Below are 57,823 nucleotides of genomic sequence, written 5' to 3'. Positions count from 1 at the left end.
TGTTCATTACATTAAATCCAAATAAAAATCAATTTAAATGACAGGTTGTAATGCAACAAAATAGGAAAAACGCCAAGGGGGGTGAATACTTTTGCAACGCACGGCATCTACCTCCATTACCTCGTACCCCTGCACATTGACTCAGTACTGGTACACTGTGTATTTATTCATTGTGTTATTACTCTTTATATAATTTTCTCTACATTGTTGAGAAGGGTCTGTAAGTAAGCATTTCACTGTTAGTCTACACCTGTGGTTTACAAAGCATGTGACAAATAAAATTGGATATCACTGTAGAATCACACTGGTTTTATGTTTATTAGCACAAACCTAAAAATACGAGACACGTTCAATCCACTAGTTGAAGTGTATTTAGTGGTAACAGAGTAGGGTTACACTATCCCAGCCGTAACAGAGTTTGTGTAGTTATTATCAAGATACAATAGACTAGATCACTTAAGATCGGAATTCAAACTCAAATCACAGGAATGCTGCTAGATCAAAGATCATTTATCAAAACAAGTCATAATAACATTGCTTAATACAACTAGGGGGCTTTACTTTAAAACACTTTACAGGCCAGACTCTGTTCCATGTCAAGTTTAAGGGATGGTGTAAAGAAAATAGAAAACAGGTAATCATCAACATAGATGTGAAGAACAATCACTGCTAATTCCTTGGGGTTTCAGCCATACAACAGACGAGACAAACGGACATCTGTACTGTCCCAGCCAAGGCCCTGACCCAACTATTCCTCCCCCTCCAAAAAACCCTGGGTCGCATTCAGTGGGCACAAAAGCAGAACACTATGTTAAAACAAAAAAAAAGAAAATTAACTAAAACACGCTAAAAATGGCAACTCCTACTTTTCAAAATGTTTTTGGAGATTGTGCCAAATGAACGCTACCCTTCCATCCCCGAATATCAGACTTGTCGTCTCAGGTGGAAACTTGTTTCAAAACATTCGCAGCCATTTTTGTGCCTACTGAACGCTACCCTCCCATCCCACCAGACTGGGTCTCTTGCTCCGTCCTCTCACTCCTTCCTGCGTTTCTTGTCGTGGTCGTAGTCCTTGGAGCCTCTACTGGTGGAGGGTCTCTTGGAGCCCCCATGTTGCTTCGCCTCCTCCAAAAACTTGTCCAGACCGAACGGATCCTCCTCAAACTGGACAGGGCCGTCACGACGAGGACCGTGGTCCGTACCAGAGAACTCACGGTCCGGAACAAACCTGGAAGGGGAGGAGGAATCGGTTGCATTAGTGCTGGGGAAAAAATGTGCACCCGTCGAGAAGGATTCTAAGTTCCTTTAGTTCCCTACAACCCTGGGGTGTAGAGGGGAGGGGACAGAGGTGAGGGAAGTTAAATAATTTGGAAATAGAGTGTTCACTCAAAAACATTCTTCAAACATGGTTGGATGTTGAATTCTGGTAGGTACAGAGGAGACTTGGTATGACCCATATGAAGTGCAGTGCTGAGTAAATAAATGCATAAAACAATTCATCCTTTGAAGTGTTTTCCATTTAACTTTCAAGGTCTAATGTCTCCATATTTCAAACATAATAAGGGCAGGTTGAATTTACTACTGATAAACCCTATGGAACAGTCTATCAACCTATAGCTAGTATCACATTCCACCATCAGTCCCTGTTATCTGCAGTCCAGTAAAGAAACCAATCACATAAAGCAGCCAGTGAAACTAAGGTAGACTGTCTGAGGAGACGTTGTGGACATCAGGAGATGGATGCTGCAGATGACGTAGAGATATTCTGCTCTGGTATACACACTATACGGTCGACCCCTGGTAAGAGCTGCACACTCCACTTAGTGAAATATCACTATAGTACCTACAGACTGGAGCTTTCTGGCAGTGTTAATTTATCAGCAGTGGACTGTGTATCTCTCCCAGAGAGGAAACAGTAGACTGTGTATCTCTCCCAGAGAGGAAACAGTGCCGTACCGACCTACTGGTTGTGTGTACGTACCGACCTACTGGTTGTGTGTACGTACCGACCTACTGGTTGTGTGTACGTACCGACCTACTGGTTGTGTGTACGTACCGACCTACTGGTTGTGTGTACGTACTGACGTGTGACCTACTGGTTGTGTGTACGTACTGACCTACTGGTTGTGTGTACGTACTGACGTGTGACCTACTGGTTGTGTGTACGTACTGACCTACTGGTTGTGTGTACGTACTGACGTGCGACCTACTGGTTGTGTGTACGTACTGACCTACTGGTTGTGTGTACGTACTGACCTACTGGTTGTGTGTACGTACTGACCTACTGGTTGTGTGTACGTACTGACCTACTGGTTGTGTGTACGCACTGACGTGCGACCTACTGGTTGTGTGTACGTACTGACCTACTGGTTGTGTGTACGTACTGACCTACTGGTTGTGTGTACGTACTGACGTGTGACCTACTGGTTGTGTGTACGTACTGACCTACTGGTTGTGTGTACGTACTGACGTGTGACCTACTGGTTGTGTGTACGTACTGACCTACTGGTTGTGTGTACGTACTGACGTGCGACCTACTGGTTGTGTGTACGTACTGACCTACTGGTTGTGTGTACGTACTGACGTGCGACCTACTGGTTGTGTGTACGTACTGACCTACTGGTTGTGTGTACGTACTGACCTACTGGTTGTGTGTACGTACTGACCTACTGGTTGTGTGTACGCACTGACGTGCGACCTACTGGTTGTGTGTACGTACTGACGTGTGACCTACTGGTTGTGTGTACGTACTGACCTACTGGTTGTGTGTACGTACTGACCTACTGGTTGTGTGTACGTACCGACGTGTGACCTACTGGTTGTGTGTACGTACTGACCTACTGGTTGTGTGTACGTACTGACCTACTGGTTGTGTGTACGTACTGACGTGCGACCTACTGGTTGTGTGTACGTACTGACCTACTGGTTGTGTGTACGTACTGACCTACTGGTTGTGTGTACGTACTGACGTGCGACCTACTGGTTGTGTGTACGTACTGACCTACTGGTTGTGTGTACGTACTGACCTACTGGTTGTGTGTACGTACTGACCTACTGGTTGTGTGTACGTACTGACGTGTGACCTACTGGTTGTGTGTACGTACTGACCTACTGGTTGTGTGTACGTACTGACCTACTGGTTGTGTGTACGTACTGACGTGTGACCTACTGGTTGTGTGTACGTACTGACGTGTGACCTACTGGTTGTGTGTACGTACTGACGTGTGACCTACTGGTTGTGTGTACGTACTGACCTACTGGTTGTGTGTACGTACCGACATGTATGTGGAACTGATAGATGCACAAACACACTACATGTTCATGTTTTTAAATGGATGTAAATTGTATTTAGTCTGTAATGTCTTTTAGGTTATGGTGTTGGACTCCAGTAAGACTAGCTGTCACCACTGGTGTCGGCTAATGTGGATCCTAATAAAATCTAAATGTTAAACTTATCGTTCTATTTATCGTTACCGCATCAATTCAGGTAATTTACCGCGATACGGATTTTTGTCCATATCGCCCAGCTAGATGTCCCAGTCATTTCAAGACATGTCCTTGTACACATGTGTATATATATATATATATATATATATATATACACACATCTAACAGTATATCATAAATACAGAAGGGTAACATAACAGGTGGCTTTGCGTACTTGCTGCTCTGCATGAGTGTGTCCAGGTCGTCTCCATACATGTCCTTGTCAGAGCTCTTGGTGGGCCTGTAGATGTTCTGGGCCATGTCGCTGCCTCTCCTGAACGGCTGGTCGTACACGTTGTACATCTCATCCTCCCCACCGGCAAAACCACTGTCCATACCCTGGGGGGAGGGGGCAAAAAAAGTGTGTAAGATTTTGTGTGCAAAATGTTCAAATTAAATCAGCTTGAAGGGTTGTAAGGAAATAAAAACCAGTGAAAACAAGCCAACTTGTTTATGATAACATTCCAGTTCGGCTTGGATCCATATTTTATGTGGTTTAAATACTATCAGCTTTTATGATGATGATAAAGATCAACTGTTATTGGTGTGTATTTGGCACAGTTTAGGATTACACACTAACGCCAGACAGACTAAAATAATGAAAGAAAAACCTCTATGTAGCCTATAGATATAAATTGCACAAGAATTATACATGAATGAATTTGTTACAGTATTGTTTTGTCTTTATTCTACCCTCCTTCAGCCACACAATATTTCATGACCCTAACCCCACCCGCCTGTGGATATAACCGCGGGGACGGCAGGTTACGGGTCAACCCGCGCATCACTAGTGTGTGTGTGTGCGCTCCATCTCACCTTGCTCTGGTTAAACAGTCTCTGGTCGTACTGAGCCTCGCTGGAGGCTCTAGGGTTGGGCTGGCCCAGAGCGATGAGCTCACTGACATCTCTGTCCTGGTCTCTCTGCAGCTTCGACCTGACGATGGAAAAACACCAGACAGTTGAGGAAGAAGGAGAGACAACAGGAGACATTCATTTAGGAGTACTACAATGGAAGGTAGCCTGCGAGCTAAACCTAGTGCACCTAACCTCTGTAGCTTTGTGTAGAATTAGTTTCTGCTCCAAACCACACACACTATAGCACATTACGGTCGCATAACTTTATCATCCCAATCTCTACAAATCTGCAGATAATCACATCCAGCAGAAGCAATGGCAAGGTTAAGTAGTCTCTGTTGGTCTCTCTCCTCTCACTCCCTGCCTCGCTGTCTCCCTGCAGTCGTAGCAGACAGACAGACAAGGGGTCAGGGCTGGGTGCTGCTGTGGTAAGCTGCATTCATTCTACGTTTCTTACGCACCATGAATGATTCCACAGGGTGTGTGTGTAAAGTGAGTGGGTCGGGTGTGTATGAGTGTGTGACTGGAGTACTTGTGTATGTTTGTCTGTTGCGTTGTTAAAAATGATTGTACCTCTTATCAGGGGCAGCTCTGGAGATGTTCCTGTCGTGCTGTCTCTCTTTTCTCCTGTCATGACGGATCTCGTCACGCTCTCTGGCCTCACCGTCCTCTCCACCTGCCACAAGAGAGACGGAGGGAGGAGAGAGAAATACAGGGGAGGTATAGGAGAGGGAGTGATAGTAGTTGGAGGTATGAAAGGATAGAGATGGAGAAGAAACAGGGAATGAGAGATGGAGAAGAAACAGGGAATGAGAGAGTGGCACAGTGCAGGGGGAGAGAGGGAGAAGAAATAGGGAATGAGAGAGTGGCACAGTGCAGGGGGAGAGAGGGAGAAGAAACAGGGAATGAGAGAGTGGGACAGTGCAGGGGGAGAGAGGGAGAAGGAACAGGGAATGAGAGAGTGGGACAGTGCAGGGGGAGAGAGGGAGAAGGAACAGGGAATGAGAGAGTGGGACAGTGCAGGGGGAGAGAGGGAGAAGAAACAGGGAATGAGAGAGTGGGACAGTGCAGGGGGAGAGAGGGAGAAGGAACAGGGAATGAGAGAGTGGGACAGTGCAGGGGGAGAGAGGGAGAAGGAACAGGGAATGAGAGAGTGGGACAGTGCAGGGGGAGAGAGGGAGAAGGAACAGGGAATGAGAGAGTGGGACAGTGCAGGGGGAGAGAGGGAGAAGAAATAGGGAATGAGAGAGTGGCACAGTGCGGGACAGTGCAGGGGGAGAGAGGGAGAAGAAACAGGGAATGAGAGCGTGGGACAGTGCAGGGGGAGAGAGGGAGAAGGAACAGGGAATGAGAGAGTGGGACAGTGCAGGGGGAGAGATGGAGAAGAAACAGGGGATGAGAGAGTGGGACAGTGCAGGGGGAGAGATGGAGAAGAAACAGGGGATGAGAGAGTGGGACAGTGCAGGGGGAGAGAGGGAGAAGGAACAGGGAATGAGAGAGTGGGACAGTGCAGGGGGAGAGAGGGAGAAGAAACAGGGAATGAGAGAGTGGGACAGTGCAGGGGGAGAGAGGGAGAAGGAACAGGGAATGAGAGAGTGGGACAGTGCAGGGGGAGAGAGGGAGAAGGAACAGGGAATGAGAGAGTGGGACAGTGCAGGGGGAGAGAGGGAGAAGGAACAGGGAATGAGAGAGTGGGACAGTGCAGGGGGAGAGAGGGAGAAGAAACAGGGAATGAGAGAGTGGGACAGTGCAGGGGGAGAGATGGAGAAGGAACAGGGAATGATAGAGTGGGACAGTGCAGGGGGAGAGAGGGAGAAGAAACAGGGAATGAGAGCGTGGGACAGTGCAGGGGGAGAGAGGGAGAAGAAACAGGGAATGAGAGAGTGGGACAGTGCAGGGGGAGAGAGGGAGAAGAAACAGGGAATGAGAGAGTGGGACAGTGCAGGGGGAGAGAGGGAGAAGAAACAGGGAATGAGAGAGTGGGACAGTGCAGGGGGAGAGAGGGAGAAGAAACAGGGAATGAGAGAGTGGGACAGTGCAGGGGGAGAGAGGGAGAAGGAACAGGGAATGAGAGAGTGGGACAGTGCAGGGGGAGAGAGAGCAAAGGGGTTACCAGGAGGCTCACTCACAAACGACAGCTGAGTCTAGTCCTCCCTCTGCATGCACAGAGCTACTTGGACAAGACTCAGAATGTGTTTCGAAATGCTGCGTTTGGTTAAACACTGTCAGTATATTTCATTTCAAATGTACTTATTAGGGATTTGTGACCATGCACACAGCTTTGATACTGTGCAACTCTTTACATTGGCGGTCCTTGTACAGGAAAACATGAAATCATAAACAGATGATCTGATCCTAGATCTGTGGTTAGGGTAGAATTAAAGCAGGAAGAGGGTGGTGAACTGACCTTTGTCCCCTCCGTGACCTTTGATCCCTGCCCTGCGGTCTCGGGCCATCTGAGCCAGCTCTCTGAGCTTCTCCTCCTTCTTCTCCTTCTCTTTCTGGGCCATCTTCTTCTCCACCTGGGCTCTCATCTCCACAGCCTCTCTGGCCTAGACTCAACAAAAAAGAGAGAACACTGAATAGTATTTTCATGGCGACAGAATCACTCGGAAATCCATATCACACAGAACTGTAGTTGGCTTTGAAATGGACAAAAACCATTCGCCACCAAAACATTATTTCAGAGAGGCTCTGAGAAGTTGCTAAGGCACAGGACGAACACCGAGGCCCAAACCCACAGACTGTTTACCTTTCTGTCAGCAATGTAGAGCGCCTCGGCCAGTTTGGCAAAGTTCTCGTTGATGTGAACGGTCTGCAGTCCTCTACCGTCCGCAGCCAGACGCTTGTCCAGTGGGATGGTGTAACCCTAGGGAGACGAAACACAGAAAATGGGCTACTTCCAATGTCGTCGCTCTTGGCCTCAAACAAAGATAAATGTCTCATTGATTCACCAGTGCCTCCAGAGGGAGGAAGCAGAGTTAGAGTCAGTACCTTTGCATTCTTCCAGTTTGAAATACAGGGGGGAATCTTCCACTCCTGTTGCTCCTTGACAGTCATCTGAAAGGACAGAGAGAAAACACGTCACATCTATGTTCAACATTTACACAGCTAGAGGGAGAAGGTTCCAGATGAACCCATTTACACAGCTAGAGGGAGAAGGTTCCAGATGAACCCATTTACACAGCTAGAGGGAGAAGGTTCCAGATGAACCCATTTACACAGCTAGAGGGAGAAGGTTCCAGATGAACCCATTTACACAGCTAGAGGGGGAAGGTTCCAGATTAACCCATTTACACAGCTAGAGGGAGAAGGTTCCAGATGAACCCATTTACACAGCTAGAGGGAGAAGGTTCCAGATGAACCCATTTACACAGCGAGAGGGAGAAGGTTCCAGATGAACCCATTTACACAGCGAGAGGGAGAAGGTTCCAGATGAACCCATTTACACAGCGAGAGGGAGAAGGTTCCAGATGAACCCATTTACACAGCGAGAGGGAGAAGGTTCCAGATTAACCCATTTACACAGCTAGAGGGAGAAGGTTCCAGATTAACCCATTTACACAGCTAGAGGGAGAAGGTTCCAGATTAACCCATTTACACAGCTAGAGGGAGAAGGTTCCAGATTAACCCATTTACACAGCTAGAGGGAGAAGGTTCCAGATTGATGTATTCAATTGACCCGATGCTTTTAAAACAAAATTAAAGTGCTCAAAACAGAACTGTAGTAACTCTGCCTAAACCTTGAGATGCATGTACCTGTCTGAACCCCTATGGTCTGAACAAGGGATATGTCAATATTTAAATGGCCTTTTTTCTCTCATTCAATTTATTTATTTTCTTCATAAAATGATGTGAATTCACATTTCAGATATGGTCCGCCGTATAACCGCTAGGCGGTTACCCACTCAGTAACGATTCGGTTAATTCTGTCCACCACCCACTCATCAACGATGGTATTAACTGCTGTCCACCACCCACTCATCAACGATGGTATTAACTGATGTTTCAGGTTCTCTGTTGTACTGAGAACATGGAGAGGCACACATGGGACTTCACTCTCATCAATGTGATGGATCCTTGTAGCAATGTAGAACAGCGTGATCATAGACAATCTGTTATTAACGCCACATATGGTGTTTGAGAGTTAGCGCTTTGTACTTGCAGAGCAGTCATGGTTTTCCAACATGGCATCTTGTAGACTGGCTCTAGATATACCATTAGGGTATTGTAGCCTACATCCTCAACCACTGACAATGCCTGCATATCAACTGCAGTCATTTCTGTAATCAGCGCTGTGATTTTCTCACTCCGTCCCTCATCGCCCTGCTGCCAGCAACGGGTTGGGTTTCTGACTCCGTCCCTCACCGCCCTGCTGCCAGCAACGGGTTGGGTTTCTGACTCCGTCCCTCATCGCCCTGCTGCCAGCAACGGGTTGGGTCTCTGACTCCGTCCCTCATCGCCCTGCTGCCAGCAACGGGTTGGGTTTCTGACTCCGTCCCTCACCGCCCTGCTGCCAGCAACGGGTTGGGTTTCTGACTCCGTCCCTCACCGCCCTGCTGCCAGCAACGGGTTGGGTTTCTGACTCCGTCCCTCATCGCCCTGCTGCCAGCAACGGGTTGGGTTTCTGACTCCGTCCCTCACCGCCCTGCTGCCAGCAACGGGTTGGGTTTCTGACTCCGTCCCTCACCGCCCTGCTGCCAGCAACGGGTTGGGTCTCTGACTCCGTCCCTCATCGCCCTGCTGCCAGCAACGGGTTGGGTCTCTGACTCCGTCCCTCATCGCCCTGCTGCCAGCAACGGGTTGGGATTCTGACTCCGTCCCTCATCGCCCTGCTGCCAGCAACGGGTTGGGTTTCTGACTCCGTCCCTCATCGCCCTGCTGCCAGCAACGGGTTGGGTTTCTGACTCCGTCCCTCACCGCCCTGCTGCCAGTAACGGGTTGGGTTTCTGACTCCGTCCCTCACCGCCCTGCTGCCAGCAACGGGTTGGGTTTCTGACTCCGTCCCTCATCGCCCTGCTGCCAGCAACGGGTTGGGTTTCTGACTCCGTCCCTCATCGCCCTGCTGCCAGCAACGGGTTGGGTCTCTGACTCCGTCCCTCACCGCCCTGCTGCCAGTAACGGGCTGGGTCTCTGACTCCGTCCCTCACCGCCCTGCTGCCAGTAACGGGCTGGGTTTCTGACTCCGTCCCTCATCGCCCTGCTGCCAGTAACGGGTTGGGTTTCTGACTCCGTCCCTCACCGCCCTGCTGCCAGTAACGGGCTGGGTTTCTGACTCCGTCCCTCATCGCCCTGCTGCCAGTAACGGGTTGGGTTTCTGACTCCGTCCCTCACCACCCTGCTGCCAGTAACGGGCTGGGTTTCTGACTCCGTCCCTCACCACCCTGCTGCCAGCAACGGGTTGGGTCTCTCACTGCCTCCCTTTCAGCACCTGTACTGCCACTGTAGCTCAATTCCACTCCGCAAAGTTTGCATTTTATCACCTTCTCCAAGTATTGCCATACAGGTCTTCGCTTCTTTGTCTCACTATCTGCTATTTTTACAACTGTTAACGACGATGACGTGTGGAGCGCTTTAGAGCCGTATCGCCTACCTACAGTATTTTTGCGTTATGTATTTGTTACATTTAAATGTTGTGCCTTTATAATGACCAGGACCTGTTAGTGACAGTTTTGTGATACCTGCACTAGGATTTTAATCAAAATAAATAAAAGGTTTTCAGTTAGGGACTCTTTTCCGAAACGTTAACGATTCCAAATTCGTTCAAACGTCACACCCCTTGTCTGACCCCCAACATTACCTTTCTGCTGGGAGAGTGCATGACTGGTGCAGGAGGGGAGGGAGGACCACGAGGAATCTTCTTGTTGATCCTGAAACAAACAACAACCAAACATTTCATTTAACACAGTAAGGGGGTGGGCTTCAAGTCTGCACCAATTTTGTTTAAGGATGTGCACGACTCGAGTTACCCCAGCAAGATAATAAAACTGACAAGCATGTCAGTTAACGAGTTTAGCAAGCATTTAGTCAGTGACCATGATGAAAATGTACTTACTTGAAGCGTGGGGGCTCCATGGGGTCCTTCTGCATCTCCACCATACGAATGACCCTCTGTTTGGCCCCGGAGTTGAAGGCCACACCCTGCTGGGAAGGAGTGTACCTGGGGGAATAACACGCAAGGTATCAGCATCTACAGGCCCCTTTCAATAAACCACAAAAACACTTTGAATAAATGATAGGTTTCATGGAAGTACGCAATTGTTCAGACCACAATGATGATTTCTAAATTGCGTCTGAAAAACGTTGTATTATATTCTTCTGTAGGACAGAAATACATACACATTTTACATCATTGTATCATATACACTTAGTGGCCAGTTTATTAGGTACACCACCCCAATCACAAAAATGGTTAGCTCTACATCCATTATCTCAGAAACGGCCGGCATCCTGGGCTTTTCAAGCACGACAGTGTCCAGGGTTTACAGAGAACGGCGCAACAAACAAACAACATCCAGTCAACAGCAGTCCTGTGGCTCAAAAACAGCTTGTTGATGAGAGGTCGAAGGAGAATGGCCAGAATCATGCAAGCTAACAGCCTGCCCACAAACAGACAAACAACGACACGACACAATACAACAGTAGAGCGCAGAACGGCATTTCGGAAAGCACAACTCATCGGTCCTTGTAACAGATGGACTATTGCAGCAGACGCCCACACCGGGTTCCACTCCGATCAGTTAAAAACAAGAAGAAGCGGCTCCAGTGGGCACGTGATCACCAACACTGGACAACTGAGGAGTGGAAAAACATTGCCTGGTTCGACGAATCCCGTTCCTGTTGTGTCATGCTGATGGCAGTCAGGATTTGACATAAGCAGCATGAGTCCATGGCCCCATCCTGCCTGGTGTCAACGTTACATGCAGGTGTTTATTTTTTAAACTTTTATTTAACTAGGCAAGTCAGTTAAAAGAACAAAATCTTATTTTCAATGATGACCTAGGAACAGTGGGTTAAATACCTTGTTCAGGGGCAGAACGACAGATTTATACCTTGTCAGCTCGGGGATTCGATCGTGCAAACTTTCAGTTACTAGACCAGCGCTCTAACCACTTGGCTACCTGCCGCCCCATGGTGTGGTGGTGTAATAGTGTGGGGAATGTTTTCCTGGCACTCGTTAGGTCCCTTGATCCCAATAGAGCAACGTTTGAACTCCACTCCTTGTAGAATCCATTGCCTGGAGAAATCCGGTTGTTCTGGACGCAAAGAGGGGTCCGACCCAATACTAGATGGGCATACCTAATAAACTGGCCACTAATAGTATATCACAGAGAACAACCATACCTGATGTACTGTGCAGGGGCCTGTTTGTCTGCTGCCCTCACAGGCATGGCTGCAGCGATCTTCTGAGAGACCTGCTTCATCAGAGCATCGCGGGTCTTCTCCGTCAGCTCTTTGACAGCCTCCTCGTCAGGCTTCTGCAGCTCAGGAGCATCATCGTTCAGCACTTCCTTAGGAAGCAGGTCTGTGTACTTACTGAAGATCACCTGCACAGGGAGAACAGAGGAGACAGCTGAATATACAGAAACGGAACTCTACACTGGTTCTCTATGGGCTCGTTTATTCAAATGATGGCTCCTCGTTTTTTTATTTCACCAGGTAGGCCAGTTGAGAACAAGTTCTCATTTACAACTGCGACCTGGCCAAGATAAACCATAAAACAAACAAATTTTAACACATGATCTGGGCAAGAAACAGCTTTATTTACTTGGTAACTATAGGCTCACAACATAAATTGTGGACCTTACTTTATGTCGCAGACTCATCTGAGAATGTATTGTACGTCCAACTGCATTGTAGATCTAGCTAGACCAAGCAGACCAGCTGGATATTTAATAATATTCTTACTTTGTCCTTGCCCTGTCCCTGTCTGGCGATGGCATCGTATTTGATCTTGCCTTCAGCATCCACCTGAACGGCCAGGGCATTGGATGTCTTTTTCTTCCTGCCCATCTCCAGAGGGAACTGGGCCACGTGGATCTCAGGGAAGGCACCGCCATCTCCAAAGTCCTACAACACAAAACAAGGCAGAGAGTCAAACAAACTGAGACTAAGAAGCTATGTGGAGATGTACCTCCATCTCCAAAGTCCTACAACGCAGGGGAGCCAAACACAAACCAAGAAAAAGTCTCACATTACCTATTTTTTCTGGACAGAGTACTATCTAACATATCTAACACAGCACCAAAAATAGCATACTCATGTAAGGCTTTGACTGTCCCTTCCACTTTACATGGAGTCCCTTCTAAGACAACTCATAGCTAACACAGAATCACAGCCTCATTGAATCCATTAAACTAGGTACGGCGTAAATATCAGTACCTCCAGAGAGCGTGGCACCCAGCTCTTCCTGTAGCCGTAGGGAGGGGGTTCTTTGCGGGAGGAGACCAGGGCGGTGGAGTGGGACCTCTGTGCCCGGGCTCTCTCCTCTGACTCCAACTGGTCCTGGGACAGCTGGGTCGGCGCAGGTAGAAAGCTGCAGGCAGACAAACAAAATACAAAGTTGTCTATCTTCTTTCGCTATTAAATTGGATGTACGCAATTCAGATATCTCGACTGTAAACAAGGCTAGCTAGTTATCTAACGTTCGCGTACGTGGACGATGCATGTGCTAGTTTGAAAGTTTTGAGACACAACACAAGGTTGCGTTCGCAACTAGTAACGCCAAGGTACATTTTCTAATAAACCTGACCCCGATAAACCAAATACCTAGTTAGCTAATCCCCAAGAAAATAAACCACCAGAGAGCAGTTAGCTAAAGTTAGCTTGCTAGCTAGCCAACTAGGCCAGGAGTTAGCCTAGCTAACTATATGCTAACGACCAAAACATCGATTTCATAAAAATAATATGGGGGTAAGACGTAAGTAACTTTACATAATGTCTTAACATGCGATTTTATTATTTAAAGGTGTTATAAATATAAATATAAAATATAAATAAGGCCTTGGCGCACGACTCACCTCGTAAGCGACATTTTTTTTTCTCCCCTTGATCGCACAGACTGACGTCATACGTAGGTAACGCCACAATGTTCAGGATCTCGCGATATTAGATTGCAGCTACATGTGACTTCCTCTCTAGCATGTGAGGTGATCAGTCGAGAATTCTCCCGCATATTTCACTTTATTACGATATATATAAAAAAAAATACTTAGAAAAAAGAATGGCGAGTAAAAGACAATAAAAAAATATTGACATTCTTACATTTTAGTCATTTAGCAGACCCACTTATCTAGAGTGACAAAAAGCCAATTTATGCTTGATCAGACCGTGTAGTATGGGTGTGAATCAATTGCGGAGCCTCTGGAGTCTTGTGGAGGTTGAGCTGGGTACTGCATCACCGTGCACTTCCCAAAATTTGTAATAATCTGGAGGTCTCCGTATAGCTCTGTGTAGCTCCGCATTGACATGATGTTGACTGTAGGTGGGGATAGGAGGTCCTGTATAAACACAAAATCACAATTTTAACAAGTACATTTTCCCCCAACAAAGTAGTTATCAACAAAGTCAGTGCAAGTGGGAAAAGTGCATATTAAAAAAATTGACGAACATGAACTCCCTTGTCCTGACATTAGGGGGAAGCTTGACAGAGAAGAGCTTTGACAGGGCTTAGCAGGAGCTTGGGATATTTGTATTTATTATGGATCCCCATTAGTTCCTGCCAAAGCAGCAGCTACTCTTCCTGAGGTCCAGCAAAATTAAAGCAGTTTATACAATTTAAAAAACATTACAATACATTCACACAGTTCACAACACACTGTGTGCCCTCAGGCCCCTAGTCCACCACTACCACATATCTACAGTACTAAATCCATGTGTATTTATAGTGCATATGTTATTGTATGTGTGTGTGTATGTGTGTGTCTGTGCCAATGTTTGTGTTGCTTCACAGTCCCCGCTGTTCCATAAGGTGTTTTTTTAATCTGTTTTTTAAGTCTAATTTTACTGCTGGCATGAGTTACTTGATGTGGAATAGAGTTCATGGCTCTATGTAGTACTGTGTGCCTCCCATAGTCTGTTCTGGATGGGTGGGAGGGAGGGAGGGAGGGAGGGAGGGAGGGAGGGAGGGAGGGAGGGAGGGAGGGAGGGAGGGAGGGAGGGAGGGAGGGAGGGAGGGAAGGCCAAGAGACCAGAGGTGGCAGAACAGAGTACTCGGGTTGAGGTGTAGGGTTTGACCATAGCCTGAAGGTAGGGAGGGGAAGTTCCCCTTGCTGCTAGATAGGCCAGCACCAAGGTCTTAAAGATGATGCCAGCTTCGACTGGAAGCCAGTGGAGTATGCGGAGGAGCGGGGTGATGTGGGAGAACTTGGGAAGGTTGAACATTAGGGATGCTGCGGCGTTCTGGATACGTTGCAGGGGTTTGATGGCACAAGCGGGGAGCCCAGCCAACAGAGAGTTGCAGTAGTCTAGACGGGAGATGACCAAGTGCCTGGATAAGAACCTGTGCCGCTTCCTGTGTGAGGAAAAGTAGTATCCTACAGATGTTATAGAGCATGAACCTGCAGGAGCGAGTCTCTGCTTTGACGTTTGCAGAGAATGACAGGGTGTTATTCAGGGTCACACCAAGGTTTTTTGGACTCTGGGAGAGGGACATTGTGGAGTTGTCAATCATGATGGAGAGGTCGTGAAGTGGGCAGGCCTTTCCCGAGAGGAAGAACAGCTCTGTCTTGTCGAGGTTTAGCTTGAGGTGGTGGGCCAACATCCAAGCTGAGATAGCTGCCAGGGACACAGAGATGCGTGTCGCCACCTGAGTGTGAGAAGAGGGGAAGGAGAAAAATAGTTGAGTGTCATCCGCATACCAATGATAGGAGACCATGTGAGGATATGACGGAGCCGAGTGACTTGGTGTAAAAAGAATAGAGGAGAGAGCCTAGAACCGAGCCCTGGGGACACCAGATGTGAGAGCACGTGGTGCAGACACAGATCCTCTCCACACCACCTGGTAGGAGTGGCCTGCCAGGTAGGATGCAATCCTGGAGTGTGTAGAGCCTGAGAATCCCAGCCCAGAATCCCAGAGGAGGATCTGATGGTTCACGGTGTCGAAGGCAGCAGATAGATCTAGGAGGATGAGAACAGAGGAGAGTCAGCTTTGGCAGAGTGGAAAGCCTCGGTGACAAAGAGGAGAGCGGTTTCATTTGATTGAGCCACCTTGAAGCCTAGGGTTAGGGTCAAGATAGTTCTGAGAGAGATAATGAGAGAGTTGGTCATAGACAGCACACTCAAGTATTTTGGAAAGAAAGAAAGAAGGAAACTGGACTTTTTTAAGTCTGAGGGGTTGAGTGTTGGTTTCTTAAGGAGGGGAGCAACTCTGGGCATCTTTAAGTCAGAGAGGACGCATCCAGTGGTCAGGAATGAGTTGACGAGGGAAGTGAGGGATGGGAGAAGGTCTCCAGAGATGGTCTGGAGGAGGGAGGAGCGGAAGGGGTAAAGTGGGCAGATTGTCAGGCGGCTGGATATCATTAGTCTAGGGCCAACCACAATTAGTTGACTGGTTGATTGTTTGGTCATTAGGCTGTTGGTCGACCAATATTGTTTTAGTTGAGCAGTAACAAATATACAGCTCTGGAAAAAATTAAGAGACCACTCCAAAATTATCAGTTTCTCTGGTTTTACTATTTATAGGTATGTGTTTGGGTAAAATGCAATTTTTTGTTATATTCTATAAACTACTGACAACATTTCTCACAAATTCCAAATACATTTTTTGTCATTTAGAGCATTTATTTGCAGAAAATGACAATTGGTCAAAATAACAAAAAAGATATGGTGTTGTCAGACCTCGAATAATGTCAAGAAAATAAGTTCATATTCATTTTCAAACAACAATACTAATGTTTTAACTTAGGAAGAGTTCAGAAATCAATATTTGGTGGAATAACCCTGATTTTCAATCACAGCTTTCATGCGTCTTGGCATGCGCTCCACCAGTCTTTCACATTGATGTTGGGTGACATTATGCCACTCCTGGCACAAAAATTCAAGCAGCTTGGCTTTGTTTGATGGCTTGTGACCATCCATCTTCCTCTTGATCACATTCCAGAGGTTTTCAATGTTGTTCAGGTCTGGAGACTGGGCTGGCCATGACAGGGTCTTGATCTGGTGGTCCTCCACCCACACCTTGATTGACCTGGCTGTGTGGCATGGAGCATTGTCCTGCGGTAAAAACCAATCCTCAGAGTTGGGGAACATTGTAAGAGCAGAAGGAAGCAAGTTTAATTCCAGGACAACCTTGTATGTGGCTTTATTCATGTGTCCTTCACAAAGACAAATCTACCCGATTCCAGCCTTGCTGGAAGCACCCCCAGATCATCACCAATCCTCCACCAAATTTCACTGTGGGTGCGAGACACGGTGGCTTGTAGGCCTCTCCAGGTCTCGCACCCACTGTGAAATTAGTCGAGGATCGGTGATGATCTGGGGGTTGAAGCACCCACATTCCTCCACCAATGTACACTGCCTCAAAAGTGTCAAAAATATGCGATTGGAATGGCAGAAATCATTGATGACCCAAAAGATAAATGCTGCCTTGTCTCATTCACCTTCTTGTCACTCATCCTCAGATTTCTCCAAACCCTGTCAACTCACATCCATCGCAGCATTACCCCGTCAGATCAGACGGGATAACTTCATTAGGTCTCCGCTCACCAACAGGAAGACACAATAAAGAACAAAATAGCAGTAGTGCCTCTTCAAAACTGTTGACCTTTTCTAATACTTCTGGGACCTTCCGTGGCCTCCAACTGCTCTTAACTTCTTATGGGCAGGTGGGACGGTAGCGTCCCACCTGGCCAACATCCGGTGAAATTGCAGAGCGCGAAATTCAAACTACAGTATTACAGTATTATAAATATTTAACTTTAATAAAATCACAAGTGTTGTAAGGAAGTCTGTGTGTAGCTGGTGTATAGGAGTCAGGCGCAGGACAGCAGATATGAGTAAATAACCGTATTTTACTCAACATATAATAAATGCAATACAAAAACAGAGCCCACAATAACGGACCTTCCTACATAGAAACAATCACTCACAACAAACATGGTGGAACAGAGGGTTAAATAATGAACAGGTCTTTGGGGGATTGAAACCAGGTGTGTAAGACAAAGACAAAACAAATGGACAATGAAAAGTGGATTGGCGATGGCTAGAAGGTCGGTGACGTCGACCGCCGAACGCCACCGAACAAGGAGAGGGACCGACATCGGCGGAAGTCGTGACAAGTGTAATACATCGAAATAAAGCTTAACTTCTTGTTAATCCAGCCGTGGTGTCAGATTTCAAAAAGGCTTTACGGCGAAAGCAAACCATGCTAGTATCTGAGGACAGCACCCCGCATACAAACACATGAAAAACATATTTCAACCAGGCAGGTGCAACATGAAAGTCAGAAATAGCGATATAAAGAAATGCCTTACCTTTGATGATCTTCTTCTGTTGGCACTCCAAAAGGTCCCAGTTACATCACAAATGTTCCTTTTATTCAATAATGTCCTTCTTTCTATCCATAAAAACTCAGTTTAGCTGGCGCGCTTCAGTCAATAATCGACTCAGTTTCCCTCCATCAAAATGCATACAAAATGAATCCCAAACGTTACCAAAAAACTTTTCCAAACAAGTCAAACAACGTTTATAATCAAACCTTAGGTACCCTAATACGTAAATAAACGATACAATTTAAGACGGAGAATCGTTATTGTCTTTACCGGAGAAAAATATCAAAGAACGCGCTCTCTTCCACGCACTTGGAAACACTACAGCCAAAATGGGAGCCACCTAGAAAAACTACAATTTCTGGCTAATTTTTACAAAAACCAGCCCGAAACTCTTTCTAAAGACTGTTGACATCTAGTGGAAGCCTTAGGAACTGCAATCTGGGAGGACTTGACCTTATAATAAAAGTGATAGCCATTGAAAATAGAGGTAGGCTGAATTTTTTTTGGGGGGGGATGGTTTGTACTCGGGGTTTCACCTGCCATATCAGTTCTGTTTTACTCACAGACATTATTCTAACAGTTTTAGAAACTTTAGAGTGTTTCCTATCCAAATCTACTAATTATATGCATATCCTAGCTTCTGGGCCTGAGTAACAGGCAGTTTACTTTGGGCACACTTTTCATCTGGACGTCAAAATACTGCCCCCTACCCAAGAGAGGTTAAATGCAAGCAAAACTAAATGCATGCTCTTCAACTGATTGCTGCCCGCACCCGCCCACCCGTCTAGCATCACTACTCTGGACGGTTCTGACTTAGAATATGTGGAAAACTACAAATACCTAGGTGTCTGGTTAGACTGTAAACTCTCCTTCCAGACTGACATTAAGCATGTCCAATCCAAAATTAAATCTAGAATCGGCTTCCTATTTCACAAAAAGTGTCCTTCACTCATGCTGCCAAACAACCTGACTATCTTACCGATCCTTGACTTCGGCAATGTCATTTACAAAATAGCTTCCAACACTCTACTCAGCAAATTGGATGCAGTCTATCACACTGCCATTCATTTTGTCATCAAAGTCCCATATACTACCCACCACTGCAACCACCACTGCAACCTGTATGCTCTCTGTATGCTCCTGTATGCTCTCTGTATGCTCTCGTTGGCTGGCCCTCGCTTCATATTCGTCGTCATACGTCATGTTTGGCCCTGTCCGGGGGTATCTTCGGATGGGGCCACAGTGTCTCCTGACCGCTCCTGTCTCAGCCTCCAGTATTTATGCTGCAGTAGTTTATGTGTCGGGGGGCTAGGGTCAGTTGGTTATACCTGGAGTACTTCTCCTGTCTTATCCAGTGTCCTGTGTGAATTTAAGTATGCTCTCTCTAATTCTCTCGTTCTCTCTTTCTTTCTCTCTCTCTGAGAACCTGAGCCCTAGGACCATACGTCACGGCAAACCAGGCATGATGACTCCTTGCTGTCCCCAGTCCACCTGGCCTTGCTGCTGTTTCAGTTTCAACTGCTCTGCCTGCGGTTATGGAACCCCTACCTGTCCCAGACCTGCTGCTTTCAACTTTTAATGATCGGCTATGAAAAGCCAACTGACTTTTATTCCTGATTATTATTTGACCATGCTTGTCATTTATGAACATTTTGAAAATCTTGGCTCTCTCTAATTCTCTCCTCTCTTTCTTTCTCTCTCTCGGAGGACCTGAGCCCTAGGACCATACGTCAGGACTACCGGGCATGATGACTCCTTGCTGTCCCCAGTCCGCCTGGCCTTGATGCTATTCCAGTTTCAACTGTTCTGCCTGCGGTTACGGAACCCCTACCTGTCCCAGACCTGCTGTTTTCAACTCTTAATGATCGGCTATGAAAAGCCAACTGAAAATGATTCATGATTATTATTTGACCATGCTTGTCACTTATGAACATTTTGAACATCTTGGCATAGTTCTGTTATAATCTCCACCCGGCACAGCCAGAAGAGGACTGGCCACCCCTCATAGCCTGGTTCCTCTCTAGGTTTCTTCCTAGGTTTTGGCCTTTCTAGGGAGTTTTTCCTAGCCACCGTGCTTCTACACCTGCATTGCTTGCTGTTTGGGGTTTTAGGCTGGGTTTCTGTACAGCACTTCGAGATATTAGCTGATGTACGAAGGGCTATATAAAATAAACTTGATTGATTGATTGATACCCACTGGCTCCAGGTCATCTATAACTCTTTGCTAGGTAAAGCCCCGCCTTATCTCAGCTCACTGGTCACCATAGCAGCACCCACCCATAGCACGCGCACCAGCAGGTATATTTCACTGGTCACCCCCAAAGCCAACTCCTCCTTGGGCCGCCTTTCCTTCCAGTTCTCTGCTGCCAATGACTGGAACGAATTGCAAAAATCACTGAAGTTGGAGATTTATATTGTATCTCTTTCACTAACTTTAAGCATCAGCTGTCAGAGCAGCTTACCGATCATTGCACCTGTACATAGCCCATCTGTAAATAGCCCACCCAACTATCTCATCCCCATATTGTTATTTATTTTTTGTTCCTTTGCACCTCAGTATCTCTACTTCCACATTCATCTTCTGCACATCTATCACTCCAGTGCTTAATTGCTAAATTGTAATTATTTTGCTACTATGGCCTATTTATTGCCTTACCTCCCTAATCTTACTACATTTGCATACACTGTATATATACTTTTCTATTGTGTTATTGACTGTACGTTTGTTTATTCCATGTGTAACTCTGTGCTGTTTGTGTTGCACTGCTTTGTTATATCTTGGTCAGGTCGCAGTTATAAATGAGAACTTGTTCTCAACTGGCCTACCTGGTTAAATAAAGGTGAAATAAAATAAATAAATAAACATAAGCCAATGTTTCATCAATGTAGCCTAATTATTGTAATTTCGATCAATGATGTCTAAATCAAAATACATGTAGTCTTTTGTCAAACTGTTTCAGCCAGATGATTCTAACAAGCCTAATTTCAATGTATAAGAAGCTAAGTGCCCTTTCTTTACCACTCAGCACAGTAAACATTTCACCACTCAGTCAGCAGTAGTAAACCTCTATAGCAATGTTTAAAATGGCTTCTCTATACAGCCTGAGCCGTGGGCAATGAAAAGGTCACCAGGGCTCGTTCCATTTCCACAGAGTTCCTTCCTCTTCCTCTCTCTGATTGTTGCTGTTCCGGTAAAGGACGCTTCTGAAAAGGTGTCAAACTAAGGTTATGTAACTGTGACCACAGGTTGAGGCCACCACGGCGTGTGTGTGTGTGTGTGTGTGTGTGTGTGTGTGTGTGTGTGTGTGTGTGTGTGTGTGTGTGTGTGTGTGTGTGTGTGTGTGTGTGTGTGTGTGTGTGTGTGTGTGTGTGTGTGCGACTGTGTATGTGTATGTGTGTGTGTGTCGTCTGCCCCGAAGGGTGTAAAAAATCCTATTTTCTGGTCCCCTTCTTAGTGCTCACCTGGTACCCTACCCACTGTTTTCTCTCTCCTCTCACCTCTCACCATCCTCTTTCTCTCTCCCGCCACAGACTCCCTGGGTTGTTTCTGCGAGTGAGTGCTGGTTGGCTAGGCTGTAGTAGAGCAGTAAGGTAGTGCTGAAAACTGATTGGTCGTGCTCCTCCACAAGGAGTTAGCAGGGGGCGAAGTGAGGCATGTTAACCTGAAGGGACAGAAGACATTATCTCTCAGCAAAACTGCCCTGAGGGATCCCTCCAGTCATACCAATGTCAGTTTCTGACTCTGTTTAAGTCATCAAGACTTCTACTGCACTGTAGAACTTTTCTCTGTAAATGTACAGCATTATACTGGCACCACAGTTGCAGTGGGGTAAAGTACTTCAGTAAAATACTTTAAAGTACTACTTTAAAGTCTTATTAAGTCGTTTTTTGGGGTATCTGTACTTCACTTTACTATTTATGTAAATTTTACTCGTTACATTTTGAATGCTTAGCAGGACAGAAACATTGTCAAATTCACACACTTATCAAGAGAACATCCCTGCTCATCCCTACTGCCTCTGATTTGGTGGACTCACGCAACACAAATGCTTCATTTATAAATTATGTCTGAGTGTTAAAGTGTTTCCCTGTCTATCCTTATTAACCAATTTACAACAAGAATATCACCTGTGGTTATTTTACCAAACGTGAAAAGGGATTCAATGACATTTCCCAGATATTGACTATGTTCAGTGTGGAGTGTGTGGCACAAAAATGCCCACCCTGTAGTCTCCTGAACTTATCTTGTCCTGTGATCTAGGGTAAGGGTAGGGATCTAGGGTTGGTGTCAGAGCACTTCCATCTATCTAGCACAGTCAGATAGTATCTCCAGTATAGGGTTGCACAATTCTGGTCACTTACCCAAAATGCTCAGGTTCTTCAAAAATCCTGTTTGGAGGATTCATTATTTGTTTATTCCATCATAGTTCCAGGAATTCTCCAACCGGGATTTCTAGAAAACCTGGGAATTCTGGGAAATCTACTAGATTTTTGCAAACGCCTCCATTGTTACGTCTAGCAGGGCAGGCAAGCAGGCAGTCCAGGACACATGCTACTGTTCTACTGCTGTGCTGCTGACGCCCGGGTCGCAAGCTGACTCAGAGTTGGCACCTCCACCCGCCACCCATGTCACCCTCCCAACAGGAAATGTATGAGAACAGACAGAGGAAAACAACACGTTCTGGGAGCTTTCATCCTTTAACAACGGGAGGAAGGGAGAGAGATACGGATGGAGGGAGGAGGGGGGAGAGGTAGGAAGGGAGAGAAATAGGGATGGAGGGAGAAGGGGAGAGAGGGAGGAAGGGAGAGAGATAGGGATGGATGGAGAAGGGGAGGGAGGGAAGCCATGTCACCCTCCCAACAGTGTGAGGAACAGACAGAGGAAAACAACATGTTCTGGTAGCCAAATCAGACCATAGATGACCAGGGAGGACGAGGGGGATGGAGGGAGGGAGTGAGGGGAGAGGGAAGAGGAGATAGGCCAGCTCCCACAGCTGCAACCAGGGACCAATGATAGAATGAGAAAGGCATGGTGAGGTTGAGTGAGAGGGAGGGAGGGAGGGAGAGAAAGAGAAACAGAGCAGGGTGTATTTGCATGTAATCAGACATGGCAGAGCCTCACGACACATCTTATTGACATGGGCACTCCTTTCCTCCGCTACATGGACACTCCTTTCCTCCACTACATGGACACTCCTTTCCTCCGCTACATGGGCACTCCTTTCCTCCACTACATGGACACTCCTTTCCTCCGCTACATGGGCACTCCTTTCCTCCACTAGATGGACACTCCTTTCCTCCGCTACATGGACACTCCTTTCCTCCACTACATGGACACTCCTTTCCTCCACTACATGGACACTCCTTTCCTCCACTACATGGACACTCCTTTCCTCCACTGTATGGACACTCCTTTCCTCCACTACATGGACACTCCTTTCCTCCACTACATGGACACTCCTTTCCTCCACTGTATGAACACTCCTTTCCTCCGCTACATGGACACTCCTTTCCTCCACTAGATGGACACTCCTTTCCTCCACTGTATGGACACTCCTTTCCTCCACTGTATGAACACTCCTTTCCTCCGCTACATGGGCACTCCTTTCCTCCACTACATGGACACTCCTTTCCTCCACTGTATGGACACTCCTTTCCTCCACTACATGGACACTCCTTTCCTCCACTACATGGACACTCCTTTCCTCCACTACATGGACACTCCTTTCCTCCACTGTATGAACACTCCTTTCCTCCGCTACATGGACACTCCTTTCCTCCACTAGATGGACACTCCTTTCCTCCACTGTATGGACACTCCTTTCCTCCGCTACATGGACACTCCTTTCCTCCGCTACATGGACACTCCTTTCCTCCACTGTATGGACACTCCTTTCCTCCACTGTATGAACACTCCTTTCCTCCGCTACATGGACACTCCTTTCCTCCACTGTATGGACACTCCTTTCCTCCACTGTATGAACACTCCTTTCCTCCGCTACATGGACACTCCTTTCCTCCACTAGATGGACACTCCTTTCCTCCACTGTATGGACACTCCTTTCCTCCGCTACATGGACACTCCTTTCCTCCGCTACATGGACACTCCTTTCCTCCACTACATGGACACTCCTTTCCTCCGCTACATGGACACTCCTTTCCTCCGCTACATGGACACTCCTTTCCTCCGCTACATGGACACTCCTTTCCTCCACTACATGGGCACTCCTTTCCTCCACTAGATGGACACTCCTTTCCTCCGCTACATGGACACTCCTTTCCTCCACTACATGGACACTCCTTTCCTCCACTACATGGACACTCCTTTCCTCCACTACATGGACACTCCTTTCCTCCACTGTATGGACACTCCTTTCCTCCACTACATGGACACTCCTTTCCTCCACTACATGGACACTCCTTTCCTCCACTACATGGACACTCCTTTCCTCCACTGTATGAACACTCCTTTCCTCCGCTACATGGACACTCCTTTCCTCCACTAGATGGACACTCCTTTCCTCCACTGTATGGACACTCCTTTCCTCCACTGTATGAACACTCCTTTCCTCCGCTACATGGGCACTCCTTTCCTCCACTACATGGACACTCCTTTCCTCCACTGTATGGACACTCCTTTCCTCCACTACATGGACACTCCTTTCCTCCACTACATGGACACTCCTTTCCTCCACTACATGGACACTCCTTTCCTCCACTGTATGAACACTCCTTTCCTCCGCTACATGGACACTCCTTTCCTCCACTAGATGGACACTCCTTTCCTCCACTGTATGGACACTCCTTTCCTCCGCTACATGGACACTCCTTTCCTCCGCTACATGGACACTCCTTTCCTCCACTGTATGGACACTCCTTTCCTCCACTGTATGAACACTCCTTTCCTCCGCTACATGGACACTCCTTTCCTCCACTGTATGGACACTCCTTTCCTCCACTGTATGAACACTCCTTTCCTCCGCTACATGGACACTCCTTTCCTCCACTAGATGGACACTCCTTTCCTCCACTGTATGGACACTCCTTTCCTCCGCTACATGGACACTCCTTTCCTCCGCTACATGGACACTCCTTTCCTCCACTACATGGACACTCCTTTCCTCTAATCCACTATGGTTGAATTGAATGATTCACTTATTCACACATTTACATAATCAAAGTCTCTCATTCACACACAGTCATTTGTACAATAGAGGGTCATACATTTTCACACTCTGTGAACAATGTTAGATGGTAAATGTGATTATGTGAATCTGGGTATCATCATCTGGGCTTTTTTCACCTAAAACAACTCACTTTCCTGAAGAAAAGGATCCACAGAAACCCTGACATCTCTGAAGCCTCCATCACTTAACACATCACGGGGTGGGTGGGTGGGTGGGTGGGTGGGTGGGTGGGTGGGTGGGTGGGTGGGTCGGTCGCAATATGAGGTGTGTGTGTGTGTGTCTCCTTAGAGGTAAACTACATGACTAAAAGTACAGTGCATTTGGAAAGTATTCAGACCCCTTGACTTTTCCCACATTTTGTTAGGTTACAGCCTTATTCTACAGTTGAATAATTTGTTTCTTTACTCAGTACTTTGTTGAAGCACCTTTGGCAGCGATTACAGCCTTGAGTCTTCTTGGGTGTGATGCTACAAGCTTGGCACACCTGTATTTGGGGAGATTCTTCCATTCTTCTCTGCAGATCCTCTCAAGCTCTGTCAGGTTGGATGGGGAGCGTTGCTGCACAGCTATTTTCTGGTCCCTCCAGGGAAGTCTGTGCCCTGGCTGGGCCACTCAAGGACATTTAGAGTATTGTAGCTAAGCCACTCCTGCGCTGTCTTGGCTGTGTGCTTAGGGTCGTTGTCCTGTTGGAAGGTGAACCTTCGCGCCAGTTTGAGGTCCTGAGAGCTCCGTAGCAGGTTTTCATCAAGGATCCCTCTGTACATTGCTCCATTTATCTTTGCCTCGATCCTGACTAGTCCCCTAGTCCCTGCTGCTGAAAAACATCCCTACAGCATGATCCTGCCACCACCATGCTTCACCGTAGGGATGGTGCCAGGTTTCCTCCAGATGTGATTCCTCCTTGATCAAGGTCCTTCTCCCCGATTGCTCAGTTTGGCCGGAAAGCCAGCTCTAGGAAGAGTCATGGTGGCTCCAAACTTCTTCCATTTAAGAATTATGTAGACCACTGTGTTCTTGGGGACCTTCAATGCTACAGAAATGTTTTGGTACCCTTTCCCAGATCTGTGCCTCGACACAATCCTGTCTCGGAGCTCTACGGACAATTCCTTCGACCTCATGGCTTGGTTTTTGCTCTGACATGCACTGTCAACTGTGGGACCTTATATAGACATGTGGGTGCCTTTCCAAATCATGTCCAATCAATGGAATTTACCACAGGTGGACTCCAATCAAGTTGTAGAAACATCTCAAGGATGATCAATGGAAACAGGATGCACCTCACGTCAATTTCGAGTCTCATAGCAAAGGGTCTGAATACTTATGTAAATAAGGTATTTCTGTTTAAAAAAAATTATAAATGTGCAACATTTTCTAATATTTTTTTTGCTTTGTCATTACAGGGTAGTGTGTGTATTATGGTATTTCTGGTATTTTATTAGGATCCCCATTAGCTGCTTGCAAAAGCAGCAGCTACTCTTCCTGGGGTCCACACAAAACATGACACATAATACAGAATTACATAATACAGAACATCAATAGACAAGAACAGCTACAACTACGTACATTTTTATAACTATATATATATTTTTTAAGGCACACGTATCCTACATATCAATACATACACACACATAATGTAGGTTAAATGGGGGAGAGGTGTTGCTTTATCTGTTTAATGAAACCAGGTTTGCTGTTTATTTGAGCAATATGAGATGGAACGGAGTTCCATATAATAATGTCTCTATGTAATACTGTATGCTTTCTTGAATTTTTTTCTGGATTTGGGGACAGTGACAAGACCCCTGGTGGCACGTATGTTGGGGTAAGTGTGTGTCAGAGCTGTGTGTAAGTTGACTATGTAAACCATTTGGGATTTTCAACACATTGTTTCTTATAAAAATAAGTGATGCTGTCAGTCTCTCCTCAACTCTTAGCCAAGAGAGACTGGCATGCATAGTATTTATATCAGCTCTCTGATTAGAATGAAGAACAAGATGAGCCGCTCTGTTCTGGGCCAGCTGCAGCTTAACTAGGTTTTTCCTTGCAGTAGTTTGTCCACATGATTGGACAATAATCAAGTTAAGACAAAACTAGAGCCTCCAGGACCTGCTTTTTGGAATGTTCTCTTTACTGACAGACCTCTCCCCATCTTAACAACCATTGAATCTATAGGTTTAGACCATAACAGTTTACAATCTAAGGTAACCCCAAGTAATTAAGTCTCTTCAACTTGTCCAGCCACAACATTCATTACCAGATTCAGCTGAGGGCTAGAACTTAGGGAATGATTTGTACCAAATACAATGCTCTTAGTTTTAGAGATGTTCAGGACCAGTTTATTAAAGGCCACCCATTCTAAAACAGACTGCAACTCTTTAAGGGTTTCAGTGACTTCTTTAGCTGTGGTTGCTGATGCGTATATGGTTGAATCATCAGCATAGATGGACACACATGCTTTGTTTAATGCCAGAGGCAGGTCCTTGGTAAAAATAGAAAAGAGTAGAGGGCCCAGAGAGCTGCCCTGCGGTACACAACACTTTACATGTTTGACATTAGAGAAGCTTCCATTTAAGAAAACCCTTTGAGTTCTATTAGATAGCTTCAAATCCAAGATATGGCAGAGTTAGAATAGCCATAACACATACATTTTTCAACAGGTTATGGTCAATGATATCAAAAGTTGCATGGAAATCTAACAGTACACCTCCAACAATTTTGGCTCACAAAAACACGATGGCTCACTGTTCGTTGTTGACATTTCCTGCCTAAGTTTCCCCACTGCCAATGAAGTAATCATAAAATTAATTGGCAACATCAAATGGTTTTGTGATGAATAAGCCATCTGATTTGATAAAAGATGGAGTTGTATTTGTTTTTCTGCCCATAATTTCATTTAAAGTACTCACGTTTTTCCCCCATCATTCTTTATATCAATGATATCTTGGCTTCATAATACAGTTTCTCATTTTTGTTGAGTCTAGTCACATAATTTCTCAATTTGCAGTAAGTCAGCCAGTCAGATGTGCAGTCAGACTTATTAGCCATTCCTTTTCTCCCATCTCTTTCAACTATACAGTTTTTCAATTCCTCATCAATCCATTTAGCCTTAACAGTTCTACCAGTCAGTTTCTTAACAGGTGCGTGCATCTTTATCAAATTCATCAAGTGCAGAGTCTGGATGCTCCTTATTAATCACATCAGACCAACAAATATTTTTAACATCATCCACATAAGAGTCACAGCAAAATCTTTTGTATGATCTCTTACACACTATTTTAGGCCCAGCTTTTGGAACTTTGGCTTTCCTGGATATAGCCACCATATTGTGATCACTGCATCCAGTGGGTACGGATACAGCTTTAGAACAAAGTGCTACAGTATTAGTAAAAATGTGATCGATACATGTCGACAATCTTGTCCCTGTAGTGTTTGTAAACACCCTGGTAGGTTGATTAATAACCTGAAGCAGATTCCAGGCACTGGTTACAGTGAGAAGCTTCCTCTTGAGCGGACAACTTGATGAAAACCAGTCAATATTCAGGTCAGTCAACCAGTCAATATTCAGAAAGTAGACCTCTCTGTTTACATCACATACACTATCAAGCATTTCACACATATTATTATGATATTGACTGTTAGCACTTGATGGCCCATAGCAACACCCCAAAAGAAAAGGCTTTAGATATGCCAAGTGAACCTGCAACCACAACACTTCAATAACACTTGGCATAAGATCTTCTCTAAGCATTACAGTGTGTAAGAGCTCTGAATATATACAGCAACACCTCCCCCATAAGCGTTTCTGTCTCTTCTGTATATGTTATATCCTTGTATTGCTACTGCTGTATCATAAAATTAATTATTTATGTTAGTCTTACAAATGGCTAATATATTAATGTTATCTGATCTTAGCAAGTTATTGATTTAATGAACCTTATTTCTAAGGCTACATATATTAATATGGGCTAATTTTTGGTTGAGGTCAGGGCTCTGTGCAGGCCAGTCAAGTTCTTCTACACCGACCTCAACAAACCATTTCTGTATGGACCTTGCTTTGTGCACAGGGGCATTGTCATGCTGAAACAGGAAAGGGCCTTCCTCAAACTGTTGCCACAAAGTTGGAAGCACAGAATCATCTAGAATGTAATTGTATGCTGTAGCATTAAGATTTCACTTCACTAAGGGGCTTTGCCCTAACCATGAAAAACAGCCCCAGACCATTATTCCTCCTCCACCAAACTTTGCAGTTGTCACTATGCATTGGGGCAGGTAGCGTTCTCCTGGCATCCACCAAACCCAGATTCGCCCGTCGGACTGCCAGTTGGTGAAGCGTGATTCATCACTCCAGAGAACGCGTTACCACTGTTCCAGAGTTCAACGGTGGTGAGATTTACACCACTCCAGCTGACGTTTGGCATGGAGCATGGTGATCTTAGGCTTGTGTGCGGCTTCTCGGCAATGGAAACCATTTCATGAAGCTCCCGACGAACAGTTCTTGTGCTGACGTTGCTTCCAGAGGCAGTTTGGAACTCGGTAGTGAGTGTTGCAACCGAGGACAGCACTCGGCGGTCCTGTTCTGTGAGCTTGTGTGGCCTACTGTACCACTTCGCGGCTGAGCCGTTGTTGCTAGTAGACTTTTCCACTTCACAATAACAGCATTTACAGTTGACCGGGGCAGCTCTAGCAGGGCAGAAATTTGACCAACTGACTTTTTGGAAAGCTCTTTGTTCTCGATTTTATACACCTGTCAGCAACGGGTGTGACTGAAATAGCCGAATCCACTAATTTAAAGGGGGGACCACATACTTTTGTATATAGACTGTATCAAGACACACACCTGCCTTTAAGTTTGCCCCTCCCCAGCCTGAAATCCAAACCCTAGGGCACCAAGACTTGACAGAGAGCAATTTGAGAAATTGAGAGTGAAAACTTGACAATGACAAGGGACTATTGTTGGTGGACAATTTAAAGTGTTCAAATATTTTTTTGTACACATTTGCATCACATTTCTTTGCTTACAGTTCTATATGTACTGTTAAATATATTTAAAACAAATCTGTGACGATGATGTCCTGCTTACTCAAAGTCACACTTGCAAGCTTTCAAGTTTAAATTGGGCTCTTGACTGACCGGTGCACTCGCGGGACCTGTCCTCTGCTCGACCACATTTCTTCTCTTTCGACTCAGTGTTTGCTCACTGATGTTTCATCTTGCTCGCGCGTGCCATCTCGTGAGTGTTCGACTTTTTAATTGGATTTGACACCGTAGGGAACTACCATCATCTATCAATGACAGAATCCCAAATTAATTATATTTGGCATTGGAAGTTTTATTGAATACAGCCAGTAATACAGGAGTCAAATTGCATAGAGAGTCTCATCAGATCAGATGTTATCAGCGAGCCAGAGCCATCTGTGGAAAGAGGAGTCTCATCAGATCAGATGTTATCATCGAGCCAGAGCCATCTGTGGAAAGAGGAGTCTCATCAGATCAGATGTTATCATCGAGCCAGAGCCATCTGTGGAAAGAGGAGTCTCATCAGATCAGATGTTATCATCAAACCAGAGCCATCTGTGGAAAGAGGAGTCTCATCAGATCAGATGTTATCATCAAGCCAGATCCATCTGTGGAAAGAGGAGTCTCATCAGATCAGATGTTATCATCAAGCCAGAGCCATCTGTGGAAAGAGGAGTCTCATCAGATCAGATGTTATCATCAAGCCAGATCCATCTGTGGAAAGAGGAGTCTCATCAGATCAGATGTTATCATCAAGCCAGATCCATCTGTGGAAAGAGGAGTCTCATCAGATCAGATGTTATCATCAAGCCAGAGCCTTCTGTGGAAAGAGGAGTCTCATCAGATCAGATGTTATCAGCAAGCCAGATCCATCTGTGGAAAGAGGAGTCTCATCAGATCAGATGTTATCATCAAACCAGAGCCATCTGTGGAAAGAGGAGTCTCATCAGATCAGATGTTATCAGCGAGCCAGAGCCATCTGTGGAAAGAGGAGTCTCATCAGATCAGATGTTATCAGCGAGCCAGAGCCATCTGTGGAAAGAGGAGTCTCATCAGATCAGATGTTATCATCAAGCCAGAGCCATCTGTGGAAAGAGGAGTCTCATCAGATCAGATGTTATCATCAAGCCAGAGCCATCTGTGGAAAGAGGAGTCTCATCAGATCAGATGTTATCATCAAGCCAGATCCATCTGTGGAAAGAGGAGTCTCATCAGATCAGATGTTATCATCAAGCCAGAGCCATCTGTGGAAAGAGGAGTCTCATCAGATCAGATGTTATCATCAAGCCAGATCCATCTGTGGAAAGAGGAGTCTCATCAGATCAGATGTTATCATCAAGCCAGAGCCATCTGTGGAAAGAGGAGTCTCATCAGATCAGATGTTATCATCAAGCCAGATCCATCTGTGGAAAGAGGAGTCTCATCAGATCAGATGTTATCATCAAGCCAGAGCCTTCTGTGGAAAGAGGAGTCTCATCAGATCAGATGTTATCAGCAAGCCAGATCCATCTGTGGAAAGAGGAGTCTCATCAGATCAGATGTTATCATCAAACCAGAGCCATCTGTGGAAAGAGGAGTCTCATCAGATCAGATGTTATCAGCGAGCCAGAGCCATCTGTGGAAAGAGGAGTCTCATCAGATCAGATGTTATCAGCGAGCCAGAGCCATCTGTGGAAAGAGGAGTCTCATCAGATCAGATGTTATCATCAAGCCAGAGCCATCTGTGGAAAGAGGAGTCTCATCAGATCAGATGTTATCATCAAGCCAGAGCCATCTGTGGAAAGAGGAGTCTCATCAGATCAGATGTTATCATCAAACCAGAGCCATCTGTGGAAAGAGGAGTCTCATCAGATCAGATGTTATCATCAAGCCAGAGCCATCTGTGGAAAGAGGAGTCTCATCAGATCAGATGTTATCATCAAGCCAGAGCCATCTGTGGAAAGAGGAGTCTCATCAGATCAGATGTTATCATCAAGCCAGAGCCATCTGTGGAAAGAGGAGTCTCATCAGATCAGATGTTATCATCAAGCCAGAGCCATCTGTGGAAAGAGGAGTCTCATCAGATCAGATGTTATCATCAAGCCAGAGCCATCTGTGGAAAGAGGAGTCTCATCAGATCAGATGTTATCATCAAACCAGAGCCATCTGTGGAAAGAGGAGTCTCATCAGATCAGATGTTATCATCAAGCCAGAGCCATCTGTGGAAAGAGGAGTCTCATCAGATCAGATGTTATCAGCGAGCCAGAGCCATCTGTGGAAAGAGGAGTCTCATCAGATCAGATGTTATCATCAAGCCAGATCCATCTGTGGAAAGAGGAGTCTCATCAGATCAGATGTTATCAGCGAGCCAGATCCATCTGTGGAAAGAGGAGTCTCATCAGATCAGATGTTATCATCAAGCCAGATCCATCTGTGGAAAGAGGAGTCTCATCAGATCAGATGTTATCATCAAGCCAGATCCATCTGTGGAAAGAGGAGTCTCATCAGATCAGATGTTATCATCAAGCCAGAGCCATCTGTGGAAAGAGGAGTCTCATCAAGCCAGAGCCATCTGTGGAAAGGAGGAAAGAGCCCAAGTAGAACAAAGATATAAGTGCAAACAGAATAAATGCATCATTCCACATCAGAACATCACCTCCGTCCCAATGAATCTCTGCTCAACTCCTCACTTCCTCTCTACTCACATCCTTCTCAAAACCCATTGGAGGAGGTCTGAGGCGAGGAACCGTGGATCGTTAGGCACTGTTGGTGGGCACTTCCCCTCCCTCAGAACCAGTGAATATCTCCAGGTTCTTACAGTGGGGCATCAGCATAATCTATAGAGGGCAGAACAATACAGGAGAAGGAATTAGATTTAGTATGGTGTCGTAGCGTTGACTACCATTTAATGACATCATTAAATGTGAAGACTGTTAATTTATGAAATCAATTCTCTATCTGTAATTTAATTACGCGATTAAACTAATCATGTAACTTTAATTAACTAGGAAGTCGTGGCACAATGGGAAAATGTTTAAAGTGTGTTTATTTCCCAAATATAAATCTTCAGATATTTTCAAATCTTATCGATTACAGTCACTTATTAATGTATTATTACCTCATCAGTCATATTCTGAATGTCGCAAACCCTTGGATATCTGCACGAACCCTAGCATAGATCTTGAATCAGCAATAAACAAATAAGCTTCATTATTTATTAACTAAATAACTTAATCAATCACAGAATTACATAAACACACACAATAGGTCAATCATTGGTTACTGACATGATAGAAAAGTCCCTAGTGGGCTAAGCCGATATGACGGCTTTGTAGACAAAGGAAAGGGGTGGGGACAGTTCAAGAGCGGGAAACTCAGAATGGATTCACTACATACATACAGTTGAATACCTCATCGTAAATATGGACATTTAGCACCCTAACAACCGCTCATTTGGATATTAGAAATGCAATTTACATATTTACGAGTGTACGTCTTGGTTGTCCCTCTCTGTGATCGCTGGATAATAGTTCATCAGAGAGTCTCTGGTTGCGTTCCCCAGAAGTCCCAAGGTCTTTCGTGGTTGTAGTTGTTATAATGGATACTTCAGAGTACCATCCGGAAGTGTTCTTAGATCGGCTGCGTTTACCAGACTAAAGAATTTAAACAGCTGCAGCCTGAATAATTGTTCTTTAGTTTGTAGATTTCTTAGCCATTTCAAAGTGGGGACCTCATCCTTGCGTTTTTGACTCTTGTAGAGTTGCCAACCATGTAGCTACCGCTTCATCAATCAATCAATCAAATGTATTTATAAAGCCCTTTTTACATCAGCTGATGTCACAAAGCGCTGTACAGAAACCCAGCCTAAAACCCCAAACAGCAAGCAAAGCAGATATAGAAGCACAGTGGCTAGGAAAAACTCCCTAGAAAGGCCACAACCTAGGAAGAAACCTAGAGAGGAACCAGGCTCTGAGGGGTGGCCAGTCCTCTTCTGGCTGTGCCGGGTGGAGATTATAACAGAACATGGCCAAGATGTTCAAATGTTCATAGATGACCAGCAGGGTAAAATAATAATAATCACAGTGGTTGTAGAGGGTGCAACAGGACAGCACCTCAGGAGTAAATGTACGTTTTTTTCCCCATAGCCGATCATTCAGAGTTAGAGACAGCAGGTGCGGTAGAGAGAGAGTCCAAAACAGCAGGTCCGGGCCAAGGTAGCAGGTCCAGTGATCAGGTCAGTGTTCCATAACCGCAGGCAGAACAGTTTAAACTGGAGCAGCAGCATGACCAGGTGGACTGGCGACAACAAGGAGTCATCAGGCCAGTTAATCCTGACGCATGGTCCTAGGGTTCAGGTTCTCCAAAAGAAGAGAGAGAGAAATAGAGAAAGAGAGATAGAGAATTAGAGGGAGCATACTTAAATTCAGACAGGACACCGGATGAGACAGGAGAAATACTCCAGATATAACAGACTGAACCTAGCCCCCCAACACATAAACTATTGCAGCATAAATATTGGAGGCTGAGACAGCTTTATGTTTTCTGATTTAATGTACATTTTGTTGGAAGTGGCTTTTATACTAGAGTAGAAAAGGGGGCGTTCCATGACGCCTGATGTAAGTTCTGGGCTCACGGGGGCGTGGCCACTGACTAGTTAAAACGTTATATCTATACAGGTATCTTGTTTAAAAGGCAAACATCACATTACATCTCACAAATAGTTTCATATTCAATCACATATTTTACACAACCATCAGATGCAAACCCCATATTTGAGAAGTGTACAGTAATATGTGTTTCCTGTCCTTCATGAGATCACCAACTGATACAAACTCGACATGACTGTCCCTTAAGTGTCCACGGACCATTCCCACATTCTCAAAATATAAATATTGTTTAATTCTCCAATTTTGGGGATTAGGAGGATTAGGAGGAAGAATGTCTTTGTACTCCATACAGTGGCTTGTGAAACTATTCACCCCCTTGGCATTTTTCCAATTTTGTTGCCTTACAACCTGGAATTAAAATAGATTTCTTTTGGGTTTGTATCATTTAATTTACACAACATGCCTACCACTTTGAAGATGCAAAATATTTTTTCTTGTGAAAGAAACAAGAAATAAGACAAAAAAACGGAAAACTTGCATAACATGCATAACTATCCCCCCCCCCAAAGTCAATACTTTGTAGAGCCACCTTTTGCAGTAATTACAGCTGCAAGTCTCTTGGGGTATGTTTCTATAAGCTTGGCACATCTAGCCCAGCTTCTTCAAGTTGGATGGGTTCCACTGGTGTACAGCAATCTTTAAGTCATACTACAGATTCCCAATTAGATTGAAGTCTGGGATTTGACAGGGCCATTCCAAGACATTTAAATGTTTCACCTTAAACCACTCAAGTATTTCTTTAGCAGTATGCTTAGGGTCATTGTCCTGCTGGAAGGTGAACCTCCGTTCCAGTCTCAAATCCCTGGAAGACTGAAACAGGTTTCCCCCAAGAATTTCCCTGTATTTAGCGCCATCCATCATTCCGTAAATTCTGAAAAGTTTCCCAGTCCCTACCGATGAAAAACATCCCCACAGCATGATGCTGCCACAACCATGCTTCACTGTGGGGATGATGTTCTCGGGGTGATGAGAGGTGTGTGGTTTGCGCCAGACATAGCGTTTTCCTTGATGGCCAAAAAGCTACATTTTAGTCTCATCTGACCAGAGTACCTTCTTCCATATGTCTGGGGAGTCTCCCACATGCCTTTTGGCGAACACCAAACATGTTTGCACATTTTATTCTTTAAGGAATCTTTTTTCTGACCACTTTTCCGTAAAGCCCAGCTCTGTGGAGTGTTCGGCTTAAAGTGGTCCTATGGACAGATACTCCAATCTCCGCTGTGGAGCTTTGCAGCTCCTTCAGGGTTTAGTCTCTTTGATGCCTCTCTGACTAATGCCCTCCTTGCCTGGTCTGTGAGTTTTGGTGGGCAGCCCTCTCTTGGCAGGTTTGTTGTGGTGCCATATTCTTTAAAATTTTTAATAATGGATTTAATGGTGCTCCGTGAGATGTTCAAAGTTTCTGATACTTTTTTATAACCCAACCCTGATCTGTACTTCTCCACAACTCTGTCCCTGACTTGTTTGGAGAGCTCCTTGGTCTTCATGGTGCCGCTTGCTTGGTGGTGCCCCTTGCTTAGTGGTGTTGCAGACTCTGGGGACTTTCAGAACAGGTGTATATATACTGAGATCATGTGACACTTAGATTGCACACAGGTGGACTTTATTTAACTAATTATGTGACTTCTGAAGGTAATTGGTTGCACCAGATCTTATTTAGGGGCTTCGTGGCTAAGGGGGTGAATACATATGCACGCACCACTTTTCCATTGTTTTATTAGTAATTTCTTTTTTGAAACAAGTAATTTTTTCATTTCACTTCACCAATTTGGACTATTTTGTGTATGTTCATTACATGAAATCAAAATCAAAATCCATTTAAATGACAGGTTGTAATGCAACAAAATAAGAAAAAAGCCAAGGGGTATGAATACTTTTGCGAGGCACTGTAGGCTCTCTCCCTCAATACTCCATAGCAGCGATGAGAGAGTTTCTATCAGGAATTTTGACCGTTGTAAAACTCGTGGTGGGAGAGAGAGTGAGAGAGGGGGGAGCCACGATATACACCCAAAAGGGCCACATCATGACAATGGAGTCCCAACTTAAAATTATTGTATAATCCATAGACATTGGTAAAAAGGTAAACAAAGTATGGCACTGGAGTTTGAGGAAGGTGGAGTGATACATATGTGCTGAGTTGTGGAAGTCATAAGATGAGTTGGTGACTCACTGGTCCAAACTCGAGGTTCTCTGCCTCGTTGGTGTAGTGGTCCAGGGCGATGAAGTGGAAACCTGACTCCGTCTGGTCAAACGTGTTCTCTTTACACACACTGACCTGTCTCCTGAGTAGAAGCCTTAATCCACCTGGTCAAACGTGTTCTCTTTACACACACTGACCTGTCTCCTGAGTAGAAGCCTTAATCCACCTGGTCAAACGTGTTCTCTTTACACACACTGACCTGTCTCCTGAGTAGAAGCCTTAATCCACCTGGTCAAACGTGTTCTCTTTACACACACTGACCTGTCTCCTGAGTAGAAGCCTTAATCCACCTGGTCAAACGTGTTCTCTTTACACACACTGACCTGTCTCCTGAGTAGAAGCCTTAATCCACCTGGTCAATTGTGTTCTCTTTACACACACTGACCTGTCTCCTGAGTAGAAGCCTTAATCCACCTGGTCAAACGTGTTCTCTTTACACACACTGACCTGTCTCCTGAGTAGAAGCCTTAATCCACCTGGTCAAACGTGTTCTCTTTACACACACTGACCTGTCTCCTGAGTAGAAGCCTTAATCCACCTGGTCAAACGTGTTCTCTCTACTCACAATGACCTGTCTCCTGAGTAGAAGCCTTAATCCACCTGGTCAAACGTGTTCTCTTTACACACACTGACCTGTCTCCTGAGTAGAAGCCTTAATCCACCTGGTCAAACGTGTTCTCTTTACACACACTGACCTGTCTCCTGAGTAGAAGCCTTAATCCACCTGGTCAAACGTGTTCTCTCTACTCACAATGACCTGTCTCCTGAGTAGAAGCCTTAATCCACCTGGTCAAACGTGTTCTCTTTACACACACTGACCTGTCTCCTGAGTAGAAGCCTTAATCCACCTGGTCAAACGTGTTCTCTTTACACACACTGACCTGTCTCCTGAGTAGAAGCCTTAATCCACCTGGTCAAACGTGTTCTCTTTACACACACTGACCTGTCTCCTGAGTAGAAGCCTTAATCCACCTGGTCAAACGTGTTCTCTTTACACACACTGACCTGTCTCCTGAGTAGAAGCCTTAATCCACCTGGTCAAACGTGTTCTCTTTACACACACTGACCTGTCTCCTGAGTAGAAGCCTTAATCCACCTGGTCAAACGTGTTCTCTTTACACACACTGACCTGTCTCCTGAGTAGAAGCCTTAATCCACCTGGTCAAACGTGTTCTCTTTACACACACTGACCTGTCTCCTGAGTAGAAGCCTTAATCCACCTGGTCAAACGTGTTCTCTTTACACACACTGACCTGTCTCCTGAGTAGAAGCCTTAATTCACCTGGTCAAACGTGTTCTCTTTACACACACTGACCTGTCTCCTGAGTAGAAGCCTTAATCCACCTGGTCAAACCTGTTCTCTTTACACACACTGACCTGTCTCCTGAGTAGAAGCCTTAATCCACCTGGTCAAACGTGTTCTCTTTACACACACTGACCTGTCTCCTGAGTAGAAGCCTTAATCCACCTGGTCAAACGTGTTCTCTTTACACACACTGACCTGTCTCCTGAGTAGAAGCCTTAATCCACCTGGTCAAACGTGTTCTCTTTACACACACTGACCTGTCTCCTGAGTAGAAGCCTTAATCCACCTGGTCAAACGTGTTCTCTTTACACACACTGACCTGTCTCCTGAGTAGAAGCCTTAATCCACCTGGTCAATTGTGTTCTCTTTACACACACTGACCTGTCTCCTGAGTAGAAGCCTTAATCCACCTGGTCAAACGTGTTCTCTTTACACACACTGACCTGTCTCCTGAGTAGAAGCCTTAATCCACCTGGTCAAACGTGTTCTCTTTACACACACTGACCTGTCTCCTGAGTAGAAGCCTTAATCCACCTGGTCAAACGTGTTCTCTCTACTCACAATGACCTGTCTCCTGAGTAGAAGCCTTAATCCACCTGGTCAAACGTGTTCTCTTTACACACACTGACCTGTCTCCTGAGTAGAAGCCTTAATCCACCTGGTCAAACGTGTTCTCTTTACACACACTGACCTGTCTCCTGAGTAGAAGCCTTAATCCACCTGGTCAAACGTGTTCTCTTTACACACACTGACCTGTCTCCTGAGTAGAAGCCTTAATCCACCTGGTCAAACGTGTTCTCTTTACACACACTGACCTGTCTCCTGAGTAGAAGCCTTAATCCACCTGGTCAAACGTGTTCTCTCTACTCACAATGACCTGTCTCCTGAGTAGAAGCCTTAATCCACCTGGTCAAACGTGTTCTCTCTACTCACAATGACCTGTCTCCTGAGTAGAAGCCTTAATCCACCTGGTCAAACGTGTTCTCTTTACACACACTGACCTGTCTCCTGAGTAGAAGCCTTAATCCACCTGGTCAAACGTGTTCTCTTTACACACACTGACCTGTCTCCTGAGTAGAAGCCTTAATCCACCTGGTCAAACGTGTTCTCTTTACACACACTGACCTGTCTCCTGAGTAGAAGCCTTAATCCACCTGGTCAAACGTGTTCTCTCTACTCACAATGATGTCACAGACAGAGTTCAGTTGGAGTTTAAATGTTTTAACATATTGATGTTGCGTTCATGGTAACAGTCCATTTTAAGACATAGGCAACTATGGTCAATCAATTAACCAAATAAGTGATAAGATGTGGGACTGGACTGAGCCGAGCTGTAGGGCAATTCCACGGCAATTGGTTTGTTCGACATACATTTTAAAGTAAAACCATCTGAGTCTCAACGTCACTCCTTTATCGTGGAATTGCCCTGTACGAATCCATTCCACTTGTCAGTCAGCATGGCTCGGTATAGAACGGTATGCTGTTAGTTCATGAACAACCCACCTTGTGGAGAGCTTTCTTCCTATAGGTTCACTTATACCTTACCTACACTACTCATATTGTTTAGCAATGACTATCACATACTGTACATTCAGTATAGAACCATATTTCTAACCAATAGTAGTAGCTTTGGCTTTGGTTAAACCGCATGGCTAAACGTTAGTTAGCTAGCTAATGTTAGGTAGTTAGCTTCATAGCTAGCTGTTGTTCAACTAGCTTGCCTCATCAATAGCCTGCTTTAATAAAATAAGACTAAATAACTGCCTACTTCAATTTCAATATTGAAATCATAGTTGATTAGCTAGCTTGTTGGTTACCTAGTTCCTCTACTGAAAAACTATCGAACTTACTTCTTTATTTTTGTCAGCCATCGTTCACCTTTCACCATTTCCTTTTCATCTCAATGGTAAAAATTCTGGTTAGAGAGCAGTAAAGACGTGATTGGTCCAAAAACCAATTGTGTTTCAGTGGACTGCTACATGTTAATTGGCTTGAATTGATAAAATTACAGTAAACAGTAAACAGAGCTAAATTGATTTTGGAGCACTGGAAAATTGGTGTGAGAGAGAGAAAAGACACACGTGGGGACGTGGCGTATGTGTGAGAGTCTTAACATGTATCCAGTATTTCTTCAGGCGAACAAAAATCTCTGCTCTCAAATTAATTTACTGCGGGCGGAAATGCAGTTCTGCTGGCTGAAAGTCACACTAGCAAGCTCTCAAGTTTCATTTGAACACAACACGCTGGCCTGCGCTCGCGGCACCCGTCCTCTGCTCACTCGACCACAGTTCTTCTCTCTTAACTCAAGTGTTTGCTCATGCAATGATGTTTCTCGTGCCTGTTTGACTTTTGAATCGGAATTGACACCATACCCATACTACTATGCCAAAACTTTGCGGCACCATCTGGTGATTGTGCCCCCACCCCACCCCACCTCCTCTCTCTCTCTCTCTCTCTCTCTCTCTCTCTCCCTCATGTGTGTCTGTTCGTTTTCTATGTAATGTGTAATATCTATGTAGGCTGAATTAGGAATTTACATGGCCAGATAATAAAAAAATATGACAAACCTAAATAAGAATTATCGGTCCTGCTTTATTTGAAGTGCATCTTATGAAGGCTTCATAAAACATTCATATAGGCTTCATAAGCACTACAAAGATGCTTCATAAATCATCTATAACCGTATATCATGCTCTATAAAGGTTCATAATGTGACATAACCATCAATTTATTTGTTCACGTGTATTAATCCTTTACAGAGCATGAAATACTGTTCTAGATGATTTGTGACCCATTTATGTAGTCCTTGTGAAGTCTATATGAATGCTTTATGAAGCCTCTATAAGATGCACTTCAAATAAAGCGGGACCGATACTTCTTATTTAGGTTTGTCATATTTCTGCAGTTGTAAAGAGAATAGGATGTTATTGAGAAAAACATGTTGGTAGAACAAGGCTATGTGTGTTTGTGCACATGGAAGTAGGTGATTTATGTTTACTATAGGTTAATGAGACAATACAAATGTGATGTGACTAAAATGTTACTAGTTGACAAAAATGACCCACTGTTTTTGTCATTTTGACAATAACAAGATTAAATTATTATTCAAATGATACATTTTTTTATTTTATCGAAATGACCTAGACTTGACTAAATCAAATAAGTACAGCAGCTCTGTCTGTGTCTGTCTGTGTCTGTGTCTATGTCTGTGTTGGTGTCTGTGTCTGTGTCTGTGTCTGTGTCTGTGCCTGTCTGTGTCTGTGTGTCTGTGTGTGTGTCTGTGTCTGTGTCTGTCTGTCTGTCTGTCTGTGTCTGTGTCTGTGCCGGTCTGTGTCTGTGTCTGTGCCTGTCTGTGTCGGTGTCTGTCTGTGCCTGTCTGTGTCTCTTTGTGTCTGTCTGAGTCTGTCTGTGTGTCTGTCTGTGTCAGTGTCTATGTCTGTATGTCTGTGTCTGTGTGCCTGTGTGTGTGTCTGTGTCTGTGTGTCTGTCTGTCTGTGTCTGCCTGTATGTGTCTGTGTCTGTGCCTGTATGTGTCTGTGTCTGTCTGTGACGGTGTCTGTGTCCGTCTGTGTCTGTGTGTCTGTGTCTGTCGGTGTCTGTGTCTGGCTGTGTCTGTCCGTGTGTCTGTCTGTGTCTGTCTGTGTCTGTCGGTGTCTGTGTCTGTGTCTGTGTCTGTCTGTGTCTGTCAGTGTCTGTCTGTGTCTTTCTGTTTCTGTGTCTGTCGGTGTCGGTGTCTGTGTCTCTGTCTGTCTCTGTGTCTGTCTGTGTCTGCGGTGTCTGCCTGTGTTGGTGTCTGTCTGTGTGTCTGTTTCTGTGTCTGCGGTGTCTGTGTCTATCTCTGTGTCTGTCGGTGTCTGTGTCTCTGTCTGTCTCTGTGTCTGTCTGTGTCTGTCTGTGTTGGTGTCTGTCTGTGTCTGTCTGTGTTGGTGTCTGTCTGTGTCTGTCTGTGTCTATCTGTGTGTCTGTGTCTGTGTGTCGGTGTCTGTGTCTGTGTGTGTGTCAGAAACAGCATTAAAGTGTATGAGGAGAGGAGAGAGGTACAAGACCAGACCTAACCTCTAGCTACAAGACCAGACCTAACATCTAGCTACAAGACCAGACCTAACATCTAGCTACAGGACCAGACCTAACCTCTAGCTACAAGACCAGACCTAACCTCTAGCTACAAGACCAGACCTAACCTCTAGGTACAAGACCAGACCTAACCTCTAGGTACAAGACCAGACCTAACCTCTAGCTACAAGACCAGACCTAACCTCTAGCTACAAGACCAGACCTAACCTCTAGCTACAAGACCAGACCTAACATCTAGCTACAAGACCAGACCTAACCTCTAGCTACAAGACCAGACCTAACCTCTAGCTACAAGACCAGACCTAACATCTAGCTACTAGACCAGACCTAACGTCTAGCTACAAGACCAGACCTAACCTCTAGCTACAAGACCAGACCTAACCTCTAGCTACAAGACCAGACCTAACCTCTAGCTACAAGACCAGACCTAACATCTAGCTACAAGGCCAGACCTAACCTCTAGCTACAAGACCAGACCTAACCTCTAGCTACAAGACCAGACCTAACGTCTAGCTACAAGACCAGACCTAACATCTAGCTACAAGACCAGGCCTAACCTCTAGCTACAAGACCAGACCTAACATCTAGCTACAAGACCAGACCTAAACTCTAGCTACAAAAGCCTGTGGAGGAGAGGAGAGAGAGAGATGCTGCTTTCTCCATGTGTAACTTGGACTGTCTTCCTAATGCTAATCCCATCCATCCATCCATCCATCCATCCATCCAGACAGACAGACAGACAGACAGACAGACAGACAGACAGACAGACAGACAGACAGACAGACAGACAGACAGACAGACAGACAGACAGACAGACAGACAGACAGACAGACAGACAGACAGACAGACAGACAGACAGACAGACAGACAGACAGACAGACAGACAGACAGTGACCCACAGGGCCTTCATTTTGGAGAGGAAATCACTCTGCGTGCCCGGACGGTAATTCAACCATGATTCTACAAGTTTAGATAGCTGGCTAGACTAATTTAACAATCTAAAAAATGATAGCTGACATGGAATAATTGAATGACTGTCAGTGACATAACAAGTGAAAAACTGCTGATGCAACAAACAAAAAAACATTTGAAATTGCACTTAATTTATTCTACTATTCTAACTCTTAACAGTAAGTTGAGATTCCGACTGAGTTCCTGAAAATGTTTCCAGTATAAAATACTACTAATAAATGGATACAGGGCCCCATAGCGGTGGCTTATATCACTTAGTGGCAAGGGCCGGCCCTGGAGTCCATAGCATGAACTGGGGTTATCAGAACAGCAACTCTCTCTCTCTCTGTGTGAAAACCAATGCGTGTTTATGTGAATGCAAGCAGAGCAGCGATCTGAGTAAATGCAGATGAGGGGAGGAAAAGGAAGGTTGTCGATGTTTGCTGAGACCATTCTAATTAGCCATCTCGTTTACCTCCTAACAAGCTCTCCTTGGAGTGACGAAGCAATTTCCGTGTCGATTAGGAAAATGAGTGATAACCGGCCCTTTTTTGTTCTTGAAACCCCCACTCCGGGTCAATTTTTCTCTCAAGACCCCCATTCTGAAACAGACAATGATCATTTTCCAAAAGAAACAAAAATAGTTAAACAGGCCCACTAGGCTAAAAATAGACTAGCCCATCTGGCATTTGCCCAAATGCCAGATGACCAGTCTGCCCCTAAACTGGATCACTGTCGGAAACACCTCCACCTTCCGCCTAAACAGATACTATAGTCCTGCTATCTCCAGCCCAGTAGGAGTTAAAACTGTGTTCTGACAGGAGAGAGCACTCATCTCATCTCCTGTCCTCTCCTCTCCTCCCTTCTCCTCTCCTCCCCTCTCTTCTCCTCTCCTCTCTTCTCCTCTCCTCTCCTCCCTTCTCCTCCCCTCTCTTCTCCTCTCCTCTCCTCTCTTCTCCTCTCCTCCCCTCCCTTCTCCTCTCCTCCCCTCCCTTCTCCTCTCCTCCCCTCTCTTCTCCTCTCCTCCCCTCTCTTCTCCTCTCCTCCCCTCTCTTCTCCTCTCCTCTCGTCACTTCTCCTCTCCCCCCCTCTCTTCTCCTCTCCTCTCCTCTCCTCCCCTCCCCTCTCTTCTCCTCTCCCCCCTCCCTTCTCCTCTCCTCCCCTCTCTTCTCCTCTCCTCCCCTCCCTTCTCCTCTCCTCCCCTCTCTTCTCCTCTCCTCCCCTCCCTTCTCCTCTCCTCCCTTCTCCTCTCCTCCCCTCTCTTCTCCTCTCCTCCCCTCCCTTCTCCTCTCCTCCCCTCCCCTCTCTTCTCCTCTCCTCCCCTCCCTTCTCCTCTCCTCTCCTCTCTTCTCCTCTCCTCCCCTCTCTTCTCCTCTCCTCTCCTCTCCTCTCATATATGTTGTCAAGGAAAGTAACAGTTAATGGTGCGATGTGGTGCTAACAAGGTAGTCTGGTGTCGAGTCGACACCTCTCAGAAGAATCACAACACGATTTGTTGTTATGCCAACTGAGATGGTGTGATGTATACTGGATGGAATCCACCAATGAGGGAAAAGTTTCTAAGTGTGCCTCTAACTCACGCATGCACGCACAATGCACGCACAACCCCCCGCACTCCCTCCTCACCCCTCCTCTATCACTCCCATGGCGCCCAATTTTCATAACGGGCACTGCCATTGGTTCACCTGGGGACATCTCTGGGTTCCACAGCTACCAGAGGAGCTGTCGGACTGACCGAAGCGAGGGCGGCTTCCTCCATAACCACTTTTGACAGGTGAGGAGGGGAGCGCAGAGTAAGAGGGGAGGAGAGGAGAGCAGAGTAGGAGGGAGGGGAGGAGAGGAGGGGAGAACAGAGTAGGAGCGAGGGGAGTAGAGGAGGGGAGAGCAGAGTAGGAGGGAGAAGAGGTGAGGAGAGGAGAGCAGAGTAGGAGGGAGGGGAGTAGAGGAGGGGAGAGCAGAGTAGGAGGGAGAGGAGGTGAGGAGAGGAGAGCAGAGTAGGAGGGAGGGGAGGTGAGGAGGGGAGGGGAGAGCAGAGAAGGAGGGAGGGGAGGAGAGGAGGGCCACAGCTGCGACCGTATCGGGTTCAGGATTGGTTGTTTAGGAGGATTCGCGTTGTTATATGTTTCCGAGGACAAAGATGTCACACCTGTGCTTTTTCCTGTTTGAATACCTGACAGCATCCATTACTGTAGTAGTCCATCCTTATATTTTAGAAAAGCAGGTTATGTATTCACAAAGATATTTGGGTTTTAGACAATGAGCTTTGTGTTTACCTTACATTTCACAAATACTTAATGAACCATATTGAACCAATGCATGCTCTGTGTTGTAACATTACACCTGGAGAGTAATCGAAGAGCAGAATAGCGCTGGGGAATATGATGGTAATTTACCCTGAGTGGACAAAACATTATGAACTCCTGCTTTTGCATAACAAAGACTGACCAGGTGAATCCAGGTGAAAGCTATGATCCCTTATTGATGTCACTGGTTATATCCACTTCATTCAGTGTAGATCAGTGGTTCCCAAACTTGTTATAGTCCCGTACCCCTTCAAACATTCAACCTCCAGCTGTACCCCCTCTAGCACCAGGGTCAGAGCGCACTCAAATGTTGTTTTTGCCATTATTGTAAGCCTGCCACACACACACTATATGATACATTTATTAAACATAAGAATGAGTGTGAGTTTTTGTCACAATCCGGCTCATGGGAAGTGACGAAGAGCTCTTATAGGGACCAGGCCACAAATAATAATATATTAATAATCAATAATTTTGCTCTTTATTTAACCACCTTACATATAAAACCTTATTTGTTAATCGAAAATTGTGAATAACTCACCATCAATCAATCACATTTATTTATAAAGCACTTTTTACATCAGTCGATGTCACAAAGTGCTGTACAGAAACCCAGATGGATGTCAATTATTTGACGAGGCTACCTGTATTTGACATTGTGTTATTTCGCTGAACACTAGATGGTTTAATTACATGTTTGGCAGTGAAAAGAGGCTACTCAGGTGAGAATAACTCACCACAGGTTAATGAGAAGGGTGTGCTTGAAAGGATCCTCTGCAATGTTGGGTTGTATTGGAGTCTGTGCCTGTATTTAGTTTTCATGGTAGTGAGGGCCGAGAATCCACTCTCACATAGGTACATGGCTGGAAAGGGCATCAGTGTTTTAACAGCGCGATTTGCCAAGGCAGGATACTCTGAGCGCAGCCCAATCTAGAAATCTGTCAGTGGCTTCTGATTAAATTCAATTTTCACAGAACCGTTTGTTGCAATTTCAATGAGGCTCTCTTGTTCAGATATCAGTAAGTGGACAGGGCACGAAAGGGATAACGAATTCAGTTGTTTGTGTCATCCCTATTGGGAAAGTAACTGCGTAATTGCGCACCCAACTCACTCAGATGCTTCGCTATGTCACGTTTGACGTTGTCCGTAAGCTTGAGTTCCTTTGCACACAAGAATTCACCTTCGTGTTGTCCTTGTTAATGCAGACAGAGAAGAGCTCCAACTTCTTAATCATAGCCTCAAGTTTGTCCCGCTCATTGAATATAGTTGCGGAGAGTCCCTGTAATCCTAGATTCAGATCATTCAGGTGTGAAAAAACATCACCCAGATAGGCCAGTCTTGTGAGAAACTGGTCATCATGCAATCGGTCAGACAAGTGAAAATGATGGTCTGTAAAGAAAACTTTAAGCTCCTCTCTCAATTAAAAAAAACATGTCAATACTTTGCCCCTTGATAACCAGCGCAGTTCTCTATGTTGTAAAAGCGGTACATGGTCGCTGCCCATATCATTGCATAGTGCCGAAAATACACCAGAGTTCAGGGGCCTTGCTTTAACAAAGTTAACAGTTTTCACTGTAGTGTCCAAAACGTCTCTTAGTGGATGCTGTAGTGTACCCAAGTGGTGTCGGGAGCAACTGCTTACACGCACGTTACCACTCCACTATGTCTCCCTGTCATGGCTTTTGCGCCATCAGTACAGATACCAACATGAGCAGCAGCTAAATTTGGCTACATACGGACCGTTAGTGGAATTCCCGCAAGAGAGTAACGTTTAATGTGATTGGATGTTAATTATTTGACGAGGCTACCTGTATTTGACATTGTGTTGTTATTTCGCTGAACACTAAATGGTTTAATTTCATTTTCAGAGGTGAAAAGAGGTTACTCAGGCGAGAAAATAATCTCACCCAAATGAATCTCACCCAAATGAATCTCACCCAAATGAATCTCACCCAAATGAATCTCACCCAAATGAATCTCACCCAAATGAATCTCACCCAAATGAATCTCACCCAAATGAATAGCCCCGTTGGAAAATATAAATCGACTGTTTGAAAAATGGAAGAAAAGCAAACAACCTTTTTTTAAATGAAATATTTGTTATATTTTTTTATCACATTTTTATTTGGTGTACTCCTGACTGCACTGAGCGTACCCCTGGGGGAATGTGTACCCCTGACTGCACTGAGCGTACCCCTGGGGGAATGTGTACTCCTGACTGCACTGAGCGTACCCCTGGGGGAATGTGTACCCCTGACTGCACTGAGCGTACCCCTGGGGGAATGTGTACTCCTGACTGCACTGAGCGTACCCCTGGGGGAATGTGTACTCCTGACTGCACTGAGCGTACCCCTGGGGGTATGTGTACTCCTGACTGCACTGAGCGTACCCCTGGGGGAATGTGTACTCCTGACTACACTGAGCGTACCCCTGGGGGTATGTGTACTCCTGACTGCACTGAGCGTACCCCTGGGGGAATGTGTACTCCTGACTGCACTGAGCGTACCCCTGGGGGAATGTGTACCCCTGACTGCACTGAGCGTACCCCTGGGGGAATGTGTACTCCTGACTGCACTGAGCGTACCCCTGGGGGAATGTGTACTCCTGACTGCACTGAGCGTACCCCTGGGGGAATGTGTACCCCTGACTGCACTGAGCGTACCCCTGGGGGTATGTGTACTCCTGACTGCACTGAGCGTACCCCTGGGGGTATGTGTACTCCCGACTGCACTGAGCGTACCCCTGGGGGAATGTGTACTCCTGACTGCACTGAGCGTACCCCTGGGGGAATGTGTACTCCCGACTGCACTGAGCGTACCCCTGGGGGAATGTGTACTCCTGACTGCACTGAGCGTACCCCTGGGGGTATGTGTACCCCTGACTGCACTGAGCGTACCCCTGGGGGTATGCGGACCCCCGACTGCACTGAGCGTACCCCTGGGGGAATGTGTACCCCTGACTGCACTGAGCATACCCCTGGGGGTATGTGTACTCCTGACTGCACTGAGCGTACCCCTGGGGGAATGTGTACTCCTGACTGCACTGAGCGTACCCCTGGGGGTATGTGTACTCCTGACTGCACTGAGCGTACCCCTGGGGGTATGTGTACTCCTGACTGCACTGAGCGTACCCCTGGGGGAATGTGTACTCCTGACTGCACTGAGCGTACCCCTGGGGGTATGTGTACTCCTGACTGCACTGAGCGTACCCCTGGGGGTATGTGTACTCCCGACTGCACTGAGCGTACCCCTGGGGGTATGTGTACTCCCGACTGCACTGAGCGTACCCCTGGGGGTATGTGTACCCCTGACTGCACTGAGCGTACCCCTGGGGGAATGTGTACTCCCGACTGCACTGAGCGTACCCCTGGGGGTATGTGTACCTCCGACTGCACTGAGCGTACCCCTGGGGGAATGTGTACCCCTGACTGCACTGTGCGTACCCCTGGGGGAATGTGTACCCCGGACTACACTGAGCGTACCCCTGGGGGTATGTGTACTCCTGACTGCACTGAGCGTACCCCTGGGGGTATGTGTACTCCCGACTGCACTGAGCGTACCCCTGGGGGTATGTGTACCTCCGACTGCACTGAGCGTACCCCTGGGGGAATGTGTACCCCTGACTGCACTGTGCGTACCCCTGGGGGAATGTGTACCCCTGACTACACTGAGCGTACCCTTGGGGGTATGTGTACCTCTGACTGCACTGTGCGTACCCCTGGGGGAATGTGTACCCCTGACTACACTGAGCGTACCCTTGGGGGTATGTGTACCTCTGACTGCACTGAGCGTACCCCTGGGGGAATGTGTACCCCAGTTTGGGATTAACTGGTGTAGGTGAAGGGGAGGAGACAGGATTGATACAATTGAGACATGGATTGTGTATGTGTGCCATTCAGAGGATGAATGGGCAAGACAACATATTTATGAGCCTTTGAACGGGGTATGGTAGTAGGTGCCAGGCTCATCGGTTTGTGTCAAGAACTGCAACGCTGCTGGGTTTTTCACGCTCAACAGTTTCCGGTGTGTATCAAGAATGGTCCACCACCCTAAGGACATCCAGCCAACTTAACACAACTGTGGGAGTCAACTTGGGCCAGCATTCCTGTAGAAAGCTTTTGACACCTTATAGAGTCTGTGCTCCGACAAATTTAGGCTTTTCTGAGGAGAAAAGCAAGGGTGGGTGGGGGGGGGGGGTGGGTGCAATGCAGCATTAGTAGGGTGTTCTTAATGTATTGTACACTTAGTGAACATCGCAGTGTCACTCAGGGATTGGGAGAAAGCGAGAAGTGAACAAATTAAACTGCTACTACTCTCTCCCGCGTGGTTTTATCTGGCTTCTCTGGGAATTAGGAAGCCTGGATGAAAAGGGCACTAATATAGATTTGAGAGGAAGGAATCCCCATGTGAAGATATCTCAGTGTGTCCGTGCCAAATGGCACCCTATTCCCTACGTTGCCTGGTCAAAAGTAGTGCACTATATAGGAGATAGGGTGCCATTATGGGTGCGTACTGGGCCTTGGCGGCAACCAGGGATCACAGGGCACATATTTCATCACTCAGACTGAATGGGAAATTAGCGTTGCATGGCAGGAAAATACTGAGCGTGAAATTAGCTACAGCTCCCTCTCCTCTCCTCTGCCAGGATCTCTCTCTCCCATTACGTCAGAACGTTCCTTGGACGGGTGTGCTGTATTTACACTGTGTGTGTGTGTGTGTGTGTGTGCTGCATTCACGCTGTGTGTGTGTGCAGTAGTCACACTGTAGGTAGTTTTAAAAATCGGCAAATTAACTAAACAGAAAAAATGTATATCATGAGATCTGTGGAATGAGAAGTCAGTACCAGGGCCACTGTATACTGGGCTACTGTACACCAGGGCTACTGTACACTGGGCTACTGTACACCAGGTCTACTGTACACTGGGCTACTGTATACTGGGCTACTGTACACCAGGGCTACTGTACACTGGGCTACTGTACACCAGGTCTACTGTACACTGGGCTACTGTATACTGGGCTACTGTACACCAGGTCTACTGTACACCAGGGCCACTGTACACCAGGGCTGTTGTACACTGGGCAACTGTACACCAGGTCTACTGTATACTGGGCTACTGTACACTGGTCTACTGTATGCTGGGCTACTGTACATTGGGATACTGTATACTGGGCTACTGTACATTGGGATACTGTATACTGGGCTACTGTATACTGGGATACTGTACACTGGGCTACTGTATACTGGGCTACTGTACACCAGGGCTACTGTATACTGGGCTACTGTATACTGGGCTACTGTATACTGGGCTACTGTACACCAGGGCTACTGTATACTGGGCTACTGTATACTGGGCTACTGTACACTGGGCCACTGTACACTGGGCCACTGTATACTGGGACACTGTATACTGGCTACTGTACACTGGACCACTGTACACTGGGCCACTGTATGCTGGGCTACTGTACACTGGGCTACTGTACACTGGGCACTGTACACTTGGCTACTGTACACCAGGGCTACTGTATACTGGGCCAGTGTATACTGGGCTACTGTAAACTGGGATACTGTACACTGGGCTACTATATAATGGGCTACTGTATACTGGGCCACTGTACACTGGGCCACTGTACGCTGGGCCACTGTACACCGGGCTACTGTATACTGGGCCAGTGTATACTGGGCTACTGTACACTGGGATACTGTACACTGGGCTACTGTATACTGGGCTACTGTACACTGGGCCACTGTACGCTGGGCCACTGTACGCTGGGCCACTGTACACCGGGCTACTGTATACTGGGCCAGTGTATACTGGGCTACTGTACACTGGGATACTGTACACTGGGCTACTGTATACTGGGCTACTGTACACTGGGATACTGTACACTGGGCTACTGTATACTGGGCTACTGTACACTGGGCCACTGTACGCTGGGCCACTGTACGCTGGGCCACTGTACACCGGGCTAACATACATCAGGGTTGTACATGCATCCCTGGTCCTACCCCCAGGAACTTCATCCTGTACACACTGTAGATCTGGAGCACATCATTGTTGCTGTTCTTTCACCAGGTCTACTGGACAGTAGTGTTGCTTTCACCAGGTCTACTGTACAGTAGTGTTGTTTTCACCAGGTCTACTGGACAGTAGTGTTGTTTTCACCAGGTCTACTGGACAGTAGTGTTGCTTTCACCAGGTCTACTGGACAGTAGTGTTGCTTTCACCAGGTCTACTGGACAGTAGTGTTGTTTTCACCAGGTCTACTGGACAGTAGTGTTGTTTTCACCAGGTCTACTGGACAGTAGTGTTGTTTTCACCAGGTCTACTGGACAGTAGTGTTGCTTTCACCAGGTCTACTGGACAGTAGTGTTGTTTTCACCAGGTCTACTGGACAGTAGTGTTGCTTTCACCAGGTCTACTGGACAGTAGTGTTGTTTTCACCAGGTCTACTGGACAGTAGTGTTGTTTTCACCAGGTCTACTGGACAGTAGTGTTGCTTTCACCAGGTCTACTGGACAGTAGTGTTGTTTTCACCAGGTCTACTGTACAGTAGTGTTGTTTTCACCAGGTCTACTGTACAGTAGTGTTGTTTTCACCAGGTCTACTGTACAGTAGTGTTGTTGTAGGAATAGCAGCTACCAAAGAGTCAATCGTCTTGTGCAATGTTACTTCCCACCCCATCTTACATCCTACCTCATCCTACATCCTACCTCATCCTACATCCTACCTCATCCTACATCCTACCTCATCGTACATCCTACCTCATCCTACATCCTACCTCATCCTACATCCTACCTCATCGTACATCCTACCTCATCCTACATCCTACCTCATCGTACATCCTACCTCATCCTACATCCTACAACATCCTACCCCTGGTAAAGATCTATGTAAAAAAGTCCACAGGGGGTAATTCACTGTATCCCTTCTAACAACAGCTATCTGCCCCACTCATTGTTGAACTTTTAATTAACCTGCATTTTTTACTTGACAATTGCTACTGGTGTTATCCCTAAGATTGGGAAAGCGACACGTCACACCAATTTGCATACCGCCCCAACAGATCCACAGATGACACAATCTCTATTGCACTCCACACTGCCCTTTCCTACCTGGAGCAGAGGAACACCTAAGTGAGAATGCTGTTCATTGACTACAGCTCAGCGTTCAAGACCATAGTGCCCTCAAAGCTCATCACTAAGCTAAGGACCCTGGGACTAAACAGCAGCCTCGTTATTGTTCTTTTACTGTGTTACTATTTTCCCCTTACTTTAGCACATTTTTCTTACTTACTTTTTTTAAGCTCTGCATTGCTGGTTAAGGGCTCGTAAGTAAGTATTTCACGTTAAGGTGTACCTACACCTGTGATACTCGGCACATGTCACAAATAACATTTTATTTGATTCGATTTGATTCTACTAAAGTAATGCACAAAGTAAGGACTACGACTTTGCAAGAGAGCACATGGGTTATCATATCAGTCAGGCTCTGCCAAGAACTCTGCCTCAGAGAATGAAAAGCCACCTCCTCTGGCGCACTGTAGAGCCCAGTCACACAACATGCACATCTCCAACGTTCCCATAATGAAATGTGACTGTAACTGTCGTTCATAAAGACCTTACGTGAGCGGGAATGGAGAGAGCATCTTCTAGACTGGAGACCTAGAGCCCTCTTGCCCTGGAGCAGCCTAGGATGCTGTTCACACGCTACAGACTACACAATATAGCTCTCAATGTACAGTGTGTACTGTATGTATGCAGACTCCATCAGTTCTCTACCACGTTACTGTAGACTTTACATCTCACCAGGGGTGCTACTTTCACTGAAATTGCATTTCCCCCCCCCCCCCCCCCCCCCCTTTATTTAACTAGGAAATTCAATTAAAAACGAATTGTTACTTACAATGACGGCCTACACCGGGCCAATTGTGTGTGCCCTAAGGGACTCCCAATCACGGCCGGTTGTGTCTGTAGTGATGCCTCTAGCACTGAGATGCAGTGCCTTAGACCGATGCGCCACATGGGAGCCGCTTGGAATGTGACACAAAATTAGGAAAGGTGTGCTTTAGGACCATGCAGGCGCCTTCGAGTGCTCGGGTAGGCAGTTTGGAGTGTTAATCTGAAAGTATAGTAGTAGTCTACATTACTGTGTAGTAGTAGTCTACATGTTACTGTATAGTAGTAGTCTACATGTTACTGTATAGTAGTAGTCTACATGTTACTGTATAGTAGTAGTCTACATGTTACTGTATAGTAGTAGTCTACATTACTGTGTAGTAGTAGTCTACATGTTACTGTATAGTAGTAGTTTACATGTTACTGTATAGTAGTAGTCTACATTACTGTGTAGTAGTAGTCTACATGTTACTGTATAGTAGTAGTCTACATGTTACTGTATAGTAGTAGTCTACATGTTACTGTATAGTAGTAGTCTACATGTTACTGTACTGTAGTAGTCTACATGTTACTGTATAGTAGTAGTCTACGTTACTGTATAGTAGTCGTCTACATGTTACTGTATAGAGGCAATCTACATGTTACTGTATAGTGGCTGTCTACATGTTACTGTCTTGTAGTAGTCTACATGCTACTGTACAGTAGTAATCTACAACATACTGTATAGTAGTAGTCTACATTACTGTATAGTAGTAGTCTACATTACTGTATAGTAGTAGTCTACATGTTACTGTATAGTAGTAGTCTACGTTACTGTACATTAGTAGTCTACATGTTACTGTATAGTAGTAGTCTACATGTTACTGTATAGTATTAGTTTACATGTTACTGTATAGTAGTAGTCTACGTTACTGTATAGTAGTAGTTTACATGTTACTGTATAGTAGTAGTCTACGTTACTGTATAGTAGTAGTCTACATGTTACTGTCATCCCCTCCCTCTCACAAATGAATTCAAATCTTATATGTAACATGCACTGAATACAATTGGTGTAGAATAAACCGTGAAATGCTAGGTTACCAGCCCTTCCCAACGATGCAGAGTTAAAAAACTATAATACAAGAAAAACAGTAACAAGAGGAATAAAATAAAATAAGAATGGATCTATGTACAGGGAGTACCAGTACCAGATCAATGAGCAGAGGTATTAGATATAAACAGGGGGTACCAGTACCAGATCAATGAGCAGAGGTATGAGATATAAACAGGGAGTACCAGTACCAGCTCAATGAGCAGAGGTATGAGATATAAACAGGGGGTACCAGTACCAGATCAATGAGCAGAGGTATGAGATATAAACAGGGGGTACCAGTACCAGATCAATGAGCAGAGGTATGAATATAAACAGGGAGTACCAGTACCAGATCAATGAGCAGAGGTATGAGATATAAACAGGGGGTACCAGTACCAGATCAATGAGCAGAGGTATGAGATATAAACAGGGAATACCAGTACCAGATCAATGAGCAGAGGTATGAGATATAAACAGGGGGTACCAGTACCAGATCAATGAGCAGAGGTATGAATATAAACAGGGAGTACCAGTACCAGATCAATGAGCAGAGGTATGAGATATAAACAGGGGGTACCAGTACCAGATCAATGAGCAGAGGTATGAGATATAAACAGGGGGTACCAGTACCAGATCAATGAGCTGTCACGATCGTCAACGGGACTGAGAGAGGACCAAGGCGCAGCGCGTGGAAAGTACATCTTCTTTTATTTTAAAGAAGGAAAAAACAAAACAACAAACAGAACTGACGACCGTGAAGCTATACAAACATCAGTGCTGACACAAAACACTTCGACATAGACAATTCCCCACAAACAGCTAAAGCCTATGGTTGCCTTATATGGCTCCCAATCAGAGACAACAATAACCAGCTGTCTCTAATTGAGACCCAATTCAGGCAACCATAGACTTTCCTAGATACCTACACTCAACCATAGACACAGCTAGACTACTATACTAAACATAAACCCAACTACTCTAATAAACCCCCTAAACCTTACAACCACCCTAGACACTACAAAAAACACATACATTCCCCATGTCACACCCTGACCTAACTAAAATAATTAAGAAAACAAAGAATACTAAGGCCAGGGCGTGACATAACCCCCCCCTTAAGGTGCGAACTCCGGGCGCACCAGCACATAGTCTAGGGGAGGGTCTGGGTGGGCGTCCGTCCACGGCGGCGGCTCCGGCACTGGTCGTGGTCCCCACCCCACCATAGTCACTACCCGCTTACGTAGCCTCCTCCAAATGGCCACCCTCCACATTAACCCACTGGATTAAGGGCAGCACCGGACAAGGAGGCAACCACCGGACTAAGGGCGCACCCGGACTAAGGGGCAGCACCGGACTAAGGGGCAGCACCGGACTAAGGGGCAGCCCGGACTAGGGGCAGCACCGAAAGGGGCGCCATAGGGCAGCACCAGGATAAGGGACAGCACAGGATGAGGGGCGGCTCCGGACTGAGGGACGGCAGCTCCGGACGAGGAACGGATCCTGGCTGGATGACGGCTCTGGCGGATCCTGGCTGGACGGCTCTGGCGGATCCTGCTGTACGGCTCTGGCGATCCTGGCTGTACGGCTCATGGCTGCTCTGGCTGGCTGACGGATCTGGCTGCTCATGGCTGGCTGATGGATCTGGCTGCTCATGGCTGGCTGACGGATCTGGCTGCTCATGGCTGGCTGACGGATCTGGCTGCTCATGGCTGGCTGACGGATCTGGCTGCTCATTGCTGGCTGACGGATCTGGCTGCTCATGGCTGGCTGACGGATCTGGCAGATCCTGTCTGGTTGGCGGCTCTGGCAGATCCTGTCTGGTTGGCGGCTCTGGCAGATCCTGTCTGGTTGGCGGCTCTGGCAGATCCTGTCTGGTTGGCGGCTCTGGCAGATCCTGTCTGGTTGGCGGCTCTGGCAGATCCTGACTGACGAATGGCTCTAGCGGCTCCTGACTGACTAACGGCTCTGACGGCTCGGAACAGACGGGCGGCTCTAATCGCTCGGGCAGACGGATGGCTCGACGCTGGGGAGACGGATGGCTCAGACGGCGCTGGGAGACGGATGGCTCAGACGGCGCTGGGGAGACGGATGGCTCAATGGCGCTGGGCAGACGGATGGCTCTGGCCGATGAGGCGCACTGTAGGCCTGGTGCGTGGTGCCGGAACTGGAGGCACCGGGCTAAGGACACGCACCTTCAGGCTAGTGCGGGGAGAAGGAACAGGGCATACTGGACCCTGGGGACGCACATTAGGCCTAGTGCGTGGTGCCGGAACTGGTGGTACCGGGCTGGGGACACGCATCTCAGGGCTAGTGCGGGGAGCAGCAACAGGATGCACAGGACTCTGGAGACGCACAGGAGGCTTAGTGCGTGGTGCCGAATTGGTGGTACCGGGCTGGAGACACGCACCATAGGACGAGTGCGTGGAGGAGGAACAGGGCTCTGGAGACACACTGGAAGCTGTTACGTGGTGTAGGCACTGGTGGAACTGGACTGGGGCGGGGAGGTGGTGCCGGAAATACCGACCGTGCAGGCGTACTGGTTCCCTTGAACACCGAGCCTGCCCAACCTTACCTGGTTGAATGCTCCCCGTCGCCCGACCAGTGCGGGGAGTGGAATAACCCGCACCGGGCTATGTAGGCGAACCGGGGACACCATGCGTAAGGCTGGTGCCATGTATGCCGCCCGAGGAGACGCACTGGAGACCAGACGCGTTGAGCCGGCATCATGGCACCTGGCTCAATGCCCAATCTAGCCCTACCAGTGCGGGGAGGTGGAATAACCCGCACCGGGCTATGAACACGACAGGAGACACCGTGCGCTCTACTGCGTAACACGGTGTTCGCCCGTACTCCCGCTCTCCACGGTTAGCCTGTGAAGTGGGCGCAGGTCTCCTACCTGCCCTCGGCCCACTACCTCTAAGCCCCCCCCAAGAATTTTTTGGGCTGACTCACAGGCTTCCTACCGCGTCGTCGTGCTGCCTCCATTCGCCGGTATCCCTCCTCACACTGCGCCAGAGAATCCCAGGCTGGCTCCGGCACTCGCCCTGGGTCTATCGCCCACCTGTCGATCTCCTCCCACGTAGTGTAGTCCATATTACACTCCCATTTCCATTCCTCCTTGCGCTGCTCCTGTTGCCGCTTTTCACGCTGCTTGATCCCGCATAAGTGGTGGGGAATTCTGTCACGATCGTCAACGGGACTGAGAGAGGACCAAGGCGCAGCGCGTGGAAAGTACATCTTCTTTATTTTAAGAAGGAAAAAAAAAAAAACAACAAACAGAACTGACGACGTGAAGCTATACAAACATCAGTGCTGACACAAAACACTTCGACATAGACAATTCCCCC

General features: G+C 46.3%; 1 protein-coding gene and 1 long non-coding RNA gene across 2 annotated transcripts; both read right to left on the bottom strand.

Moving 5' to 3' along the window:
* Nucleotides 1-292: 292 nt before the first annotated feature.
* LOC120019172 (SNW domain-containing protein 1-like) lies at nt 293-13,490 on the bottom strand. Its single transcript, XM_038962469.1, has 13 exons — nt 13,362-13,490; nt 12,724-12,877; nt 12,250-12,411; nt 11,686-11,888; nt 10,397-10,501; nt 10,142-10,211; nt 7,336-7,401; nt 7,094-7,210; nt 6,749-6,893; nt 4,915-5,017; nt 4,303-4,420; nt 3,662-3,825; nt 293-1,228 (listed from the first exon to the last, which is right to left on the bottom strand). Exons 1-13 carry the CDS (start codon nt 13,373-13,375, stop codon nt 1,036-1,038), a joined length of 1,614 nt encoding a protein of 537 aa, XP_038818397.1. The 5' UTR covers nt 13,376-13,490; the 3' UTR covers nt 293-1,035.
* A 1,793-nt stretch (nt 13,491-15,283) lies between these two features.
* On the bottom strand, nt 15,284-22,393 carry LOC120019519. The gene is made up of 3 exons (XR_005472339.1): nt 22,194-22,393; nt 21,330-21,493; nt 15,284-15,459 (listed from the first exon to the last, which is right to left on the bottom strand). It is a non-coding gene; the product is annotated as an uncharacterized LOC120019519 (long non-coding RNA).
* Nucleotides 22,394-57,823: the final 35,430 nt, after the last annotated feature.

This window comes from Salvelinus namaycush, chromosome 24, assembly GCF_016432855.1.
Source record: "Salvelinus namaycush isolate Seneca chromosome 24, SaNama_1.0, whole genome shotgun sequence".
Classification (NCBI taxonomy): domain Eukaryota; kingdom Metazoa; phylum Chordata; class Actinopteri; order Salmoniformes; family Salmonidae; genus Salvelinus; species Salvelinus namaycush.
The sequence above is the reverse complement of the archived record's forward strand: the minus strand, read 5'-3'. Positions and strand labels throughout refer to the sequence as shown.

Bases quoted from the DNA above. Each gene is read 5' to 3' on its own strand.
- LOC120019172 (XM_038962469.1), bottom strand. The intron at 12,412-12,723 runs GTACTGATATTT...TTTGTGTTGTAG, and splicing joins GGGTGCCACGCTCTCTGGAG to GACTTTGGAGATGGCGGTGC. The intron at 7,402-10,141 runs GTAATGTTGGGG...CTGTCCTTTCAG, and splicing joins TGCACTCTCCCAGCAGAAAG to ATGACTGTCAAGGAGCAACA.